General features: G+C 40.4%; 1 protein-coding gene across 1 annotated transcript; it reads right to left on the bottom strand.

Moving 5' to 3' along the window:
- Nucleotides 1–42,438: 42,438 nt before the first annotated feature.
- LOC138871484 (uncharacterized) lies at nucleotides 42,439–55,810 on the bottom strand. Its single transcript, XM_070149365.1, has 13 exons — nucleotides 55,538–55,810; nucleotides 51,936–52,070; nucleotides 51,642–51,851; nucleotides 50,722–51,118; nucleotides 50,160–50,257; nucleotides 48,815–49,072; nucleotides 45,071–45,217; nucleotides 44,597–45,021; nucleotides 44,422–44,503; nucleotides 44,073–44,326; nucleotides 43,827–43,976; nucleotides 43,201–43,273; nucleotides 42,439–42,495 (listed from the first exon to the last, which is right to left on the bottom strand). The coding sequence occupies exons 1-13, from the start codon at nucleotides 55,808–55,810 to the stop codon at nucleotides 42,439–42,441; spliced, it is 2,559 nt and encodes an 852-aa protein (XP_070005466.1).
- Between the last annotated feature and the right edge of the window lie 16,279 nt (nucleotides 55,811–72,089).

The following is a 72,089-nucleotide window of genomic DNA, read 5'->3' as shown; positions in this document are numbered from 1 at the left end:
TAAACGCGTAGTACAAGAATGTAAATCGTGTCCTAATTTGGGACCCTCGTTGTGCCCGAGGTAGGCCTAGCGACAAGTTGATTTGGAGAACTTAGAATTCCAAATACCTCATTTTATTGATAAAAAGTAGACGAATCCCAAATCAACACTAAATAACAGGAAATAAAATATCACTAGTGGCCATCGGCCTTATTATATTCATAAAACGAAAAAGATAAACTCCTATCTATTTGGTCCCAGAAGGACCTTCCTCAGGTTGAATGCTCTCATTGATCAAATCCTCCAGCTCACGTAGGTTCACCAGTAGAAATGCCTTTTCCATGCGTTCTCCTCCGTTTACTTCAGCGTTCTAGCAGTCGGTGACTCTCTTCCTCACTTTCCCTTCCAATTCCAGCAGACTGTACTCCAGATATTCCAACTTTTCGTTAGCTTTGGTGGCCCTCTCTTTCCACTCGTTGATTTAGCCATTTAATGGAAGACTCCTCCACCAATCTAGCAAGAGTGGGGGTGTGCTAATCACACCGAAACTGGGGACCTCGTGCCTCATATTTCTGCAAGACAAAAGGGTTAGGCCCTTACCCCCACCATACTCGACTATTAAATACCAACAATTAGCATAAAGCATTTAGTTCTCCAAATAAATGCAAAGAACGTGGTGATGTCCGTTTGGGTTCAGGGAAACTCAGTGGACTTTGGACAAGGCTATCTTAAAGAGTCATTATGCTGACAACAGGACTGACTCGGCTAGGTTTGACCATGATGCATGCACAATTAAATAGAGTAAGGTTTCTATGGGGTTTTAGACTGATACCCTTGAGGGGACAACTCATGGGGGAAAGGCACGGAACCGTCGACTACACCATTGATTGACTGGTTTTACCGCAAATACGCCTTTTTCGAATTTAGGGGGTGATAATATCGGAAGAGCGCAACCACTCATTATAAGCATTACTATGGTATTTTGTTTGACACGAGTGGAATATGATGTTGAAAACATGCAGTTGCAATAACTAAAACAAGTTGTCACGTATTTGCATGTTCATAAAGTAATAATTACAATAATTTAAAATAGTAATAAAGGAGTGCAGTAAAGGAAATCAGTAAAGAAATAAGGAAAGAAACAAGAGACAAGTCAGTTTTTGCAGTAGAAGAGGGAATTAAATGCTTAGAGGTATTAAACAAATAAAGGCACATAAGAAATGTAAAGCCACAGTAATAGCTTGAAATGGTAAAATCCTAAGAATCCCCAGCAGAGTCGCCATGCTGTCGCACCCCCTTTTTCTCGCGAAATCGGGTTTATGACATTTGGGAGGACAACTCGTTCCCTTTTGGGAATTGGTTTTGAATTGAAGAGTCGCCACCTAATGATTAAAGTACATTAGGACACTAGGAGGGGTTTCTTTTGAGTAACCAGAGATTGGGTAAGGGCTTGAAATTATCCCAAGGGGAAGGAGTTAGGCACCACTAGTGTGGTTCCCGGCCAAACTATTGTTGTGACTTAAATGCACATAGGCAATTAAAGGCTTCAGATAAGAGAGGATTTTCACATAATGGCTACAAATAAACAAAAGTTAGAAAAAGGAACTAAAAAGAGTTGATATTCTTGAAAGAAGTGGTTTAAAAAGATTTAAAAGAAACAAAGAAAACAAAGGAAATGGGGGTCCTAGGTTTATTAATAATATGGATCACCCAACACAACATCTGGTAATCACTCCTCAGTGAGGGGATACAGGTGATGTTATTGCATGGTCATCATATCTATATATACCCTTTCCTACCCCGTTAAGATATTAAAGCGCAGAATGGTCTCGTTTACTTATTGCATGCTATTACCTGCCCCAATCCTATCAACCCCGGAGGTACTTGGGACTACTAATCTTAGAGGGAGGAGGTATTGGGCTTATTTGTGGTTTCAAAAGGTAAAATACTAAGGCGACAAACAAAACACATACAGCAAGTTTGGGGGAAGAATATAAACAAATAAAAAGGCTCAAACAGACCTCCTTTAAACCAAAGAAAGCACATAATGTAGCACGACTTGCATGTACTGTTTAAGGTCTGATTAAAACTTAAAAGGTCGAGGCAAACTGAGTTATTACATAGTTCTGGTAAGAAGCCCGAATCAGGACTGCCTGCTAGTTGTAGCTGATAAAAAGTCTGATTCAGTTTATAAGTTTACCCTATGGCTTGACTAAGTGCTGGACGAAGACCTACAGCCATGATATCTACTGATTCCAGAAACAATGAAGTAAACATGAATACATATTGATTTAAGAAAATCATCTGCTATTAAAGAAAGGCGAGTTTTAGCAAAAGAGCATGCGTCACTATTACTGGTTTTAGACTTATAGGCGAGTGAAATGATTCAGACTTGATTACTAGCTCCTATAGGCATGCTTTCTACGCATTGTTGATTTTAAACACCTTTTAATAGGCATGGTAAAATGCGAAAACCCTATAAACATGATATCTAGGTGCTGAATTTCATTTAAGGCCTATGAACATGATGTCTAATTGCGGTTGATTGATTAAGACCTATAAACATGATTGCCTAATGAAGAATGTATATGCAAGATTCAGAAAGACCTATAGGTATATTTTTTATATGCATATGCATGATTCAGTTTTCCAAGTAATTATAGATATGGTATCTATATGAGAGAATGCAGAATTAAAGAAGTAACCTATAGGCAGGATATCTATATGAGAATGCAAAATTCAGAAATACACCAATAGGCAGGATATCTACCCTTTACATAGTTATCCCTCCCTTTTCACTAGCCATCCCCAAAAGTTTATTACAAAATTATTACAGCCCAGAAAAAGAAAAATACATCAGAAATTAAAAGGTACAACCAAGGAGAGCCTGATTCAGACTTCTTGTCTGAAATATGAAGTAAACCAACTCCAAGAGATCATATTTTAAAGCCTTTCTCCCATTTGGATGTGTCAGAGTTCCCTAAGAATTTCATAAGAACTTTGGGCAGTGCTTACACCCAAATGTATCACCAGATTAGGACATAATCCAGTGTGGAAGGGCCAGCCCTCAGGTGTCCAAGTTAAGAGGGAAATCAAGGTCCCAAGGCAAGGCTCACAAGAGGGGGGCAGAACTTAGGAACTAAGAGGGAGTGCAAGTGCAAAAGTAGAATTCTGAAAGGGGAAAGGGAAAAGAGGAATAACTTAAAATCAGTACACATAAGGGTGTAGGGGAATGGGAGAATTTGCAATAGCAAAAGAAAAGTAGGTTGATGGGCATACCCAGCAATGGGAGATGTTGGCACACCCTCCAGCCTGTTTACTTTGAGGTTAAGACCCCATTGGTTCAAACTTAATTCATGGGAAACAACTCACATTGCCATGCCTTAAGTCATAACTCTCAAACACATAGGGGTAATGGGGGTAGGGAGCAAGGATTCACAGCAGAAACAAGCAGAAAGATATGAGCATACTAACTTAAATATTGAACTTTACAGAAACAGTACAGTAGACATGGATATAAAAGCTGTAAATGAGCACATTGTGATGATGCTAAGAATTAAACCCGGACATACCACTTTTCAGGGAAACAAGTAAAGAAAAGCAGTAGGTCTTGTAAAACAGGACACAGTGCAAACAAGAAAAGAATATTATTATGCGAGAGTATGAGTTCAGAAGGATTCTGAAAGTGTGTTGTGTCTGTGAAGATGGTCGTGCCTCTTATAGTGCAAAATCAGGCAGAAATAAGGTAAGAAAATAGTTGAGGAACTGATTGTCAATTAAGAATCAATTACACAAGACTTCCCTTAATTAAGGGATTCAGATTCAAATGGGTAATAACCATTTAAGGAAATAAATTGAGCAAGCACTTTGTGCACAACATGCAATTTGGGGCAAATACATAAAAGGCTATTTTAAGGACACGGTTTTGAAGTACACGATTGTACAAATAAGGTAAGTAAATCAATCAGTAGCCAGTAAATCAAATGGTCAGGGATCTTGTAATTACTGATCCATGAATGAACCAAGTGAGAAAAGATGAAGAAGGGTTTTAACTTACGCCGAGTCACAGAGTAAATCAGCAAACAATGGAAAGAAATCAATCAAGCCATATTCAAAAGGAAGTTTGAACTAATTGCAAATTTGAAAGTCAGTTGAGAGGGAAGTGCATCATATATAAGGAGCATGTGAGCATGTTAAGCATGAAAGAAAGAAAAAAAAGAGATTGTCATGTCATCGTGAAATGAGTGGGAAAATCCAGTGTAGAAGAGTTTAGTAAAAAGCCAGAATTGAATGAAAACAAAGATGTCCCAACTCAGTTCAAAGACTCGAAGTTAGTCTGAAAGAATTAGGGTTTTCTTTGAAATAAGACCCTAGTCAAGCAAGCCACAAACCAGAGATGAAAGGGCAAGCAATTGAATCGAAACATGTTTAGAGGTTTCAGAAAAGAACTGAAACTTCCAACATGCTTCTTTCAGCAACAGAACACATGAGTGACATGCAAACATAGTAGAAGGGTTCAAAGCAAACAGAGTGAAGAAACTAATTTGAAGCATAATGAGAAAAGACTAATAAGAATAGTAGAAGAAGCATGCCTAAGAAGATCTTTTAGAAGAACTTAAATAGAGCCCAGTAGAAGGAAAATAGTAAGAACACTTAAGAACACAGTAGAAAAAATATAGTAGGAGAACATACAAGAACATGGTAGAAGAAAATGCCAGAACACAGTAGAAAAACATACGAAAATATAGTATAGGAAAACACAGTAAGAGATGCATACAAGAATATGGTATAAAGAAATACAAGAACACAGTAGAGACAAATACACATGAAAGACAAAGAAAGTTATAAAAACACTTAAGGAATCGGAAAGCATAGATACACAACGAATCTAAAGGAATCGGAGAAACCTCGAAGGGTTAGGGTTTCAGAAGAACCCTAGAAATGGGAAAGGCTTTGAAAAGTCACCGATCTGAGTCGAAGAGGTCAGAATCAGGCTCACACAATCATGGTACGCCGAAGCAAGGCTGGAGATGACCGTGGAACTCGAGTCGGCAGAGTCTGGACACAACCCTTCATGGTCGAGTCATAGAGCTTCAGTTAACCAGGCGTAAGGAGCCATAGGTGGCTTGGTGGGTGGTGAAAATACCATGGATCTAGGTTAGAGGGTGGCCGGAGAATGTGAAAAGGATTCATCGGAGATGAGGGGGTGGGGGAAGATTATAGAGAGAACCAGGGGTTAGAGAGATAGAGACGAGTGAGGGGAAATGAGGGGTATTGGGGTGTCGTTTGATTAAAAAAGGTAAGGGCGGATCTAGACCGTTGATAAAAATTGATCAACGGCCAAGATCTGGTTCCGGTTGGGCCGGGTAGTTTTAGGAATTGGACTGGGTGATTTGGATATTGAAATTGGGTTGGATTAGGGATGCAAATTAGGCTGAAATTGAAAATGAAATCTGGCTAGGTTTTAAATAGCCACTTTTCCCCATTTATTTTATAAAAAAATAGCAAATTAATTTCTAGAAACAAATTAAAGGTAATAAATTAATTAATAATATATAAATATTAAATTAAAAATACTAGAATCAATTTTATAATTATAAACGCAATTAAATCTAAAATAGGCTAATATTGCAATTATGTGCAATTTAGCTTTAAAATACTAAATAAATTTTTAAAGAAAGTGTGAAAATTACCTTAGCTATATTTTAGTATAAATATGAGAATTCAATAAATGAATTACCAAAATGCCAATTTTGGAAACACTTATTGGGTTTTTCTTGATAAAATAAGGCAATAAAATTGCAAAAGCCTTTAAAATTAAGAAAAAATAATCAAAATATTTGTAAATACTTATATATGCATACATGTGCTATTTTTAAAGTATTTTGCATATAAAAAATGTACAGGGAAAAATTGGGTATCAACACATGAGCAGCTCCTCTCTGCGAGTATGCGGCACATACTTCTCCAAAAAGAGAATTGAGAACTGCTGCCAGGTAAGGGGTGCTGCACCAACAACCTACGCCTCCCATAAGCCTCCCACCAAGTAAAGGCAGTTCCAGAAAACTGAGAAGTAGAGAAAGCGACCCCAGTGGTCTCCAGAATACCCACTGTGTGAAGAATCCTCTAACACTTATCCAAGAAACTTTAGGCATCCTCGCCCTCTACACCACTAAAACTCGGAGGCTGAAGTCTACCAAACCTCTCAAACATGCGCTGCTCGTCCTTTGTTATCGTAAGAGCTACATAGTCTTGAGGAGCTACAACCAGCTGGGCTGGATGTGCCCCTCGGTGTCTGAAGTCCCTGCACGACTTGCTCAAGTGTGCGAGCGGTGGGAGTCTGAGTCCCTCCCCCGGCCTGAGAAATAGTTGCGGCTATAGTAACTAAGACCACCTGAGCTAGGCCAGTGCATACTGATAGAATCTGAGCCAAGGCCTCCTGAAGACCCGGAATCACAATGGACACAGCTGGTGCCTGAGCGGGTGCTGCCCTAGTTGCTGTGCGGGCCACACCCCTTCCCCTACCGTGACCACGACCGCATCCTCGACCTTTAGTGGCTACAGCTGGTGATACTGGTGGTCGCCCATCCTGACCGGTAGCGCATGTCCTCACCATCTGTGAGAGAACAGAATAATAGCTATTTAGTACTCGGATCAACATATTCGCAAGATAATAATTTTAAGAATATGAAGTTTTTCCTAAAAGTTATGCAGCCTCTCGAGGATAAATACAGACATCTTCGTACCGATCCACGAGACTCTACTAAACCTGCTTATGACTCGTGAGACCTATGTAATGTAGGCTCTAATACCAACTTATCATGACCCTAAACCCAGACATGGTCGTGATGGCGCCTCTCATGAAGACAAGGTCAACCAACACAACACCCAATTAAATTAATAGATAATAATTCATAATTAAGTCATTAAACATGATAAATTCCATAATATAGTGAAATATAACAACTGTGGAAAACCAAACACAGCCCGACATCGGGGTGCCACCAGTCATGAGCATCTAACATAAGTCTAGAAATACGAAAAATGGACTACAAAGTCTATTACATAATCCAGTACAAAGGGAAATAAATAATGATAAGAGGGAGAAACACTGGGCTGCGAACGCCGAGCAGCTACCTAGTGGACTCCAAAAATTTGCATGAAGCTATCGACCCTCGCTAGCATGACCTGAAGCGCCTGAATCTCCACACAAGGTGTAGGGAGTAAATTGAGTACTCCAACTCAGTGAGTAATAATAATAAATGAAGTCTGAGTGCTAAACAATCACGTAAAAACACAGCAACATGCGATAAAGAAGTAGTGAAAAACCAATAAAAGGTAATAAAACACTGAAATCTTATAAAAACACCTTAGTTCAAAATAAGTTTCTTTAAAACACCTTTTTAATAGTTAAACAAGTAAATGAAAATTAGCTAGAAAAGATAAACACATAAAATCTGCCCCTCCAGCATAGTGTCAACAGAATCAGCCCCTCAGGCAATAACATGGAAACACACCAGCCCCTCGGGCTATATCTCATATCGGAATGGGTACCCGCTCTCACGTGTACAGACTCCGGGAGGGGCTCCTTATGGCCCAAGCACAATATCAAGCCATCTCATGGCATAATCAATAGGCTATTGGCTGATATCAAGCCACTTTGTGGCATACAACTTAGGCCCTTGGCCTCATAACCATAATCAGTACAACACTGATGCGGCATGCAACCCGATCGCATAATAATCCTCACTATACAGGCCCTCAGCCCTACCAAATCAGAAAACTCTAAAAGCCACTCGGGCAAAGTAAAACATGATGCTCAGCCCAAAATATAGCATCCAGCCCAAAACATGATGATAGCAAACAATTTTCAATCAAATACGTGGTAAAACAGTCATTCGTGATGGACTAAGTCACAATCCCCAACGGTGCATGACCCCACGCTCGTCATCTAGCATGTGTTCACCTCAATATAGCACAACGATGTGAAATCCGGGGTTTCATACCCTCAAGACAATATTTAAAATCATTACTCACCTCTATGCGGTACAAATCTCTAGCCCGCGATGCCTTTGCCTCTCGAATCGGCCTCCGGATGCTCCAAATCAAACCAAAATTAGTGCAAAACCATCAAAATATGATAAGGGAACAAAGCCCACTCAAAACAAATCAAATTACAATACAAATTCCGAAATTTGGCAAACCCGACCCCGGGCCCACATCTCAAATTTCGATAAAAATTACATCAATAGACTCCTTATTATTCCTCGAGTTCATTCAAATCAAGATCACCAAAATCCAACCACAAATGATCTCTCAAATCCCTAATTTTAGGCCTCCAATTACAAGCCCTAGTTCTTCAATATTAGGCTTAAATTCCATGATTAATTAGGTAGAATTCACATTAGAATCGAGTATTAAGTCCATGAATCTTACCTTCAAGTGTTCCCCCTTGATTCCCTCTTCAATCCCCATCAAAAAGCTTTAAAAATCGCCCAACAATGGAGGAACTTAGTCTCAAAATCGCGGAATAGCCCTTTTAAATCATCCTGCCTAGTCACTAAAATCCTTCTTAGTGAACGCGGTCAAAGCCTCACGTTCGTAAAGCACAACCTGACATTGACCACATTTTCCTCCTTCGCGAAAGCATCTGACCTCCCGCGAACGCGATGCTTCCTGACTCCAACCCTTCGCGAACGTGGCTCCCTTCTCGCAAATACGTAGCTTAATAGCCCAACCCTTCGCAAACGCGGGACCTCCCTCATGAATGTGAAGGCCAAATCTTCAGCCTCACATGCTAACCCTTTGCGAACGTGAGGGCCTACTCGCGAATGCGAAGGCCAATTGTCTGCAACACCCAACAACAGATTTCTTCAATTTTTCACAACATGAAATGGTCCGTTTAACCACCCGAAACTAACCCGAGGCCCTTAGGACCTCAACCAAACATTAAAACATATCCCATAACATCATTGAAACTTGTTCCAACTTTCGGAGCACTCAAAACAATATCAAAACACCAAATTGCATCGGATTCAAGCTTAAGAATTCCAAAATCTTGTAACTTCCGCTTTTGATCAAAATGTCTACCAAACCACGTCTGAATGACCTGAAATTTTTCACACATATCCCAAATGACACAACAGACCTACTGCAATTTCCAAAATTCCATTCTGGCCCTTATATCAAAATCTCACCTATCCACCGGAAAACGCCAAAATTCCAATTTCGCCAATTAAACCCTAAATCTACTTCGGACCTCCAAAACACATTCCGATCATGCTCCTAAGTCCCAATTAACCTAATGATGCTATCTGAACCATTAGAACTCACATTCGATCCCTTTAACACATAAGTCAATATCCGGTTGACTTTTCCAACTTAAGCTTCCTTAAAAGAGACTAAGTGTCTCAAACCTTACCAAAATCTCTCTAAACCCGAGCCAACTAACCTGGTAATACAAAATACAGCTGAACAAGGCAATAATAAGCAGAAATGGGGGAAATTGAGCAGTAACTGATGAAATGACCGGCCGGGTCATTACACCTTATTACACCAAAATCAAAAATAAAAAAGACTAACTAAGCCTATCAGCTACGAGTTACAAGATTCCTATCTATGAGTCTTTTGAATCTTGATCTTGAGTATTAGCTAGTTCTTTATGCAGACTCAGATCTGAATCTTGATGCTTGTTAGCTACAAGTGCTGGTTCACTCTTCTTCAGCTTTTCGGATCAATGCGGGACATGCAAAGCTTGTGACTTCAATCATATCTTGAGCTGTCCACATCTTTTCTCCGCTTCTGCACTTTGAGTTCACTTCTTATTCTTTTCTTCTTTTCTTTTATTTTGGATTGATACTTCTTCTTTTCATCATCTCGAACACTGTGTCTCGAGGTATAACCTGCTAAGATACTAAAACAAACAAACAAAAAAATACTTTGCCCCAGTTTTCTCTAGGAAACTTTCGTGAGTTATTTGTAACCAAAACTCTATACTACTTCATTATTGAAAGCAATGAAATCTAGGATTGTGTATCCTTAGGAAAAAATAGATTAGAGAGTGGTTAACCGATATATAAAACGAAATTTACTAGGGGTGGGAGAACCTAGGTTGGGAAAATCACCAGGTTATGCTGGCATCAACTAGGGAGTGAGACTCTATGTTGGAAAAGTCATCGGGTTATGCCGGCATCAACTAGGGAGTGGGACCCTATGTTGAAAAAGTCATCGGGTTATGCTGGCATCAACTAGAGAGTGGAACCCTATGTTGGAAAAGTCATTGGGTCATGCCGCATCAACTAGGGAGTGGGACCCTATGTTGGAAAAGTCATCGGGTTATGCCGGTATTAACTAGGGAGTGGGACTCTATGTTGGAAAAGTCATTGGGTCATGCCGGCATCAACTAGGGATTGGCACCCTATGTTGAAAAATCTTCGGGTTATGCTGGGCATCAACTAGGGAGTGAGACCCTATGTTGGAAAAGTCATAGGGTTATGCTGGCATCAACTAGGGAGTGGGACCCTATGTTGGAAAAGTCATCGAGTTATGCCGGCATCAACTAGGGAGTGAGACCCTATGGTTGAAAATTCATCGAGTTATTCCGGCATCAACTAGGGAGTAGGACCCTATGTTGGAAAAGTCATCGGGTTATGCCCGCATAAACTTGGGAGTGGGACCCTATGATGGAAAAATCATGGGGTTATGCCGGCATCAACTTGGGAGTAGGATCCTATATTCGAAAAGTCATCGGGTTATGCCATCAACTAGGGAGTGGGCCTATGTTGGAAAAGTCATCGGGTTATGCCGGCATCAACTAGGGAGTGAGACCCTATGTTGGAAAATCATCGGGTTATGCCGGCAACTAGGGAGTGGAATCCTATGTTGCAAAATTCATCAGATTATGTCGGCATCAACTAGGGAATGGGACCCTATGTTATAAAAGTCATTGGGTTATGCCGGCATCAACGAGGGAGTGGGACCCTATGTTGGAAAAGTCATCGGGTTATGCTGGCATCAACTAGGAAATGGGCACCTATGTTGGAAAAGTCATCGCGTTTTGCCGGCATTAACTACGGAGTGGGACCCTATACTACCATGATTTTGAATTTTTCTTCTTTTTTTTCTTTTTTTTCATTTTCATCATATTTTTTCCTTTTTTTTTTAATTTCATAAAATGAGTAAATTCGGGAAAGAATTTTGGAGGAGACTTTCCTTTTTGGAGTTGTTGCCGCAAAGATGGTTTTAGCTCTTGCGCAGTTTTTTTTTGTAGCACATGCTTCTTGCAAGGTTGCTTGTGCATTGCACATGTTTCCTATTTTTCAAACAAAGAATAATTTGTCAGTTTGAAATGGTGGTTGGTTTTGTGCCCTTGATTATTTCAACCACTTGATCTCGGCCCTTTTCATCTGCAACTTGTTGTTTCCTGAATACCGATTGTATTTTGGACCCTGGAGAAACTCTGGCTTTTCCAGACTTTGCCATGATGATTGGTTGGTGGGACTCACCCTTTTTGACTTTATTTTGCCTCTGTAGGACTTTCCCTTCTGACTTGTTATTTTTTTCTCTCTTTTTTCCCCTTCTTTTTTTTTCTTTTCTTTTTTTAAAAAAACTTCGGAGTATTGGGGAACTTTTGGCTCCTCAAACTTTGCTGCAATGGCTAGTCACGTGGGACTTAACCTTTTCCAACTTTATTTTGCCTTCATAAGCCTTTCATTTCTGGCTTCTTTCTTCCAACTCTAATTTCAGAGCATTTGGGGTACCTTGGCTTTTCAATCCTTTTCCGAGATGGTTATCCACGTGGGACTCAACCTTTACAACTTCATTTTAATAGGCACTTTAATTTGATTTTCTCCTTCCAAGAGTTTTGACTTCGAAGCATCGGCCGCCATGGCCAGTATAAGTTGACTTGATGCCCCTAGCAAGGCTGGGTGCCTTTTTGCACATTAGCTCGTGACAAAGGAGAGCCCTATAAATCAGTCTTACCACCCTTTCTTTGTCTTAGTTTCGAAATAGAGTTAGACCGAAAGGGATTCAAAGAAAACAAACAATGGAATGGACAATGAATTTAGACGAGAGGTATCCCTTTCGCGGAAAAGAAAGAAAGACTTATATGGAGTGCATGTAGACTTCAATGAACATGACATGCCTTTTGGATTGCATGCCTGATCTGTGTAAATCGCCCGAGTCTCAAAAATTCATAACAACTTTTGCTTCAAAATTCGAGAAACCATGCCAAGACTCTATTGATGTTGAAGATCCTCTTTTCGATCAGCGGCGCCTTTTGCAGGTTTTCACTAGCTGACCACTCTCATTTCTCTTCTCGCCATTGCCTTGTAATGCTCTTTGTGAGTTTTCACTAACAAGAGTCTCTCATTTTAGTTTCTCTACTTACCATCGTCTTACAGTGCCCGTGGGGGTTTTCACCGATAAGACTCTCTCATTTCATTTCTCTTATTTAGTTGTATAAGCTCCAAGTAACTGTATCCCCCCATTTTGAACATCTTTACCGATTGATCAGAAGGACTTGAACATGATTTGGGGTAAGAAGAATTTGGATTGAATTACAACTTTGGAACCTTTTAGGCGAACCATCGCCGAACCATTATAACTTCTGTGTCAGTTTCAACTTTTGGAAGAATTGGATTTTTATTTTGGTGTGACTGAACCCCAAAGAGAGGCTACCTACATATCCTTTCAGAATCACGTTGAACGTAGTTCAGGATTTTTTTTTTTTTTTCTGTTTTGTTTTGTTTTCTCTTTCCTTTTCCTTTCCTTTTTTCTTTCTCTTTTTTTTTCATTTCATTTTCTTTGTCTTTTCTTCCCCCTTTTTGAATCTTTCTTTTTCATCTCTTTTTTTTCCATCATTTTTTTTCATTTTTCATTTCTTTTTTGTTTCAATTTTTTTCTTTTTTGTAACACTTTTAGGTTCCAAATAGGCAATCAAAGAATAGTAACTGGCTAAAATGGTTTACAAAATGGTTTAATGGTGCTTGGGTAGCAAGAATGAAAGCCTTCGTCATCCCAACCGAAGAATATTAATACTATATGGAGGTTCAAACATAGTACTTTTTGGTTGCATTTGCATTAACAATGGTTACAGGGACATTTCCTTCGATGTTTCCCCGGTACAACGCTCTCTTTTGCAGTACCCTTGTTACCATGAATGGATCTTTCCAATCTGAAGCCAATTTTCCTTTAACTATTCCAACTCTTGGTTTTATTTCCTTAAACTTATCTTCATTGCAATCTAATTCTTGATTCATTATTTAGAAGTTTGATTTTGGATCTGGGCATGGTGTCCTCAAGCATGTCATGTTACTAAAATATGCATTTAACAGAACTGAAAAGAAAATAAGAAAAGTGACATGTTTAAGAAAAGAGACATTCCTGGACAATGAAGTATTAATTTCATTTGATTTTTTTTATTTTGATGATTTTTTTGGATTTTTGGATTTTAAAAATAGAAGGGTTTACATCAGAAATTAAGACACTAAAGTAAAACATCCAGATCATACCCTGAGATAATCCGGACGCAAAAAAGATAGCAAGACTGGCTATCGAGATTCCCGTTTAATAGGGAACTTTCAGGTTTAGCGACCGTTTCTTTTTTGGCTTTTCTTTTGTCTTGGAAATGGCTACAATCACCATTAATGCCTGATAAAATTCCTCATTGCAAGCAGGCAATGGATTGTTCATCACATTGGAAGCCTCTTCGTCCCGAAAAATGATTCTTTCAGCTTCAATTAAATCTGTAACTGTCCTTTGAGGGTCCAACAGTCCTTTGTACTGTGTCCCACTGCTCCAGAGTGGTATTCACATGTAGCATCATCTCGGTGCGAGGGAGACTCGCGATTTGGCCGATTTTAGGCCACTAGCTGCAGCAGACTCGCCTGACTAGCTTTTGGAACAAGCCCGAGTATGATTCACCAATAGGGGTGAACTGATTCCTTTTAAAATGATCTCTTGGGCGAGGATTGTACCGGGGAACATTTGATTGGGGATTATATGGAGTTTGGTAAGTATGGGCATTTCTGGGAGGTGGAGCTTGATTTTGTCTATAATGTTGTGGCCGCGTGTAAGGTTGTGCGTTCATAGCCGCATACCAACAAAACCAACTACCTGAACAAAACCTGGCTAATTTGCTCACACCACAACCCTATTAGTTTTGAGATATTTAACATATAGAAAATCGCACGTTGGGATGCAATGCACCTAACAGTGTCACGACCCCAAACACCCGTCGCGATGGTGCCTATCACATTACTAGGCAAGCCAACCAGTCAACTAAGAATAACCCATTCCTTTAGTAATAAACCATTTTCAATACGAGATTTAAATACTGATTTCATAATAAACGTGTAGAATAACAGAAAATATGCGGAAGTCAAAATGACAATAACTACACAGCCCAAATGATATCGTGTCACAAGTCTAGAGCCTCTAATTACAAGCCTGAATAACCTACTACATAGATAGTCTAGAAATGCGGAAAATAATAAGATAGAGGGGAGAATTCATGGCTGTGAATGCCATGTTGCTACCTCGGAATCCCCCAACAGAAGCTGAACCAGCTGAAGAATGCTCACTCGGCTACACGGGCTCCTGGATTAGCACACATGGTGCAGGGAGTAACGTGAGTACGCAAACTCAGTAAGTAACTAAAGTAAATAAAGACTGAAGATAGTGACGAATAGTTAAAATATATAACAGAAAATAGCAATAGGATAATAGCTCAACTTAACAGTTTAAAACCAATTTCGTCATAAAATCCACACTTTCAGTTTAAAAATTGAAATCATATACTTAGCAGCATTTCCAACAGAGGCTTAGTTTTAAAAAAAGAAATGAAGCAATGAAAACAGCATAACAAGGCCTCTCGGGCAAGGAATCACTCAGAATATGGCCTCTCGAGCAGCCTCTCAGTCACTCGGGATACAATTCTCGTCACTTAATGCTCACTCTCAGCACTCGACTCATATATACCTCATTATAACAGAAATCATAGTAACTGTTGCGGTGTGCAGCCCGATCTATGTATTTATAGTTGACTATTCTCACTGGGGGTGTACAGATTCCGGAGGGGTTCCTACAGCCTAAACGTCATATCGCTGCAGCGTGCAGTCCGATCTAATATATATATCGATGCGGCGTGCAACCCGATCCATATAAGTATCGTTGCGGCGTGCAACCTGATCCATAATTTATACATATAATATCCTTACTATTAGGTTCTCAACCTCTCTCAGTCATTAACCCCACAGCCTCTCGGTCATAACAATAGAAATTAGGGAACTCAGCCCAAACAATCCTCACATTTAGAAGTTGAGTGATAAAATCAGCTTTAAACATTTAAACAGGTAAAACATGACTAAGGATATGCTTTCAACAAGTAAAGTGAGGAAAAATAGTAAATATGCCCCTAAGGGTCTCAACAGGTCGGCACAAGGCCCCAAACATGGCATACAACCCATAATACAGTATAAATAATTAAAGTATGGAATAATATAAGATTCCAAATCAAATACGCAACTTAATAGGCGCTACGGGACGGACCAAATCACAATCCTTACTGGTGCACGTGCACACGCTCTTCACCTAGCATGTGCGTCACCGCGTTTATAAAAATTAGTCAAAAATACCGGGGTTTTGTACCCTCAGTTCCGGATTTACAATGGATACTTACATCGAACCGGTGAAAATACTACTCCACGATGCCTTTGCCCCTCAAATCGGCCTCCCCTTGCGTCGAATCTATAAAAAATCAGAACGAATAAAGCACAATATGCCAAGAGAACAAAGCCCGAGCAAAAGCAACCGAAAAATACCAAAAATCCCGAAATTAGCAAAACCTGAGCCCCGGGCCCACATCTTGAAACACAAATATTTTTACACCAACAGATTCCTCATCTCCCCATGAATCCATACATACCAAGAATACAAAAAACGGTGTTCAAATGACCCCACAAATCCTGGATTAAAGGCCTCTTTAACTCGAGCCCTAATCCTCCATTTTTAGCCTTTTAATCCCATTAATTACAGCCTTAATTCATAAAACTCTACCATAGAAATGTGTTTTAGGCCCAAAATCCTTACCTCAACGAAGTCTCTTTGATTTCCCTCTTCAAAATCTCCCAAAGCTTCCAATTCCGAGTTCAAAAATGGTTAAACCCTTCAAAAAGCACGAAGGATGAAATATATACCTTCTGCCCAGTCCTTTTTGCATTTGCGACACTTTAACCGCATTTGCGGTCTACCCTCCATTTCTGTGGAATTCACTTAAGGGACCAAAACCGCATCTGCGGTGCACTCGCCGTATCTGCGGCTCGGCAGGTGCGGGCCCTCTACCACATCAGCGGTCCCAGACTTTTATTCCAAAATCGGTTCTGCGGTTCTTCCCCCGCATATGCGACACCACACCTGCGATCCCCAAACCGCAGGTACGAAAACACCAGAAGCAGCAACTTCAGCAGCTGCAATTACACTTCAACTCTTCCGTTAACCATCTGAAATCACCCCGAGGCCCCCGGGACCTCAACCAAAAGCACCAACATAACCCAATACCTTATTCAAACTTGCTCCAATCATTAAAACACCTCAAACAACATCAAATCTACCAAATCACATCGGATTCAAGCCTAAGTTTCTAAAATCTTCCGAAATACGCTTTTGATAAAAAACTCAACCAAACCACGTCCGAATGACCTGAAATTTTGCACACACATCCCAAATGACACAATAAAACTACTACAACTCTCGAAATTCCATTTTGACCCTTATATAAAAATCTCACCTATCAACCAGAAATCGCCAAAATATCATCTTCGCCAATTCAAGCCTAATTCTACTCCGAACCTCAGAAACACATTCCGTTCACACTCCTAAGTCATAAATCACCTCCCGAAGTTAAACAAACCATCAGAACGCACATCCGAGCCCTCTAACACATAAGTCAACATTCAGTTGACTTTTCCAACTTAAACCTTCTTAAAATAGACTGAGTGTCTCAAATTTCACCAAACTCCTTCCGGATTCAATCCGACCAACCCGATACCATAAAACACAGATAACGAAGCATAAAGAAGTAGAAACGGGGGAAACACAATGGTAACTCATGAGACAACTGGCCGAGTCGTCACATCCTCCCCAACTTAATCAAACGTTCATCCTCGAACGAGTCAAGAAACATACCTGAAGCCTCAAATAGGTGATAATATCTGCTCCACTTTTCCCACTCGGTCTCCCAGGTAGCCTCCTCCATGCGCCGACCTCTCCACTGCACTTTCACTGATGCTATATCCTTTGACCTCAACTTCCAAACCTGATGGCCCAAAATAGCTACTAGCTCCACATCAAAGGTCAAGTCATCACCCAACTGAACCGTGCTGAAGTTCAAAACATGAGACGGATCCCCAATATACTTCTGGAGCATAGAAACATGAAATACCGTATAAACACTCGACAAGCTAGGTGGCAAAGCAAGCTTATAAGTCGCCTCCTCAATCCTCCGAAGCACCTTAAAAATCCCAATGAACCGAGGACTCAATTTCCCTTTCTTCCCAAATCTCATGACACCCTTCATGGGTGAAACCTTCAACAGAACCTTCTCGCCAACCATGTAAGACACATCTCGAACCTTCCTATCAACATAACTCTTTTGCCTCGACTGCGCTGTATGAAGCCTCTCCTGAATTACCTTCACCTTCTCTAAAACATCCTAAACCAAATCAGTCCCCAATAGCCTAGCCTCGCCGGGCTAGAACCAACCCACTGGAGATCTACACCGCCTCCCATACAAAGCCTCATACGGAGCCATCTAAATACTCGACTGGTAGTTGTTGTTATAAGAAAACTCTGCAAGCGGTAGAAACATATCCTATAAACCTCCGTAATCAATGATACAAGCACGCAACATGTCCTCCAATATCTGAATGGTACGCTAGGACTACCCATCCGTCTGAGGATGAAAAGTTGTGCTCAACTCCACCTGAGTACCCAACTCCCTCTGCACGGCTCTCCAAAACTGCGAAGTAAACCGAGTACCTCTATCTGAAATGATGGAAACTGGGACACCATACAAAGTAACAATCTCTCGGATATAGATCCCTACCAACTGCTCTGAAGAATAAGTATTACACACAGGAATAAAGTGCGCGAACTTGGTCAGCCGATCTACAATAACCCAAATAGCATCACACTTCTTCAAAGTCCGTAGAAGTCCAACAACAAAGTCCATAATGATCCTCTCCCACTTCCACTCAGGAATATCCATCTACTGAGGTAAGCCACCCGGGGTCTAATGCACATATTTTCACCTGCTGACAATTGAGACACCGAGCCACAAATCCCAGAATATCTTTCTTCATTCCTCTCCACCAATAGTGCTGCCTCAAATCCTGATACATATTCGTGGCACCCAGATGGATGGAATATCGCGAGCTATAGGCCTCCTCCAGAATCAACTCCCGAAGTCCATCCACACTGGGCACACAAATATGGCCCTACATCCTTAACACCCCATCATCTTCGATGGTCACATCCCTGGCATCATCATGCTGAACTCTGTCCCTAATGACAAGCAGATTCAAATCATCATACTGGCGCTCTCTAATGCGCTCATATAAGGAAGACCGAGAAAACACACAAGACAATACCTGACTAGGCTCCAAAATATCTAATCTCACAACCCGATTGGCCAAGGCCTAAACATCAACTACAAGAGGTCTCTCCCCAACTGGGAGATATGCCAAACTCCCCATACTCACCACCTTTCGGCTCAAAGCATCGGCCACCACATTGGCCTTTCCCGGATGGTACAATATAGTGATATCATAATCCTTAAGCAACTCCAACCATCTCTGCTGCCTCAAATTAAGATCCCTTTTCTTGAACAAATGCTGAAGACTACGATGATCAGAGAACACCTCATAAGATATTCCATACAAGTAATGCCTCCAAATCTTCAATGCGTGAACTATGGCAGCCAACTCCAAATCATGAACGGGGTAGTTCTTCTCATGGGGCTTCAACTGACAAGAAGCATAAGCAATAACTCTACCCCCTGCATCAACACATAACCAATCCCAACTCTCAAAGCATCACAATACACGGTATAGGAACATGAAGCTGATGGCAAAACCAACACTGGAGCTGTGGTCAAAACTCTCTTAATCTTCTGAAAGCTCTCCTCACACTCGTCTGACCATACAAATGGAGCACCCTTCTGAGCCAACTTGGTCAAGGGCGATGCGATAGATGAGAATCCCTAAACAAACCGGCGATAATAGCCTGCCAAACCAAGAAAGCTACGAATCTCTGTGGCTGATGATGGCCTAGGCCAACTCTGAACTGCCTCTATCTTCTTTGGATCAACCTGAATACCCTCATTGGACACCATGTGCCCCAAGAAAGCCACTAAACTGAGCCAAAATTCATACTTGGGGAATTCTGCATAAAGTTTCTCCTCCCTCAATCTCTGCAATACAACTCTCAAATGCTCCGCGTGCTCCTCCTGACTACACGAATACACCAGAATATCGTCAATGAAGACTATGACAAATGAATCAAGATAAGGCTGGAACACGCTGTTCATCAAATACATGAATGCTGCTGGGGCATTGGTTAGCCCGAAAGACATCACAAGGAACTCATAATGACCATATCTGGTACTGAAAGCAGTCTTAAGAATATATAAATCCCTAATATTCAACTGTTGATAGCCCGAACGGAGATCAATCTTGGAGAACACTCTCGCTCCCTGAAGCTGGTCGAATAAATCATCAATGCGAGGCAAATAATACTTGTTCTTGATTGTAACCTTGATCAATTGCCTATAATCAATGCACATTCTCATTGTGACATCCTTTTTCTTCACAAACAGAACTGGCGCACCCTAGGGTGACACACTAGGCCGAATGAACCCCTTACCCAGGAGTTCCTGAAGTTGCTCCTTCATTTCCTTTAACTCCGTTGTTGCCATATGATACGGCAGAATAGAAATGGACTAAGTGCCCGGCACCAGGTCAATACCAAAATCGATATCCCTGTCTGGTGGCATGCCCAGCAGGTCTGCAGGAAACATATCAGGAAAATCCCTTACAACTAGAACGGAATCAATACTAGGAGTTTCAGCTCCGACATCCCTCACAAACGCTAGATATAAAAGACAACCCTTCCCAATCATACGCTAGGCCTTCAAGAAAGAGATCACTCTACTAGGAACATAATCACTCACACCTCGCCACTCAATTTGTTGCACACCCGGCATAGCCAAAGTGACTGTCTTAGCATGACAGTCCAGAATAGCACGACACAGAGATAACCAATTCATGCCCAAAAGGACATCAAAATCCACCATGCTCAATAATAACAGATCCACTCGGGTCTCCAGACCCTCAATCGTCACCACACACGACCGGTACACATGGTCTACAACAACGGTATTGCCTACTAGGGTAGATACATGAACAGGTAAAGCAAGAAACTCACGGGGCGCACCAAAATAACTAGCAAAATATGAGAACACATAAGAAAAGGTAGAACCGGGATAAAATAATATAGAGGCATCTCTGTGGCAGACTGAAACAATACCTGAAATCACGACATCTGATCGACCTCCCCCTCTAGGGCAGCCCCTGACTGCCTCACCTCCACCCCTAGCTGGCTGGGCGGGTGGTGAAGTAACTGGAGCAGAAGCCGAGGGCTGATCCCTATACTGAGACTGACCATCACGAAGACGAGGATACTGCCTCCTCATATTCCCAAACTCTAAACACTCATAACAACTCCCCGATGCTGGTGATGGGGACTGAAAGGAATCCCTGTCACCGGAATGACTAGTAGAAGGACCTGACATGGAATAACCCTGGACTGATGGAGCACGAGACGAGCTCTGAGCTGGGAGGGCACTAACTGATGACTGGCCCTGCTAAGATACATGATAACCATGACCCAAAGATTCCCCATGGTAACCTAGGCAAGCTGAATAGGCCTGTTTGGAGGAACGGCCTCTGCCCTGCTGGAATTGGCCCCTCAAAGGAGCACGGTTGAAACTACCAGATCCCCGAGGCCTCTTGGCCTCCCTCTCCTCTCGCTCCTGCCGGCGAACCGTCTCAATCTCACGAGCTATATCAGCAACCTCCTCGAAGGTATCACCCATCACCCTCTCTCTAGTCATGAGAATCTGAAGCTGATATGTGAGGCCATCAATAAACCTCCTGATCCTCTCTCGATCTGTGGGAACCATCCAAACTGCATGTCAGGCTAACTCAAAAACCGCATCTCATACTGCTTCACTAACATCTCCCACTAACGCAACTGCTGAAACTGCCTGAGCAACTTCTCTCGGCGCGACTGCGGTACGTACTTCTCTGGGAATAGAACAGAGAACTGCTGTCAAGTGAGGGGCGCTGCACCAATAGTCCTACGCCTCCCACCAAGTGAATGAAACCCTAGAAAACTGAAAGGTGGTAAATGCCACACCACTAGTCTCAAGAATCCCTACTGTACGAAGCATCCGCTGGCACTTATCTAGGAAACCCTGGGCATCCTCGCCCTCTACACCACTGAATGACGGAGGCTGGATCCTACCAAACCTCTCAAGTTGACACTGCTCATCATCCGGCATAACTGGTTCTACAAACTCCTGAGCTGGTGCAATCGACTGAGCTGGAGGTGCCCCCGGTGTCTAGGAAGCAATTACGGCCATAGTAGCTAAGACCGTTTGATCCAAACTGGTACACGCTGATAAGATCTGAGCTAAAGCCTCCTAAAGGACTGGGATCATGATAGGCACAACTGTTGCCTACACTGGTGCTGCTATAGCATCCACTACTGGACCTGATCGGGAACTGGGGCAGCTGGTGGATCTGCCAGTACTGCTCTAGCTGCTCTACCACTGTCACGGCCTCGACCTCAACCTCGGCCTCTGGTGGCCCCCACTTGTGGCACTGGTGGTCACCCACCCGTCTGGTAGCTCATGTCCTCACCTACAATAAGAGAATAGAATAACGGAAGTTTAGTACTCGGATCAACAAGTTCGCACGATAAGAATTTCAAGAATATGAAGTTTTTCCTAAAGGTTCTGCAGCCTCTTGAGGACAAATACATACGTCTCCGTACCGATCCACGATACTCTACTAAACCGGCTAAAAACTTGCGAGACTTATGTAACTTAAGCTCTGATACCAAATTGTCACGACCCAAAACACCGGTCGTGATGGCGCCTATCACATTACTAGGCAAGCCAACCAGTCAACTAACCATAACCCATTCCTTTAGTAATAAACCATTTTCAATATGAGATTTAAATACTGATTTCATAATAAACGTGTAGGATAACAAAAAATATGCGGAAGTCAAAATGACAATAACTACACAGCCCAAATGATCTGCTGTCACAAGTCTAGAGCCTCTAATTACAAGTCTGAACAACCTACTACATAGATAGTCTAGAAATGCGGAAAATAATAAGATAGAAGGGAGAATTCAGGGCTGCAAACGCCATGCAGCTACCTCAAAATCCCCCAATAGAAGCTGAACCAGCTGAAGAATTCTCACTCGGCCACACGGGCTCCTGGATCTGCACACATGGTGCAGGGAGTAACATGAGTACACCAACTCAGTAACTAAAGTAAATAAAGACTGAAGATAGTGACGAGAAGTTAAAAGATATAACTGAAAATAGCAACAGGATAATAGCTCAACTTAACCGTTTAAAACCAGTTTTGTCATAAAATCCACACTTTCAGTTTAAAACTTGAAATCATATACTTAGCAGTATTTCCAACAGAGGCTTAGTTTTAATAAAAGAAGAGTGGAGCAATGAAAACAGCATAACAAGGCCTCTCGGGCAAGGAATCACTCAGAATATGACCTCTCGGGTAGCCTCTCAGTCACTCGGGACTCAATTCTCGTCACTTAGTGCTCACTCTCATCACTTGGCTCATATATACATCATTATAACAAAATCATAGTAATCGCTACTCCAGAGGGGCTCCTATAGACCAGGCGTCATATCGCTGTGGCGTGCAGCCCGATCCAATATATATATCGATGTGGCGTGCAGCCCGATCCATATAAGTATCGCTGCGGCGTGCAACCCGATCCATAATATATACATATAATATCCTCACTATTAGGTTCTCAATCTCTCTCAGTCATTAACCTTACAGCCTCTCGGTCATAACAATAGAAATTAGGAAACTCAGCCCAAACAGTCCTCACATTTAGAAGTGGAGTGATAAAACCAGCTTTAAACATTTAAACAGGTAAAACATGACTGAGGATATGCTTTCAACAAGTAAAGTGAGGAAAATAGTAAAAATTCCCTGAGGGTCTCAACAGTTCGGCACAAGGCCCAAAACATGGCATACAGCCCATGATACAATATAAATGATTAAAGTACGGAATAATATAAGATTCCAAATCAAATACGCGGCTTAATAGTCGCTACGGGATGGACCAAGTCACAATCCCTACCGGTGCACGCCCACACGCTCATCACCTAGCATGTGCGTCACCGCGTTTATCAAAACAGGTAAAAAACTGAGGTTTGTACCCTCAGTTCCAGATTTACAATGGTTACTTACCTTGAACCGATGAAAATACTACTCCGCGACGCCTTTGCCCCTCTAATCTGCCTTCGCTCATGTCGAATCTATCAAAAATTAGAACAAATACGTCACAACATGTCAAGGGAACAAAGCCCAAGCGAAAGCAACCGAAAAATACCAAAAATCTCGAAATTAGCAAAATTCGAGCCCCGGGCCCACTTCTCTATACTCAGAAATTTTTACACCAATAGATTTCTCATCTCCCCACGAGTCCATACATACTAAGAATACAAAAATCGGAGTTCAAATGACCCCTCAAATCCTCCATTAAAGACTTCTTAAACTCAAGCCCTAATCCTCCATTTTTAGTACTTTAATCCCATTAATTATAGCCTTAATTCATAAAATTCTACCATAAAAGTGTGTTTTAGGCCCAAAATCCTTACCTCAATGAAGTCTCTTTCATTTCTCTCTTCAAAATCGCCCAAAGCTTCCAATTCCGAGTTCCAAAATGGTTAAACCCTTCAAAAATCACGAAGGATGAAATATATACCTTCTACCAAGTCTTTTTCGCATCTGCGGTACCGCATTTGCGGTCTACCCTCCGCTTATGCGGAATTCACTTAAGGGACCAAAATCGCATCTGCGGTGCACTCGTCGCACCTGCGGCTCCACAGGTATGGGCCCTCTACCGCATTTGTGGTCCCATACTTTTATTCCAAAACTGCTTCTGCGGTTCTTCCCCCGCATATGCAACACCTCACCTGCGGTCCCCAAACCGCAGGTGTGAAAACACCAGAAGTAGCAACTTTAGCAGCTGTAATTACACTTCAACTCTTCCGTTAACCATCCGAAATTGCCCCGAGGCCCCCGGGACCTCAACCAAAAGCACCAACATAACCCAATACCTTATTCAAACTTGCTCCAATCATCAAAACATCTGAAACAACATCAAATCTACCAAATCACATCGGATTCAAGCCTAAGTTTCTAAAATCTTCTGAAATATACTTTTGATCAAAAACCTAACCAAACCACGTCCGAATGACCTAAACTTTTGCACACACATCCCAAATGACACAACGAAGCTACTGCAACTCTCGGAATTTCATTCCGACCCTTATATCAAAATTTCACCTATCAACCGGAAATCGCCAAAATATCAACTTCGCCAATTCAAGCCTAATTCTACCCGATCCTCCGAAACCCATTCCGATCACACTCCTAAGTCATAAATCACCTCCCAAATCTAACCGAACCATCGAAACTCACATCCGAGCCCTCTAACACATAAGTCAACATCTGGTTGACTTTTCCAACTTAAACCTTCTTAAAAGAGACTAAGTGTCTGAAACTTCACCAAACTCCTTCTGGACTAAATTCGACCAACCCGATACCATAAAACATAGATAACGAAGCATAAAGAAGCAGAAATGGGAGAAACGGAGCGGTAACTCATGAGACAACTGGCCGGATCGTCACAAACAGTTAAACGCTTCTACCATGTGTTTGAACGGTTGCATGTTTCATCTCGGCCTTAATTAACCCTTTCATTATGTACATATTTTCTTTTATTTCTACCCCTCTAATCACTCTTATTTTTCAGTTTATTTTTCACGCAATAAATTTATGGCTATGATCAAATCTGATGGGGATTGCCTACGTATCATGACGCCGCGTGAATCAGATCTTGCGTAGTTCAGGAAGATTAGGAATGAAGTAAATAAACAAACTCTTTTTCTTTTCTTTTCCTAATTTATTCAATATTTTCTTATTATATGAAAATCATATCACAAAAAGCTCCTAACAAGAAAATATTTTTAGATTTTTATTTTTTATTTTTTATTTTTAATATTTGGAAGAAAGACTTCTAAAAATGTAGAAAATATTTTTTGGATTTTGATTTGTATTATTTTTCTTTCTTTTTTTTTAATTTCTAGGAGGAAGATTTCTAAAGAATGGAAAAACATTTTTTTTAAATTTTCATTTGATTTGTTTTCTTTTTTCAAATGAAAGACTTCTAAAAGAAAGAAAATATTTTTTCATTTTGGATGTTTCCTCTTAATTTTCGAAAGAGGGGCTTTCAAGAAAATATTTTGGATTTCTGAGTTTTTTTCTTATTTTTTTAAATTTACAAAAGTACTTCTAAAGAAAAACGAAAATACTTTTGAACTTCAAATTTTCAAATTTTTTATGACATATACAAAAGAAAGACTTTTAAAGAACAAAAAGAATATTTTTTTGGATTCTTTTTTATTCTTCTGAGTTTTGAATTTTTAGGAAAAATACTTCAAAATAAAGGAAATCTGTATTTTGGATTTTGATTTTTGATTGATTTATTTTTTTCATTTTTTGATTCCTTTTTTTCGTATGAAAGACTTTAGAAATAAGGAAACTATTTTTTTGAGTTTAAAAAACTTTTTTTTTTTTGAATTTTCTAAGGAAATGCTTCTAAAGAAGGAATTAAAGAACTGTTTTTTTTTTGGATTTTTAAAAATTGGGGTCGGAACCAATTAGGTTTGCCTACGTATCTCACATCCGATGAGAATCAGACCTACGTAGTTCGGTCAGTTTTGACGGAACAAGGGAAACATGGCATTTGAAAATTTTGGCTCATTTTGAAATGACTTTTCTTTTTTTTTTTTCTTTTTTTTTCCAGAATTTCGGTAGAGTTTCAGGATTATCAACTACCTACCTCTCACTCTTTTTTTATTTTAATTTTTTTTGATATTTTCTTTCCCTATTCTATAGGCCGGTCAACATGCAAGCCGAAACAAATAAATGCACAAATAGCACATAAATGAATCAGGATGGTCTTTTAAATTGGGTACACCTGACCTAGACGGACCCAACCCATGTGTTGCGTCCCCAAAGTCAGCTGCACGTGATGCAAACATATACATGTTAATCAGGCCGGGCTGACCCATTTTTAACCCGCTTCAACCCGGTTCAGTCCGGTACTGTAGCATATAAGGCAGGTTGGGATGGGTTGATAGGGGGACCGGGTTTTGGATGAACATGTTCAGCTTAATGGTGCACCGAACCCGCGTAGCCCGTGACCCGTTAACGGGTTGTTAACGAGCTGCAGCCCGTTAGGAGCCCGGTTACCGTTGCCTATGTTTTTTTTAAATTAATTGGACCGTTGCCAACAGTCAAATTGAGAAATGACCGTTGGGGGATGATCAGATTTTGGAAAAATGGCCATTCCCTCCCCCCCCCTCCCCCATTAAAAATGTAGCCCTCCCACCCTTAATAATTGAAAAATTACATTTTTAACCTTTTAAAATCTATAAATAGGCCCCCTTCTTCTTTATTTTTTCTCTCAATTCACTCTCTTACTACTCTAATGCTCTCTCAAGTCTCAATTTTCTCTTGATATTATAGTTCTTAAATTCTCAAATCTCAAATTCACAATTATTTATTATTTTAAGTTTCATCAATTATTTAGTTTAGCTATTACAAAAATGTTATTATCAAATAGCGAGTATTCAAGTGAAGTGTGGTATCAACTATCAACTATCAAGTTTCGATTTATCAATTGAAGTTTGATTTTTGATATCAAAAATTCAAAAAAATTAGTGCGGCATCCGGCATCCCGGTACATTCGTTCCATCTCTTTCTCTTATTTGGTGTACACTTATTTTATTATTTAGAATTATTAATTTAATTTACATAATGGATTTACTTAGAGCGGACAAAAAAGCGTGCACTAGTAGAGGTGGTAGTAAGAAAACTTCCAAAAGAACAAGAGGTGGTGTTGGTTCTTATAGTAGCTTTACACATATTTCTGAAAGTTCACCTGAAAATTTAAATGTAGATTATGAGCGAATGCAAGAAAACTTTGGTGTAGATGATGATTTAGATGATATGTTACATGATATTCAATCACCCGATAATATTGAAACACCACCACCTACACCTGGTAATGCTAGTCAAACTCAAAATGTTAGGGGTGCAACAAGTAGGCCTCCTCTCCCTATTAAAAAGAATCGACGATTAAGAAGTAAGTGTTGGATGTTTTTTGAAATATTGGAAAATCAAAAAAATTATGTAAAATGTAAAATTTGAAGTGAACATTATAAACATGAGCACGGTAAAAAAGAGGGGAAACGGGTTAACTTCGTAGGCATATGGAAGAGAAACAACCTCTTGATTGGGGAGTATATGAGTCATCTGGGCAACAAAAACTTAACCCGAGTACTTGGGGGGGGGGGGATTATTTGGAAATATGATATTAAGAAAGATCGGGAAGAATTAGCTAAACTGATTGTTTTAGGTTGTTTACCTTTTAGTTTTTCTTCTTCACCGTATCTTGTTACTTATATTCAAAGAATTTATAACACTATGTTTAAAGGTATTCCTAGAAGTACTTGTAGAGCTGATATCTTTAGGCTTTTTGGACAATATCAGACATATATACGTTATTTGTTCGCAAGTCTTCCTTGTAAAGTTTCTCATACTTTTGATATTGGTTGTGCTGTAAATGGAAATGATTATTTGATAGTTACATACCATTGGATAGATGATAATTTTTGTATGCAAAAGCATATTATTTCTTTTAAATATGATGAAGATCAAAGTCATACTGGTGCATTTATAAGTAATATTATACATGAAGTTGCTATATTTTATAATCTTGCATAAAAAGTTTTGTGTATGTCATTTGATAATGCTTCTAACAAAAATGCTGCTATTACAATATTAAAATTGCATCTACACCCACCACTTCCTGAAATATTTCATGTTAGATGTGCATGTCATATTTATAACTTGATAGTGAAGAGTAGCCTTGAATTATTTAGAGATGAAATTACTTTAGTTAGTAGAGCTGTTGGTGTAATTCAAGGAAATAATAGAAGTGCTAGATTAAATGCATTTAAGGAAAAATGTGCACACTATGGACTAATACTAAGACTCATGCCTGAAGAAATAGTTACTAGGTGGAATTATACTTATTTGTTCTTAAGATGTTGTTATAAATATAGAATGCCTATAGCTGAAGTTGCTAATTCTCGTTGTACTGATCCTAACCGTTTGTTAACATCTAAAACTTGGGATGTCATTCATAATGTTGTCAATTTTTCCAAAAAATTTATGTGGCTACAATTGAGTTTTCTGAAGTGTATTATACTACTATTGCAAATGGTTTAGTTCATATTGCTGAAATTTCTCTTTTACTACATAATTTGAAGCACAAAGAAGGATATTCTACTGTTGTTGAATCTATGCTAGGTAAGTTTAAAAAGTATTTCTACCCATTTCCCTATATTTACCTAGTTGGTGCTATTTTAAACCCTACTGTCAAAATGATAAAGCATCGCCAATTAATTAGAGCTTTATATACTTATATGGATATTGGACCAACTGAAACTCCTGATATTGACACTTGTATTTCTAAGCTATGCACACATTTACAAACTTTATATAATTATTATGCTAACATTGTTGATGCTTCTTCGGTTGTAGATGCAAATATTCCTTCAACTAATACTTCAATATCTGGAACAACTATGGATGATGATGATTGTGTTCAAGATTATCTGATTTGGTCTACACTAGGAGATCATTAACAAACAAGTAGTAGGAATATTGATGAACTACAATTCCCTTTGCAAAAGTCACTAGAGCCCCTCACAAAGGATTTTCTACAGTTGGGTTGGTGGAAGAGCAACTCAAATCAATTTCTTGTTCTTTTGTTCATGGCTCGAGACATGCTAAATGTGCCGATTTCAACAGTCGCATGAGAGAGCGCATTTATCCAAGAAAGGCAGTAGCTAGGAGATACCCTTCATTCATTGGGTAGCAACGCTTTGGAAATTCTAGTGTGCTTCAGATATTGGATAAGATTAGAACGACAAAATCAAGGGTGTGCCGAGGTAGACGAAGAGAAGGACCAAGAAATTGGAGATATAATGGTTTATGGTTCCGATTCAACCAATACTGGAAACCTAGAACCTCATGTTGACATGGAAGAACTTACAAAAATGATGCAAAATATGTGATGTACTATTTCTTATTTTTTATAGTTGTTGTAAACTTTTAATTTGCAAGTTCAAAAATCAAAAACTCAAAAAAGAACTTACAAATTCATTTGAAGTATTAAGAAAATAAAATGAAAGCCTTCGGAGTTTGTTCCTTACATATTGTCTATTGGTCTTATTAAATAATTTTTTGTAGCCACTTACTTTCTATTTTCAATTTTATAATTTTAAAATACAAATTTCGAATTTTTAACTTTAAACTTTAAAATTCAAAGTTTAATTCTAAGCCTTAAAAGTTTGCAAATACTTAAGTATCAATAACATTGAATAAGAAAATAAAATTTAATTAAAAAAAATACATTAGCCCGGCCCACCCGAAGCCGGTTAGCCCGAACCCGAACGGGCCCTAAAAAAACTGAAATTTCCCAATCCGCCACCATCCCGTTACCCCAGCCCGCTAAACAGCCCACCCGCTAACCGAACAGACTGTTTTTTTTTCATGTTCAGTCCATCCTAGTGTGATGACCCAAAAGGTCATCACTTGTTTTTAAAAAGAATTCTGCATTCTGAGGCCTTAGAAACCTCTTTCAGCATCACCTCGATTTGCATGTGCGGTCCGGACGCGTAGCCGGAAAGCTATTATGTGAAAATCGGTGAAAAATATTGAAATTTTGACTTAAAATGCATTTAAGTTGACTTCGATCAGTATTTTGGGTAAACGAACCCGGACCCATGATTTGACAGTCTCGGAGGGTCCGTGAAAAAATATGGGACTTGGACGTATGCCCAGAATCAAATTGCGAGGTCCCAAGTACGAGAAATGAATTTTTAAAAGAAATTATTTTCTGAAAAATATAAAAGTTTTTTAAAGTTAAATATTATGTGAAACATGTGGTATCGGGCATGTATTATGGTTCTGGATCCCGATACAAGTTCAATATGATTTATATGTGTTGTCGGTAAAGTTTGGTAAGAAACGGAATCCATTTGACGTGATTCAGACCTTAAATGTAAAATTTGATGTTTAAAGAAGTTTTGAGAAATTTCATAGATTTTGAGGTTTAATTCGATGTTCATGATGTTGTTTTGGTGATTTGATTACACGAATAAGCCCGTAAGATATTTTTGAGGTTGTATGTATGTTTGGTTTGGATCCCCGAGGTATCCGGTGAGTTTTGGATAGGCCACGGGGTGTATTTTGGAGTTAGAAAATTGCAGATTTTTAGCTGTTGCATTGCAGGCCTGCAGGCTTTGCATTTGCGAAGCCTAGCTAGAAAATGTGAAATCGCAAATGCTAGAGGCCTGTCGAAAATGCGAAAGAGTCCCAGGCCAGCCTATCCTTGCAATTGCGAGGGTTCTATCGCAAATGCGATCCCCTCCCTTCCTAGCCAGTGGTCGTAAATGCGACCCTATCTTCGCATTTCCCAGCTCGCAAATGCAAGCCTTTTTCGCAATTCCGAACATATCAGAGGTCGGGGTTCGCAATTGTGAACCCCAGTTCGCATTTCCCATACCTGCGACCTGCAACTTTTACACTTAGCCGAAAATCAACCATTTTTCACATCTTTTCAAAACACAAACTCCCTAGGGCGATTTTTCAAGAACAACTCTTCTTCCAAATCGATTATAAGTCAATTTTAACTCGTTTCCTTCAATCATTAACATCTTATAACATGATTTCAACTCAAAATCAATAATTTTCATGGGAAAATTGGGTGTTTTGGGTAGAAGCTACGTTTTTAAAAAAATGGGGATTTGGACCTCGATTTGAGGCCCGATTTAAAAAAAAGTATATATTTGGGTTCGTGCTGGAATGGGTAATCGGGTTTTTGTTTGAACCTCGGGTTTTGACCTTATGGGTCTGGGGGCAATTTCGACTTTTTGGGCAAAACTTTGGAAAATTCATTTTTCATGCATTCGAATTGATTCATTTAGCATTTATTGATATAATCAAGTAACTTGTGAGTAGATACGAGCAAATTAGTAGTGGAATCATGGGGTAATGCTATAATTGAAACGTAAATTGTGTTCCTAGCATCGACATAAGTGTTTGGTCTAACCTTAGCTTGAGGGATTAGGAGTTGTGTTTTATTTGCTACGTGTTAATTGTGGAGTACGACGTATAGGCATGGTGATGAGTATCTATATGTAGGTGTCAAGCATGCCCGTGAGTCTTGTATTGTTATTGTTATGACTCCGTTGTAAATTATTGCCCTTGTTCCCTTGTCAGGATGTTGTTATATTGCTATTGTTCCCTTGCGGGGATGTTGTTTTATTGCTCTTGTTCCCTTGTCGGGATGTTGTTATATTGATCTTGATCCCTTGCCGGGATGTTGTTATATTGCTCTTGTTCCCTTGCCAGGATTCTTTGTGATTGTTGTTGATTTGTAACTAGGATCAAGTGGCATGCTTGCCACAATATAAATTAAATGGGAGCGGGTGGCACTCCTTCCACGAGATAAATGAAATGGGAGTGGGTTGCACGCCTGAAACAAGATGTGAAATCAAAGTGAATTATGCCTTTGTTTCCCTTACCCTTGTTAGTAGTTGGATTTTGGTTCATTTATAATTCTTTTGGTATTCTATTTTTACCTGTTATTCCCCGAAGCATGCTTTCCCCCTCCTATCTTTACTTGTTTATTCCTGCTTTACTTTCTGCTGTATATTATATAACTGCACAAGTTTATTTGGTTGTCTGGTCCTAGCCTCGTCACTACTTCACCGAGGTTAGGCTAGACACTTACCAGCACATGGGGTCGGTTGTGCTGATACTACACTCTACACAATGTGCAGATCCCAGAGCAGCTGTTGGACCGCAGTTTGGAGGCTACCTTTAGTCCATGCGGAGATCTAAGGTAGACCTACAGGTGTCCGCAGGCCATGGCATCTCCTTTATCCTTTATTTCCCGTTTCATCTCTTTGCTTCAGAAACAGTGTATCTTTTATTTTCAGGGGATTAAGGCTTAAGCTATTGTAATAGACACATGTTTAGATATTTTGTTGCTTTCTTCCGCTCATTTTAAATTTCCATTGTATACACGCTATTGTTTTATATAATGTTAAAGAGAACAAAAAATTGGTAAAAGGGTAATTTGTCTAACAATTGGCTTGCCTAGCTCATATTTGTAGGCTCCATCGCGACTCCCGAGGGTGGGAAATCCGGGTCGTGACAATTTGGTATAAGAGCTCTAGGATACATGGGTCTCACAATCCACAAACAAGCTTAGTAGAGTCTAAGGGATCGGTACGGAGACGTCTGTATTTATCCCCCAGAGGCTACAGAGTTAGGAAAGACTTCACATTTATTCTCTCCCGTCGTACAGTTTGGTTTCTCAATGCTAATTTAATTTCTACGTTGTTCTTTCGCAGATGGCAAGAACATGCGCTTCCTTATCCACTGACCAGCATCCTGAGCCCCCCAGCAGCAGCTCCCATGAGGGGTAGAGGCCGAGGCAGGGGCAGAGCTGAGCCTAGAGTAGAGGCACCAGTGGCGGAGCCCTTGGTTGACTTTGATTATGCGGTCCTGCCCCAGCAGCTCCGGTGGGCCCAGCTCAGGTCCTAGAGGGGTTTATTGCTACCCCCGTACTCCAGGATGCTTTGGTCCACCTAGTGGTCCTTATGGAGAGTGTCACCTAGGCAGACTTTCTTACTGTAGCACCAGTCGTCTCTCAGGATGGAGGAGGAGCCCAGACTTTTGCTACTCACACTCCGGAGCAGGTAGCTCCCCAGTTCCAGACTCTAGCGGTTCAGCCAGTTGGAGCAGTTTAGCCGGGTGTGGTAGCTCAGACCGGTGATGGAGCAGCTATGTCTGCCGATGCTTTGTGGAGGTTGGATAGGTTCACCAAGCTCTTCACTACTACTTTCAGCGGTGCATCTTCTGAGGATCCCCAGGATTATCTAGATAATTGTCACGAGGTTCTCAGGAACATGGGGATAGTTGAGAACAATGGGGTCGATTTTGCTACTTTTCGCTTGTCTGGATCCTCCAAGACTTGGTGGAGAGATTATTTTTTGGTTAGACCAATCAGATCACCAGCATTGACTTGGGAGAAGTTTACTCAGCTATTTCTGGAGAAGTTTCTCCCCATCACTCAGAGAGAGGCCTATCAGAGGTAGTTTGAGCGTCTCTAGCAAGGTTCTATGACCGTTACCTAGTATGACACCAGATTCATCGACTTGGCTTGTTATGCTCTTATCATACTTCCCACCAAGAGAGAGGGTGAGGAGGTTCATTGATAGGCTTATTCAGCCGATTCGTCTTCAGATGGCTAGGGAGACTAGGAGTGATATTTCTTTCCAGGAGGTGGCCAATATGGCCCGGAGAGTTGAGATGGTTCTATCGCAGGGAGGTGGTCAAGGGCCTGACAAGAGGCCTCGTCATTCAGGCAGATTCAGTGGTGCCTCGTCTGGAGGCAGAGATTCGTATGGTAGAGGCCAACTTCCTAGGCCTTTTCAGTCAGCACTTCAGGTCTGTCACGGTGCTTCAGGTGGTCATGGTTCCCATATACAATATTCTGATCAGTAGTCCTACGGTGGACCACCAGCTCCTATCTGTGCACCGTCGCTTTAGAGTTTCCAGGTTCGTCAAGCCCAGCAGCCGAGGGCTTGTTTTACTTGTGGCGACACGAGGCATATTGCTAGGTATTGCCCTCGACCATCGATCAGCTCTCAGCATCAGGGTTCCCGTGCCATGGTTTAGGCACAGAGTGTTCCACAGCCCGCCCAGCCAGCTAGAGGTGGGGTTAGAGGTGCTAGAAGTGGAGGTAAAGGTGTTAGAGGTGGAGCTCAGGCCGCTAGAGGTAGAGGCCAGCAAGCAGCAGGCCGTCCTAGAGATGTAGTTCAAGGTGGTAGGGCCCAACCCCGATGTTATGCTCTTCCATTTAGGCCGAGGCTTCCGATGCAGTTATCACAAGTACGGTTCTGGTTTGTGATAGAGATGCTTCAGTATTATTTGATCCATGGTCTACATACTCATATGTGTCATTTTATTTCCCACCGTATCTGGTCATGCCTACTAATTGTTTGAGTTTTCTTGTTTATGTGTCTACACCGGTGAGTGATTCTATTGTGGTAGATTGAGTCCATCATTCATGTATAGTTGTGATTGGAGGTCTTGAGACTCGTGTAGATTTGCTTCTTCTAGACATGGTCGATTTCGATGTTATATTAGGGATGGACTGGTTATCACCTTACCACACTATCTTGGACTGTCATGCCAAGACTGTGACCTTAGCCTTGCCGTTTTACCTCGTTTAGAGTGGAGAGGGACACCTAGTCATTCTACCCGCAGTGTTATATCGTATATGAAGGCTCGGTGTATGGTCGAGAAGGGGTGTTTGGCCTATTTGGCCTATGTTCGTAATTCCAGTTCTGAGGTTCCTTCTATTGATTCTATGCCCATTATTCGTGAGTTTCCTGAGGTATTTCCTTCAAACCTGCCGGGTATGCCACCTGACAGGGATATTGACTTTTGCATTGATTTGGCTTCGGGCACTCAGCCCACTTCTATCCCGCCGTATCATATGGCCCTACCTGACTTGAAAGAGTTAAAGGAGAAGTTGCAAGACTTGCTCGAGAAGGGTTTCATTAGACCGAGTGTCTCGCCTTGGGGTGAGCCGGTGCTGTTTGTTAAGTCTAAGGACAGATCGATGAGAATGTATTTTGATTACCGGCAGTTGAACAAGGTTACAATCTAGAATAAGTATCCATTGTCAAGGATTGATGATTTGTTTGATCAGGTGCCAAGGTATTTTCGAAGATTGACTTGAGATCTGGCTACCATCAGTTGAGGATTAGGGCATCCGATGTCCCTAAGACAACTTTCTGCACTCGGTACGAGCATTATGAGTTCTTGGTTATGTCATTCGGGTTGAAAAATGCCCCAGCAGTTTTATGGAATTGATAAACCGAGTGTTCAGGCCTTACTTGGATTCGTTCGTGATAGTCTTCATTGATGATATTTTGATATATTCCTGCAGCCGGGAGGAGCACGAGCAACATCTTAGAGTGGTTCTTCAGACCTTGAGGGATAGTCAATTATATGCTAAGTTCTCGAAGTGTGAATTCTGGTTGAGTTCAGTTGCATTCCTGAGTCATGTTGTATCAGTACAGGGTATTTAGGTTGATCCAAAGAAGATTGATGCAGTCAAGAACTGGCCTAGACCAGTATCAGCTACAGAGATTCAGAGTTTTTTAGGGTTGGTAAGCTACTATCGTCGGTTCATAGTGGGGTTTTCATCTATCGCAGCCCCGATGACCAGGTTGACTCAGAAGGGTGCCTAGTTCAGATGGTTGGATGAGTGTGAGGAGAGCTTTCAGAAGCACACGACAGCTCTGACTACGGCACCGGTGTTAGTTTTGCCCACAGGTTCAGGGCATTATACAGTTTATTGTGATGCATCTCGTGTTGGACTTGGTGTAAGGTTGATGCAGGATGGCAGGGTCATCGCCTATGCTTCACGGCAGTTGAAGATTCATGAGAAGAACTATTTAGTTTATGATTTTGAGTTGACATCCATTGTTCACGTGTTGAAGATTTGGAGGCATTATCTGTTTGGCATGACATGTGAGGTGTTCACGGATCACAAGAGTCTGCAGTATTTGTTCAAGAAAATACAGTTGAATTTGAGGTAGAGAATGTGGTTGGAACTGTTGAATGACTATGATATCACAATCTTATATCATCCGGGAAAGGCCAATGTGGTGGCCGATGTGTTGAGTAGGAAGTTAGCCAGTATGGGAAGTCTTGCTTATATTCCGGTTGATAAGAGGCTGCTTGCTTTGGATGTTCAGTCTTTAGCCAATAATTTCGTGAGGTTGGATGTTTCTGATCCCAATCGTGTGTTCGATTGCACGATCGTTCGTTCTTCTTTATTGGAGCGTATCTGTGATCGGCAGTATGATGATCCCCATTTGTGTATCCTTATGGACACAATACAACATGGAGGTGCCAAGCAGGCTACCTTAGGTGATGATTGAGTTTTGAGATTGTAGGGTCGAGTTTGTGTGCCTAATGTGGATGGTCTTCGAGAGTTGATTTTAGATGAGGCCCATAGCTTTGGTACTCTATTCATCCTGGTGCTGCAAAGATGTATCAGGATTTGCGACATCATTATTGGTGGCAGAGAATGAAGAAGAATATCGTTGCATATGTTGCTCGGTGTTTGAATTGTTAACAGGTTAAGTATGAGCATCAGAGGCCTGGTGGTTTGTTCCAAAAGATTGAGATTCCTTAGTAGAAGTGGGAGCGGATTACTATGGACTTCATTGTTGGACTCCCATGGACTTAGAGGATGTTTGATGCAGAATGGGTTATTGCTGATAGGCTGACCAAGTCAGCGCATTTCATTCCTATAGTAGTCTCAAATTCTTCTGAGAGGTTAGCTGAGATCTATATCCGGGAGATTGTTCATCTTCATGGTGTGCCCAAATCTATTATTTCGGACCGAGGTACATAGTTTACCTCGCATTTCTGGAGAGCAGTTCAGCGAGAGTTGGGCACATGGGTTGATTTGAGCACAACATTTCATCCTCAGACAGACGGGCAGTCCGAGCGGACTATTCAGATTTTGGAAGATATGCTCTGAGCTTGTTTTATTGACTTTGGAGGCTAATGGGATCAATTTTTTGCCCTTAGCATAGTTTGCCTACAACAATAACTACCAGTCGAGTATTCGGATGGCTCCTTATGAGGCTTTATATGGTAGGCGGTATCGGTCTCCGGTTGGATGGTTGAGCCGGGAGAGGCTCAGTTGTTGGGTATAGATCTGGTTCGGGATGCCTTGGACAAGGTCAGGATTATTCAGGATAGGCTTCGTTTAGCTCAGTCCAGGCAAAAGAGCTAGGCCGACCGCAAGGTTCGAGATTTGGCTTTCATGGTCGATGAGCGGGTATTGTTTCGAGTGTCGCATATGAAGGGCGTGATGAGATTTGGAAAGAAGGGCAAGCTTAGCCCAAGGTTCATTGGTCCGTTTAAGATTCTTGATTGAGTTGGAGAGGTGGCTTATAGACTTGCATTGCCACCGAGCTTATCAGTCGTGCATCTAGTGTTTAATGAGTCCATGCTTCGAAAGTATCACGTCGATCTATCCCACATGTTAGATTTCAGCACTGTCCAGTTGGACAAGGACTTGTCATATGAGGATGAGCCGATAGCTATTCTAGACCGGCAGGTTCGTTAGTTGAAATCAAAGAGTTTTCCTTCTATTCGTATTCAGTGGAGAGGTCAGCCTACTGAGGCATCGACCTGGGAGTCCGAGTCTGATATGCGGAGTCGTTATCCCCATTTTTTCCCCGACTTAGGTACTTTCTTCTTATGTCCGTTCGAGGATGAACGGTTGTTTTAGAGGTGGAGAATGTGATGACCCAAAAGGTCATCACTTATTTTTAAAACGAATTCTACGTTCTGAGGCCTTAGAAACCTCTTTCAGCATCACCTCAATTTGTGTGCACGGTCCGGGCGCTTACCGAAAAGCTATTATGTGAAAATCTGTGAAAAATATTGAAATTTTGACTTAAAATGCATTTAAGTAGACTTCGGTCAACATTTTGGGTAAAATGATCCGGACTCATGATTTGACGGTCCCGGAGGGTCCGTGAAAAAATATGGGACTTGGGCGTATACCCGAAATCGAATTCCGAGTTCCCAAGTCCAAGAATAAATTTTTAAAAGAAATTATTTTCTGAAAAATATAAAGGTTTTTGAAAGTGACATGTTACAAGACAAGAGAAAAATGCTCATGACGGAGTTACCGCTAACAGCGAAAAATGGACCGTGTAGCAGTGAGGCTATCGCGGTCGCGGCAAATAAACCGCAGACCACGGTCTTCATCTTTGGCTCAGACCACGGTCTCTCTTAACCTTCCCACCACGGACTACAATAAAAGGATTGCGGTCGTGGTGGGTTTTATGCGGCCGCGGTGGATTTTCCGCTGTAGCGCTGCTTAGAGTTGGCTTTGAACTTGTGCAGGTTTCACTCCTTTTTGAGCTAGTTATGACATCCTTGTCTCCTTTTTACCAAAAACTGCAAACAAGAATGGCAAGTTAGCTTTTGGGAATACTTATACACATTTTAGTCAAAAACTCAAACAAAAAAGAGCATAAAATAAACTAGAATCCTTAGTTATCAACTCCCCCAAACTTAAGCTTTTGCTTGTCCTCAAACAAACAAAGTAATTTCCACCTCCTCAAGATAAAAGAAAGGAAAACATCAGCTATCCTAAAGTAACCTCATCAAGAATCAATTGGGACTAATAATTACCCTCAACTCAAATGCATTATCAACAATACACAACCTTTTAGCACCATGGCTAAAGTGCGACACAAAAGCATCAAGAGTTGACTCAACTCTTTCTGTTACATCGGTCACTGTGGAACCCAAATTCAAACTCCTCAACTTTCCATAAGCAAACCTCACTTTTAGATTGTAGCACTCAGAACGGGGATTGTGGGGAACGCACTCATCTCTCTCAAAGGAAGGTCACAAGTCCGGCTCTAAGTATCATAAGCTTGCCCCTTATATGAGTTGCCACTAATGTAAGCTCACCCAACTCAAGATCATATAGGGCTTTTGTGGGAATGCAATGAAGTTTTTTGGTTCAATGTAGGATATATTGGTCTAAGAAGGTTTCATATTTCCTTAAGCATTTCATTTGCTTCATTTTGGCACACATTTTCTTGACTCTTTGAGCCCTTTACTTATTCTTTAGGGGCTAGAGAGACACATTGTCACTTTTTCTTGTTCATTTCAATTATTTTTCTCCTTTCCAACCTTTTCATGCCTTTCATCTTTTGCATTTATTGAATCCTTTCATTTCATCTATATTGTTCACTTTCTTTTTGATTTTTTTTGTCTTTTCTTTCTTTTTCTTTTTTCCTTTCCTTTTCTTCATTTTGTACCGTTTATCACTAGTGCATTCTTCGTCTCTCCCCCAAACTTATGATTTTTCCTTATGCTAAGAAAAGATAGGGTGCCAAAAGAGGGTCATTTCAGAATAGAGAAAGGCTTGTATCATGGTTATTGAAAGAATAAGGGTTATGGCCCAACGGGTTTGACTAAGAATATTATCATTGGTAGGCTATGAATGATCTAAAGTCTTAATTAGGATCAAGGAACGCCTATAATAACTTCTCAAGTAGAGCTTCACTTAGGATTTCGCCTAGACAAACATTCAAGGCAAGTTTTAGACTCATTGGCACGGGACTTGGACTTCCAAATCAATACCTCACCACACAAGCTATAGGATTGCTAGAGAAATAGAGTCAGGCACCCACAACAACCTTAGCTAAGATTTGAGCAACACAAATGGTTCCGAGAAATCACTCAATGATTGTATAGCCAACACAAGAGTCTCAAGGTCACAACTATCTCCATCCTATACACAACAATTTATTTTTAACCATAAGGTCAAAGGTAAATGTGTTAGGACCAAGTGAAGCTTTGCCTGAGGCACCATTGCTTACTAACTACTATTTACATAAAAACAGAAAAAGAAAAACAAACTCAAACCCTCAAGAAGGTTGTCATGCCATCCATCATCGTGAAGAGCCACCCGGTTCACACAAACTCCACCTTTGGAAAGACCGTGGCATTAATAATACCAAAGGCTTATTGATCATTGAAACTTGAAAAATAAGAAGCTACAAACCAAAAAATAAGCTATTAACTAAAATAACAATCTATACTATTAAGGAAATTGCAAAAGAAGCTATGAAGTAAAATGCGGAAAGTAAACTAAATATGTACAAAGGGGGGTTTAGATGAATATACATAAGAAGGAATGAATATATACATGAGAGTAACTTTATGTATAGAGACCTAAATAGAACTATAACGAAAAGTAAAATAAAAGGTAAAGTTATATACATATCAAAAGTGAAAAATAAGCATAAAGAAAGAAAATATTGTCATAATTACAGTCCAACTACCAAATCAAAGTAGGTACACCCCCTCAAATGAAAGCTAGCATTGTCCTCAATGTTAACTAACCAAAAATAAACTCAAAAAGAAAGAATATAAAGTGAAGAAAACTCCCTATGGATCCTCCATTTGCATGGGGTCCTCTGGTAGCATGAGATCCTGTAGTAGCACGGGATCCTGTCACTAGGCACCCAAATCAGCTGTCCCGGGGGCCTGTGGCTGGACAGAAGTAGCACCCTCTATCTCCTCCAACTCAACATCAACTTCATGCTCCTAGGGGATCATCCTCCTCCTCTTTGGAGCTCTCTCAAACTCCTGTTCCGGAACCTGCTCTATCTGAACTACTGGAGGCTGATCATGCAATAGCATATCCAAAGGAAAATGGTTAGCTGCCTTCATCTTCTCCACTTCTCCCCTCAATTCCTTAACCGACTCATTCGAGGCCCGCATCTTCTTTAGCTTCTTTGTGTTCTTGCTCAGCTCCTTAAGTGTTTTCCCTTGTTCAGCAAGAGCATCCATTATCAGCTTTTGGTTATCAAGGACCTTCTTCTGGTTGTCTTGAAGCTCCTTGAGAGTCTCCTCCACCGAAGCAGACACCTATGGTTGTGGGGGCACTAACTAAGCAGCCACTAAACTAGAGAGGACAGACAACTTAGAAGTTTCTACCTGCATCTATTTGTTGATATTGGAGAGTGTTTGGCTCAATCTGTGGGTAGTCAATGGGTAGGTTGAGTGGATGTAGATGGTCCAGGGGCAGGATCTAGTATGGTCGTGGGAGGCTGAGAAAAAGTGACTACTACAACTAGCTCTTTATAATGGCAAGTAGAAGTAGTGGCTTTGCCCTTGGATTCCTTGGCTTTGGGGTTTTACGGAGCCTTGAGGTTGTACCATGAAAAGGGCATCTTGGTTTTCACCTTCACATCAAATTTTCTTTTCTCTACCTCTTGATCCTCAAAATACATTGTAAGGAAGTTCAGGAAGGGGTATGATCTATCACCCTCATTTACTACCCTGGTGATCACCCTATTCATGACATTCCTGACATTGATCGAGAAACCCCGCCATAATAGCCGCCACTAATATCATCTAGGAGACTGGCATGGTGTTTTCATTTATAGTGTGGTCCAGCCTGCTACATACAAAAGTCTCCCAACCCTTCACCTCCAAGTTTAGGGTTTCCTCAAGATAGGAACCCCTGTTGTCAACCATGCTAGGGTGGTGCCCGGGAGAGCCAGATATGATACCAACCACGAAAGGGCTGGCTCATCAAGTGCCACCTTCTCCAAGTAGAATGCTTCATCTTCCTCATTAAAGCCCAGGTATTCAATTATTGTCTTCCCATCAAACTTCACTTTTAAGTTTCGCACTTTAGTCACTTTGGTATCCTTCTTGATGTGGGAGGCATTGGCGTAGAATTCCTTGACTAAGTGATCCTTTGCCTCTGACACCTTGCTGGTGAAGTAATCCCACCCCACTGGTTCATTTTATTGTTGTTTCACGTTGGGGTTGTGCGGCATGAGATCCCTCTCTATGAACTGGCGCTCATAAATAAGCAACCTTAGAGGCCACCAATCTCTAAACTTGTGATAAACCAGCTCACTGACGAACCGCTTTTGTCACACCTCGGGGTTTCTAGTTCTTTCCACATCCCTAGTTTGAGGCACACCCCATCTCTGTTCATCCGGGACCCCAACTTCTACATCCTACCCAGGTGATGAAGGTGTAGGTGAGGTTGAAGCTAAACTATAAGTGCTCTCTGCTAAGCCCTCAAATGACTCAGAAGAAATATGAACTGAAGCACGAGCAGTAGGAGAGTCTGGAGGTGTAGGTACATCTCTTAACTTATGTTTCTCTGGGAAGTCTTGTACATATTCGGACACTGAATCAGACTCTGATACCTCCCGGGAGGATAAATACTCACTTCCCTCAGAATGGGAAGCAGCTCTATCTACAGCTCTGATGATTTTTCTGGTTTCTCCAATTGCTTTCCGAACTGCTGGGGTCAATTTAATCATGCCTCGTCCCATACCCCAGGTTTGTCACCACCTCCTCTAGATTTAACCATTGTCTGCAAGTATAATCAGTTGAAACATGTTAGTGCAAAGACCAGAAGAAGTAGTGCAGGAAAGCAGTTGACAGTGCAAGACAAAACAGTAGACCGCGGACCGCGAAAATTGCACTACGGCCGCAAAGGCTACACCGCAGACCTCGAAAAATCAACTGTGGCTGCGGAGATATGGGATTCAGACTACCCACTCTCTGATTCAATAGCACCGCGGACTGCGGAAAATGGAGTGCGGTCGCAATAAGTGCACTACGGCCCATAAAAAATCAACCACGACCACAGTCCCTCAAATGTACCTCTCTGAACTTTATCATCGCGGACCGGGAAAAACCATCACAGCTGCGGAGAGGCACCGTTATCAATAGAAAATTCCACTGCTCACCGTGGTTATCAGGATGTAACAATCTCACAAAACAAACAAAGATGACCGCAGACAGCAGAAAAACAACCGCGGACCGCAGAGGTCAAATTAAGGCTCAACAACTAGGGTTTCTAATTATTCATGAATTTTAGTATTAATCAACACATTATCAATCCACTAGGTGGTTAATAACCATTTCTAAGTAATTGAAACCTACTCTAATTAACATTATGGAACCCTAAGCCAAAATTGAAAGAAAAAGGAAGAAGAATAAGTAATAACTATCAATTTAAAAGAAAATAAGAACAAAATTAGTGAACAATATTCTATGGGTTGATTGGAATTACCAGATGTGAAATGTGAAACAAATAAAGCTCAGTTCTTGTGTTTGTGCAATCTAGAGCATTAGTGAACAATATTCTATGTTGTTTGAGTATGCAAAGAGCGAAAAGTGTAAAAGGGGCCCTGAGGTTCTATTTATAGACAAGCCTTAGGACCTACCCATGCTTACCTGTCGCGGCCGCCGTAAATACACCGCGGACCGCGGTTGTGAAGTTTAGAAGGGTTGTTGCTTTGAGACCACCGTGGAACGCAAAAAATTCTTTGCTACAGAGCTAACCCACCGTTGACCGCGAAAAATGCGTTGCGGCAGCAGTTGAAACTTCAGAGAACCTCTATTTTGGACCTTTTAGCACCACTGACCACGAACAATTTCTGCCTCCGCGGTAAGGCCATTGTGACCACAAAAACTCGAGCGCGGTAGTGGTCCAAACTTTAGAGAGTGCTAACCTTATTCCAGATTAGTCCTGCATTGCATCAACATCCCCTATACACATCTCACAACCAGTTAGTTCAAAAGCAAATCATACACAAAGAAAAAAATCAAATAAAAACAAAAACACAAACATATAGGTTGCCTCCCAAGAAGCATCTGATTTAATATCTCGGCACGACGCAGGTTACCATCAATCACTTGAGATGGATTAGTGCCAACACATGGCTGTCATCAAACTTGCTAAGATAGTGCTTGACTCTATGCCCATGAACTCTGAAGATCTCACCATTTTTGTTTTTCAAATCAAGAGTACCAAACAGAGTCATAAGCACCACCTCAAAAGGTCCACTGCATTTTGATTTAAGCTTTCCCGGAAAGAATCGTAATCAGGAATTGAACAAGAGAACCAAATCACCCACTTTGAACTCCTTGCCACGTGCTTACTTGTCATGAAGGTACTTCATCTTGTCCTTATACAAGGATGAACTAGAGTAGACATGAAACCGAAAATCATCAAGCTCATTAAGCTTCTCCACACAAAGATTTGCTGCCACATCCCATTCAAGATTTAACTTCCTCAAAGCCCACATAGCCTTGTTCTCTAACTCAACCGGTAGATGGAAAGCTTTCCCAAACATCAACCGGTATGGAAACATACCAATCAGAGTCTTGTAAGCAGTCTTATTGATCAATCGGTCCTATGTGCATTGACCGTCTTTGAAAATATACTTTTGATCTCCCTGTTAGAGACTTCAACTTGCCCACAATCTTGAGGATGGTAAGGGGTAGAAACCTTGTGATTGACACCACACTTTGCAAGCAAAGTGTCAGATGCCTTATTGAAAAAATGAGACGCTCCATCACTAATGATTGCTCTAGAAGTGCCAAACCGAGTAAAGATACTCTTCTTGAGAAAGGCCACAACACTCCGGGCCTCGTTGTTGGGTAAAGCCACGGCCTAAACCCACTTTGAAACATAATCAATGGCCACAAGAATGTACGTGTTGCCACAAGAGCTTACAAACGGACCCATGAAATCAATGCCCCATACATCAAATATGTTAACCTCGAGAATAGTGGTGAGAGGCATCTCATCCTTCATTGAAATTCCACCAGCTCTTTGACATTCATCACATTTCTTCACCAGTTCACTTGCATCATTGTACAATTTGGGACAATAAAAACCACAACTTAACACCTTTGAAGCTCTCCTCGCCCCACCATGATGACCACCATAGGGAGAGGAATGATAAGCATCAAGAATTCTCAATTGCTCCTCCTCCAGAACACATCTCCGGATCACACCATCATTACAGATTTTTAACAAGTACGACTCATCCCAGTAGTAGTCCAAGCTATCCCGTTTAAGCTTCTTCCTTTGGTTAGAAGAGAGCTCATACGAAACAATACCGATTACAAGGGAATTGGCAACATCAGCAAACCAAAGGCATATTATTCACAGACACAGAGAGGAGTTGCTCATTAGGAAATGAATCACTAATATCGAGGCCATCACGTGGCCTCCCCTCCTCCTCCAAGAGGGACAAGTGGTTCACCACTTGGTTTTCACACCCTTTCCGGTCCACAATCTACAGATCAAACTAAGTAATAAGACCCATATTATTAACCGAGCTTTGGAATCCTTCTTTGTCATCAAGTAGCGGAGTGCTCCATTTTCCGTCACCGTGTAATTCACTTGAGCATCATTCATTATTTTGCTAGCATAATACACTGGGTGAAACATTTTATTCACTCTTTGACCCAAAATCGCTTCTACCACAATATCGCTTGTGTCACGACCCAAACCAATGGGCCACGATGGGTGCCTGAGTCATACTAGTCACACACCCCTAAGCATACGTCTAGGATATGAACCTGTATAACATCTGTTGAGTTACGAGATGTACATGGAGGAAATCTGCCCAAAAAGGGCATACATACATACATACATACATACATATATACGTACGATATACGTAGGGCGAGCCGACAAGACTACTATAGGCAACTATGCATCTGAAAACTTGAAGCCGACAAGGCCACATATTATCCAGCTATACATACTGTCTACAGACCTCTAGTAGAAACATAAATGTACAAAGACGGGACTGAGCCACGTCATACCCATATACATATATATATATATATATATATATATATATATATATATATATAAACGTATCGTACCAAAATCAAAAGCAGCTCTGAATCAAGTAGAGCACGCCAACTCTCGCTGATCAGGGATCCTAGGAAGGGGGACCATCAGCTGGCCTACCTGCACCTGCAGGCATGAAATGCAGGCCCCGTGAAATAGGGCGTCAGTACGAAAAATGTACTGAGTATGTAATGTATGAAAATAAGTACGTAAAAGATATAAATGAAACACGGAATACCGAAATACCTTTAAAATCTAAATAACTTAGTAAATTTTGAAACGTTTATAATATCATGCACATGCGTATAAATGTCATTCCATGCATAAGTATAGGTGTATATAATATCATCAAGCCACAGAGGGCATCCTATTATATCGTCTCGGCCACTATGGGCAACATCATCAACATATACAACTGATTAGGTGGTGCTGCGTATATAACGCCATAACATTTTCTCATATCCCATATACATATATATACATATATACGCGTATATAATGCTGTTTGAATCATATTTCAGCCACTATGGGCGACATCATCATCATTTAATAGCTGGTCAGGTGGGGGTGCATATATAACGTCATAACTCTTACACATATCCCATATATATATATTTACATATATACGCGTATATAACGCCATCTGGTCATGGGTCAATGCACATGCATGAAATGCATGAAAAACACGTAAAAATCTCAATATTCCTTCCGGATAAATTTTTTCAACTGCGTATTATTCTGAGACCCATGAACAGAAGATAATGATAATTCTCATGTGGAATCAAGAATATCGACACCTCTACTATTTCTATGAATAGAGTAATTTATAGAAACTGTGTATTTGCTCGTTTTTTCAGTATAATTTGGACCATGCCAAAAGAAAGAAGGCAAGGCCTTAACATACCTATTCCCGAAATTATTTGAACGAACCTACTTCTGCAAAATATGGATGAAATTCACACTTGAACAACTTGAAATTCTGGACGAACTCAAACTTCTTTTAACATCTTTTTTTTTGAATGGAATTTGCTAAGGATTGAATTGAACAATATTCCTACTCTCTCATGTTTGCAAGTTTGAAGTCAGAATGTCAAAAGGTTGTTTTCTTGGTTTTGGTTCAAGACAGAACATAAGTCTTGATTTTGAATGAATTGTATTGCTTTATTTGATTTGATATAGCTCACCAAAGGATAAGATTTTTAAATTTAAGCCTTTGACGCATGTAAAGTTTATTAATGACTCACCTTATCCTAAGGGAGGGCTTCCACATTACTCTTTGGGGTAATTTATTAAATTTATCCACTTATTAGTTAATCGGGTAATATTTTGTTACCCGGTAATTAATCTATTACCCGCATAATTTAAAAATTATCACAAATTACTTAAAATTATATTTATTTTCAAAATACTTCATATATACCTTATATATTACACTACCGTTGTCATATGGTACCTTGCATGGTATATAATTATCGGGGTATTATTACTTGATCGGTATTTTATCCAAACTTGACAATTTTCAATGAAACTCATTTTCTCTAATTCGTGCATCCTTTATCCTTCATGAAACTTATTTATCGCCTGTTATAAATAGCATAAGTACATTAATGTTAAGATGATCTCATCCCCGAGTCTATGTCAGTTATATGAAAACGAAATTTTAATGTACGAAAATGCGAGATGTAACATCCTTCCCCCCTTAGAAATATTCGTCCTCGAATCTTCAACTCCCCGTAATCTGCATATCTTTGGCAGGGTCGCCTTAGTAACAACACCACTACCAATTCTCCTCGTAGAAGCTTAATAACCTAAAGCCACACAGGACCACAACTATGAATAACGACCATGGCCTCACACGACCAACAACAATAACCAACATAAGAATTTATACACGTACCTTATGATTATGACGTCTCAGTCGGACCCTTCTTTGGAGGAGCAAATAGGTAGGGATATCTAGACTTCATTGTTTCCTTAGCCTCCCAAGTCATTTCTTCCACATTGTTATTTCTCCAATGTACTTTCATGGAGGGTACCTCCTTATTCCGTAGCTTGCGGATTTGTCGGTCTAGAATGGCAACCGGAATTTCCTCATATGACAAGTCCTTTGTAATCTGTACATCATTTGTTGGCACCACTCGGGTAGGATCGCCAATGAACTTTCATAACACAGATACGTGAAAAACTGGATGGATAGACTCCAATTCTGAGGGCAATTCTAACTCATAAGCTACTCGTCCCACTCTCTGAATGGTCCCATAAGGCCTAATATACCGTGGGCTAAGTTTGCCTTTCTTGCCAAATCTCATCACACCCTTCATTGGAGACACCTTTAAGAATACCCAGTCATCAACCCCGAACTCTAAATCTCGATGTCGCACGTCAGAATATGACTTCTGACGGCTCTGAGCTGTCAATAGTCTATCCTAGATAAGCTTTACTTTTTCTATGGCTTGCTGAACCAGGTCTGGCTCGTGTAATCTAAATTCTCCAGTGTCGAACCACCCTATAGGAGACCTACACTTTCATCCATAAAGAGCTTCGTATGGAGCCATCTAAATGTTGGAGTGGTAGATATTATTATATGCGAACTCAATAAACGGCAGATGATCATTCTAGCTACCTTTGAAGTCTATTACACAATCTCGTAACATATCCTCCAGTGTTTGAATAGTACGCTCAGCCTATCTGTCTGTCTGGGGATGAAATGTTGTACTAAGACTTACTTGAGTCCCCAATCCTTTTGGAAGGACCTCCAGAAGTTATCTATGAATTGAGCTCCTCTATCCGAGATAATAGATACAGGGACACCATGCAATCGTACTATCTCCTTAATATAAAACCTTGCTTAATCCTCCGAGAAATATGTAGTTCTAATGGGAAGAAAATGAGCTGACTTTGTAAGTCTATCAACAACCACCTCGAATCGAACTTACACTGGGTACGAGGTAAACCTACGATGAAGTCTATATTGATTACTTCCTATTTCCAAGTCGGAATCTCCATAACTTGCAATAGCCCACCAATATACCTTCCTGATATCATGATACATCTTTGTTGCTCCTGGATGGATAGAATAACGAGAATCGTGAGTTTCTCCCATAACCTGCCGACGCAGCCCTGCAACATTAGGCATATATAACCGTCTTTGATATCTGAGGATCCCATCTTCTGTAATTTCTAACGGCATCTTCTCCTTGTGAATGGTGTCATCCCTATAATGAACTAACACAAGATCCTCGTATTGGCATTCCTTTACTTTAGTTACTAAAGAGGATATTGCCATATCCTGAAGAGTAATTCCAATGCCACCTGAGTCCAGTATCCGAACTCTAAGACTAGCTAGATGATGATCCTCATGGGTTATTCCCTCTTTTCTAGTTGTAAATGCGTCATGCTACCCATAGATCTATGGCTGAGGGCGTTGGCTACTACGTTCGTCTTCCCCAGATGGTATAAAATATCAACGTCATAGTCTTTAAGTAGCTCCAACCATATCCTTTGACGTAGATTCAATTCCTTTTGCCTAAAGATGTACTGAGGCTCTTATGATCCATATAGACATCAACATGAATGCCATATAAGTAGTGCCTCCACATCTTTAATACATAAATCACCACAGTTAACTCTAAATTGTGTGTCAGATAGTTCTTCTCGTGCTTTCTCAGTTATCTAGAAGCATAAGCCACAACCTTACCATACTGCATCAGCACACAACCCAATTCAATGCCTGAAGCGTGGCAATAGATAACATAACCATCGGTCCCTTTTGGGAGCATTAGAACTGGTGCTGAAGTTTATCTGTCTTTTAATGCCTGGAAACTTTGTTCACGAGCATCGACCCATTGAATCTTTTCTCCCTTCTGAGTCAACTTACATGGGTATTCTAATTTTTTTTACAATTCAAAAAATTCCCCTCTTCGGAGGCCTAAACTTCATCCTTTATCCATCATCATTATGCCAGTATCCCACTATTAGGGTAGTATTTCATCTATTCTAAACGTTACTAGTCTTAGACTCCTTTAAGTCCTTCCAGGCCATACTGAGCCTTCTATAACTTAGAGAAACTATCAGCTCTCTCATGAGCTTAACCCCAAGAACTTATCCATTCTCGCCACCTTTTCACTCATCTTTTATTATCCTTCCTCTTGTCTTCCTAGAACCTTGTTGCTCTACCATATCTTAGCTTGCGACCTACACATATCTATTTATACTTATTCGCAACGTTTCTTCAACCTACTTGCAACATAGATTTCCTTATGTTATTTTGGAACATCAAGCAAGACACCACATAGCACTCTGGTCAAAGGTGGTTAGAAGAGAAGAAAATTTCGTTACAAGTTTCTCGTAATAACCTACCAAAAGAAGTTGCAAACCTTAATCGGTGTTGTGGGTCTAGACAAAGTCTTCACTTCCTCGGTATCTTGTGTATCTACATGGATGTCTTTATCCGAAATAATATGCCCAATGAAAGCTACAGAGTTCAACCAGAGTTCATTTTTAGAAAATTTTGCATACAACTTCCCTATTTGTAAAACTCTGAGCACAGTACGCAGATGATCTGCATGCTAAGCCTCTGAACGAGAATATGCCAATATATCTTCAATAAATACAATTACAAACAAATCTAAAAAAGGGCCTGAATACACGGTTCTTTAAATCCATGAATACTGTTAGGGCATTGGTCAGACCGAACGACATAACCCGAAACTCAAAGTGCCCATATCTGGTCTTAAATGTTGTCTTCGGAATATCTTTATCCTTAACCCTTACCTAATAGTACCCAGACCTTAGGTCTATCTTTGAAAAACACTTGGCACCTTGCAACTGATCAAATAAATCATCAATTCTTAGGAATGGGTACTTATTCTTGATCGTCACCTTATTCAACAGCATATAATTAATACACATTCGTAAAGAAAAATCCTACTTTCTTACAAACAACACAGGTTCTCCCCACGGTGACGTACTTGATCTGATAAAACCTTTTTTCAAGCAAGCCCCTTAGTTGTTCCTTTAACTCATTCAGCTCTGCAGGGGCCATTCTATAAGGGGGAATAGATATTAGATGAATATCTAGTAGTAGTAGGTCAATGACAAACTCAATTTCTCGCTTTGGCGAAAGACCTGGAAGCTCATCGGGGAAAACATCCGAAAACTCATTCACCACATGGATAGACTGAATGGTTGGTAGCTCTACTTTCACATCCCAAACCCAAACCCAGTGATAAATATAGTCCTTTCTGATCATCTTCCTTGCCTTGAGATATAAGATAAATTTACATTTTAGTGATGCGGTATTACCTTGCCATTCTAAAATAGGCTCTCCTGGAAACTGAAATCAAATCATATTTCATCTACACTTGATGTTAGCATAACAAGAGGCCAATCCATCCATACCTACTATAATATCAAGTCCTACCCAACCGAATACCACGTATCTTATCCTTGTTTATTATCAAATCTATCCCGGGCCACTTCGGGCCACATCCATATATATAGGTAACAATATTAAAACATAACTTGCATAACTAATTTACAAAAAGGTTTATATACATAGGGGCCGACTAGGCCGTAGACATGTCATACTGAAAACTATATACGGGATAATGTCTGCAAAACCTCTAAGTAGGCATAACCATAATATATACAAGTCGGGACGGGGCTCTCTACGTCCTGATAAAACAACCTAACACATTTATAACCCTGAGTTGGTAATATTCTAAGAATAGGTTGAACTCACCAACCAAAAACTGACACTTGGAGGAAGTCTACTGTAGAGAGTCTTTGCCTCGTCCTATATAAGAACCTCGATAAGACACAGTTCGTAGCGGAACCTTCATATCCTTATCAGTTACCTTCCTTCTCTTGGCCCGGCTACTATCCTCTTCCTCTGCGTATCCCACAACATACATTGGAAAACCTTGATTGATAGACTCCCAAGACTGTGGACTATCTGGAACCTCAGAAGAGCTGGTGTCCGCAAATGCCATGACATAATTTTGAACCTGAGGGAAACCCGGTTGTGCCAATCCATGCATTACTCCCCTCATACCCTGATCAATGGGCTGTGATAATGAAACTAAAGGCCTTGGCAAAGGCAGAACTCCTCTTACCCCATCTACTGCCGGAGTGGTCGAAACAACTCAAACGGATGACTCATATGGATCCTCATATGGATCCTCCTCAATAGAACCCATGATCTCCGATGGGTCTGAATCCATAGTATAACTCATCTCTCTTTCTAAGACCTTCGTAGCCTTCTGACCTGTGCTAGCGGCTATAGTCTTCGAAGGCATCACAGAAAATGTAACACATCATTAGGAACATGAATGCTTATATCGCACGATCTAAGATAAGAAGAGAGGATAACATCCTATATGTCATGTAGCCTCCCGTCTATAAATATGGTGCACGACACACCCATAAACAAGACTCTACTAGACACAGTCTGTAGATAACCATAGGACAGAACTGCTCTGATACCACTTTTGTCACAACTCAAACCGATGGGCCGCGATGAGTGCCAGAGTCCTACCTGTCAAACACCCCTAAGCATACGTCTAAGATATGAACGTGTATAACATCTGCTAAGTTACGAGATGTACATAGAGGAAATATACCCAAAAAAGGGCATACATACATACATATATACGTACGATATATGTAGGGAAAGCCGACAAGGCTGCTATAGACAACTATACATCTAAAAACTGGAAGCCGGCAATGCCACATACTACCCAACTAGACATACTATCTGCAGACCTCTAACAGAAACATAACTGTACAAAGACGTGACTGAGCCACGTCGTACCAAAATCAAAAGCAGCTCCGAATAAAGTGGAGCACGCCAACTATCGCTGATCATGGATCCTAGGAAGGGGGACCGTCAGCTTGCCTACCTGCACTTGCGGGCAGGAAATGCAGGCCCCGTGAAATAGGGTGTCAGTAAGAAAAATGTACTGAGTATTTAAGGCATGAAAATAAGTACGTAAAAGACATAGATAAAACATGGAATACAGAAATTATTTTAAATCTGAATAACTCGGTAAATTTTGAAATGTTTATAATATCATGCACATGCATATAAATGTCATGTCGTGCATAGGTATAGGTGTACATAATATCATCAAGCCACTGAGGGAATCCCATCATATCGTCGCAACCACTGTGGGCAACATCATCAACATATACCAACTGATCAGGTGGTGGTGCGTATATAGTGTCATAACCTCTTTCCATATCCCATATACGTATACATACATATATACCCGTATATAACCCCTTTGAATAATATTTCACCAATGTGAGCAACATCATCATCATATACCAACTGATCAGGTGGTGGTGCGTATATAACGCCGTAACCTTTTACTATAGCCCATATTCATATATTTATATATATACGCGTATATAATGCCATCTAGTCATGGGTCAATGCACATGTATGAAATGCACGAAAAATACGTAAAAATATCAATATTCCTTCCGGATAAATTTTTCCAACTACGTATTATTCTGAGACCCATGAACAGAAGATAATGATAATTCATGGGGAATCAAGAATATAGTCACTCCTACTATTTCTAAGAATAGAGTAATTTATAGAAACTGTGTATTTGCTCGTTTCTTCAGTATAATTTGGACCATGCCAAAAGAAAGAAGGCAAGGCCTTAACATACCTATTCCCGGAATTATTTGAACGAACCTACTTCTGCAAAATATGGATGAAATTCACACTTGAACAACTTGAAATTCTGGACGAACTCAATCTTCTTTTAACATCTTTTTTTTTGAATGAAATTTGCTAAGGATTGAATTGAACAATATTCCTACTCTCTCATGTTTGCAAGTTTGAAGTCAGAATGTCAAAAGGTTGTTTTCTTGGTTTTGGTTCAAGACAGAACATAAGTCCTGATTTTGAATGAATTGTATTGCTTTCTTTGATTTAATATAGCTCACCAAAGGATAAGATTTTTAAATTTAAGCCTTTGACGCATGTAAAGTTTATTAATGACTCACCTTATCCTAAGGGAGGGCTTCCACATTACTCTTTGGGGTAATTTATTAAATTTATCCACTTATTAGTTAATCGGGTAATATTTTGTTACCCGGTAATTAATCTATTACTCGCATAATTTAAAAATTATCACAAATTACTTAAAATTATATTTATTTTCAAAATACTTCATATATACCTTATATATTACACTACCATTGTCATATGGTACCTTGCATGGTATATAATTATCGGGGTATTATTACTTGATCGGTATTTTATCCAAACTTGACAATTTTCAATGAAACTCATTTTCTCTATTTCGTGCATCCTTTATCCTTCATGAAACTTATTTATCGCCTTTTATAAATTGTGTAAGGACGTCAACGTCAAGATGATATCATCCTCGAGTCTACGTCGGTGATATGAAAATGAAATTTTAACGTATGAAAAAGCGAGATGTAATAGTTTGCGTCACACATGAGTTCAAAAGGTAAGCTCCAATTGGGTGCGGTAATAATGGGAGTGGTTGTAAATTTGTACTTAAGGAGTTCAAAAGCTTTCATACATTCCTCATTGAATGCGAACTTGGCATCTTTTTCCAATAACTTGCACAAGGGATTCACTACCTTAGAAAAGTCTTTGATGAATCACCGGTAGAACCCCGCATGCCCAAGAAAACTTCTAACCCCCCTGACTTAGGTAGGAGGAGGAAACTTTGAGATCACTTCAATTTTAGCCTTGTCCACCTCTATGTTGTGCTTTGAGATCTTATGGCCGAGGACAATGCCCTCCTCGACCATAAAGTCACATTTCTCCCAGTTAAGCACAACATTGGTCTCTTCGCACCGGGACAACACCTTGTCCAGATTCTTCAAACATTCATCAAACAAGTCACCCACAACACTAAAGTCATCCATGAACACTTCTAAAATGACCTCCACCAGGTCAATAAATATGGCCATCATACACCGCTAGAATGTAGCCGGTGCATTACACAACCCAAATGGCATCCTAGAAAAGGAGAAAGTGCCATACGAACACATGAAAATGGTTTTCTCCTTATCTTACAGAGCAATCAAAATGTGGTTGTACCCAGAGTACCCATCCAATAAAAAGTAGAAGGCACGCCCAGCAAGTTTATCTAGCATCTGGTCAAGAAAAGGTAATGGAAAGTGATCCTTGCGGGTCACTTTATTCAGCTTGCAATATTCCATGCACATCCTTTATCCGGTGACACTCTTGGTAGGAATCAACTCATTTTGTGCATTGGTAACCACGGTCATACCACCCTTCTTTGGCACACACTACACCGGTAAAGTCTAAGAACTATCTAAGATGGGGTACACAACCCCTACATCCAACCACTTGATCACCTCCTTTTTCACAACTTCTTGCACAGCCTCATTCAACCTCCTCTGATGTTCCACGGATGGCTTGTCATCTTTCTCAAGAATAATCTTGGGGTCAACTCATACCTGAGGTGTGGAGGCAAAGGCTTCAACTCCAACACGGGAGGTTACTCGATTGAGGGCTTTGTTGGTGGAGTATTTCTATTCTCAAGATCCAAAGAGAGCTTTTGAGGCTCATAAGAGTAAGAGCCCCATTCCATGCAAATCATTGACACACTCCACCCGACCTTCATCCTTATTGACATCAAGGTTAAATAATTGCTTCTAGAGGGTCCTCCAAATTGATCATTGCACTAGTATCATCAACTATCACTACCGTGACAAGATCCACAAAAGAGCACACTTTAGTACTGTTGGGCTGCTTCATTGACTTGCACATATGAAAGACCACTTTTTCATCACCCACCCAGAAGGTAAGTTCCCTTACTTCCACATCAACTAAGACCTTCCTAGTTGCAAGGAAAGGTCTCCCCAATATGATCGGAACCTCATAATCAACCTCACAGTTCAAGATCACAAAATTAACGGGCAAAATGAACTTGTCCACCCGAACAAGAACATCATCTAAAATACCAAGCGACCTCTTCATAGTTCTATCAGCAATTTGCAACCTCATTGAAGTAGCCCTAGATTGACGGATATGCAAATTTTTGAACAGGGAGTAAGGCATCAAATTGATACTTGCACCCAAATCGCATAATGCCTTTGCAAAATCCGTGCTCCCAATGGTACATGGGATGATGAAAGAACCGGGATCTTCAAGCTTTGGAGCTACGAGTGCACAATTGCACTTACTTGGTGAGTCATTTTGATGGTCTCACAATCCATGATCTCTTTTTAGTCACCAAGTCTTTTATGAACTTGGCGTAACCCGGCATTTTCTCAAGAGCTTCCACCAAAGAGAGATTGATTGATAAGCTCTTCATCATGTCAATAAACTTTCTAATTGGTTCTCATTCTTTTGCTTCACAAGCCTTTGATGGTCAGGTGGAGGAGGCCTTGTCAAGGGAGCCGTAGCCTTGGGCACTACCCTTTCCGGTATGTCCATTATGTGTTCCCTAGATGGATTCACGTCATCTTGGGTCTCCACTTCATCATCATGTACATCAATCCTCACTTTCGCATTTACATTCCCTTCGCTCACTTGCTCATCAACTAAAGGAACATCATCATCTTGCACTTGAATCTAATCACTCACAATTTCCTTTTACTGGGTGGTATTCATCACCACCTTTACCACTTCTAGTAGTTACCGCCATTACATGGCCGGTGTTGTTCCCACCCTTCGGGTTTACTACTATATTACTAGATAGAGCCCCCTTAGAGAGAGTATTCAAAGACTGTGAAATTTGGCCAAGTTAAACCTCCAAATTATGCATTGAAGTATTGTGGGATGCAAACTAGCATTAGAGTCAGCATTCTTCTTCATCATTTGTTCAAACATCATCTCGATCCTTCCCATCTCATTGTTTAACGTGCTAGGACATTGTGATGGAAATGGAGGTGGGTTGTTTGGCTGTTGATACATCGGAGGCCTTTGAAAGCCTTGCCCCCGATTCCCTTGATTGCCATTGTTACAACCCCCTTGGTTGTTGTTTCCTCCCTAATTGTTGTTGTTGCCACTCCAGTTGCCCTAATTGTTCTAGTTGCCCCAATTTTGATTGTTGTTCCCCCAGTTTCTATTGCCTTGTTGGTTTTGGTTCCCCCATTTTCCTTGGGATCTCCATTTTTTGTTGTTGGTTAGGAGCAGTGCCCCTTTGTCCTTGGTAATTGTTCACATATTGCACTTTTTCATTTGGATAATCATAGCCCTCATCTTGATTGAAACCACCACTGCCTTGGTCATATTGATCCGGATTATCTTGACCTTGTTGACCTCTTTGTCATCGCTTGTTGACCAACATGTTCACACCCTCCATAGCATTTACTTGTCTAGGAGCTTGAACTTGTTGCAATTGAGCTTTTTCCAACTGGTTCATTGGGGTAGTTAACTCTGCTATTGCCTGGCCATGATCATGGAGCTCTTTTTGCAAGTGGATGACAGTGGGATCACCATGTGGCACATTGGCTCGAATTTGCCAAGCTGAGGAAGTATCTACCATCTCATCCAATATCTCACATGCTTGATCATAAGGTGTGTTCATAGAATCTCCCCTGGCTAGCTAGTTCACTACCTAATGATTGGCCCTGTTAATGCCACGGTAGGATGTCTTCTGAATCATTGCTTCGGTCATGTCATTGTTCGGACATTCCTTCACCATTGTCCGATATCTCTCCCAGATCTCATGATGTTGTTCATTAGGTTCCTGTTTGAAAGCCAAAATCTCATCTCTCAAAGTCGCCATATGCCCTGGCGAGAAAACTTTGCTATAAACATGTCCGCCAACTGATCCCAAGTAGTGATGGAATGGTTGGGAAGCCTTTCAAGCCAGTCCAAAGCTTTCCCACTAAGTGAAAAAGGGAACAATCTCAACCGAAGTTCATCCTCTGACACATTTGCTTGCTTGCTTCCCCAACAAGTATCCACAAAGCCTTTAAATTGTTTGTAAGCATTTTGATGGGAAGCACCTGTGAAATACCCTCGCTGCTCCAATAAAGTCAACATCACATTTGCAATTTGGAAATTGCCCGTCTGGATCCGGGGTGGGACAACTGCATTAGCATATCCTTGGTTTAGAAGCACCCAAGGAGCCACTCTTGGAGGTGGCAGGGGAGGGTCTGAAACATTATCATTGGCCTGGCGGCCTCTTCTTTGAGCTTGAGGCACTATAGGTACCTACTCATCAATATTGTTATCTACCTCCTCCCCTGACTAGCATTTCCAAGAGGGTCATTGTTATTGTTAGCTGCCATTTTGCACCTGAATTTGGCAACACATACAAATTAGTACTACAGAAGTAAAAAAAAAAACAATACACAAAACTATTTAGATAGATAGTCAAAACCGTTAGCTCCCCGACAACGACGCCAAAAATTGATCGGGTCCAACCCTACTCCATTACAGAGTGGCAAGAGCGGTCGATGCAACTTTTACCCAAGAAGGTCAGGATCAAATCCACAGGGAGCTAATACAATGTTTGCAATGGGATTCCTATCTAATATAGCAGTGTGTAGTGCTCTTGATTACACTTCCAATCATTCTTGTTTGTTTGTTACTTCTAATTTTATACTAATGATGCCGGAAATTTAGCTAAGTAGATATATTTGTAGGGTTTTATAAATGGATAAAGAGGCACTAGGGAAGTGACTTACTCCTAGGTGAGTATCTAACGAGATCTAGAACTTAGGGCAATAATGTTATAGTTGAGATCTTGATATAGCCAATGCACGAAGCTACTCACTCTACACCTATCAGTAGTAAGAGTGACATTGCCCTAATTGCCTTTCTCAAGCCTAATTGGGTATTCAATTTGTGCAAGCAATATCGGCTCAAGTCGGGTATTACTATCTCTAGGTTTAACCCTTTAATTGGGCCTATTAATCTCTTGAATATACCCCAATTCCTTGTTGGCATGAAATTCCTAGACTTGGTCTCTCTTTCTCAAGAAGAGCCTAAATCAAAAAGGCACAAATTAGTGTTTGCAACTACTAATTCAACATAGAAAGTATAAATCAGGCCAAATAACAATCACCCATAAACATCTAAGCCCTAAAATCAAAGACCCATTAAATACCCACACTAGGGTTGAGCCACAACCCTAGATAATGGGTTTAGTTACTCATAATTGAAGAAGTAATCATATATTGAGTGAAGAATAATGCATAAATTGTAATTACAAGATAAGAAACTAAGTTTAATTGCTAAACTAGCTACAAAATTACTCAAAATAGGTAAAAGTTGTCGTTCATGTGCTCACTACTAATAAGATGACCTAAAAATCTGAAAAAGTAGTATTTATACATAGCAAAAATTTTCAAAAAAAAATGCTCCTGACGGAGGTACCGTTGACAGCGAAAAATGGACTGCTGCAGCGGTGAGGCTATCGCAGCCGCGGTAAATCAACCACAGACCACGGTCTTTAACTTTGGCTCAGACTCCAGGCTCTCTGAATCTATTCTCCACGGATCGCGGTAAAAGGACCGCTGTCACAGTAGGGGTACTGCGAACTGCGGTAACTTGCAAAGCCGCAATTTGTGTCTCTTATAATCTTTCCACCGCAGACCGTGATAATAGGACGACGGTCGTGGTGGGTCTTCAGCGGTCGCGGTGGATTTTCTGCTATAGCGCTGCTTTGACTTGGCTTTGAACTTGTGTAGGTTTCACTACTTTTTGAGCTGGTTATGACATCCTTGTCTCCTTTTGACCAAAAACTGTAAACAAGCATGACAAGTTAGCTTTTGGGAATACATATACACATTTTAGTCTAAAACTCAAGCAAAAAGGAGCATAAAATAAACTAGAATCCCTAGTTATCAACTCCCCCTAACTTAAGATTTTGCTTGTCCTCAAGCAAACAAAGTAATTCCCACCTCCTCAAGATAAAAGAAAGGAAAATTTCAGCTGTCCTAAAGTAACCTCATCAAGAATCAATTGGGACTAACAATTACCCTCAACTCAAATGCATTATCAAAAATACACAACCTTTTAGCACCATGGCTATAGCGCGACACAAATGCTTCAAGAAGTGACTCAACTCATCAAAGAAACTCTTTCTGTTACATTAGTCATTGTGGAAACCAAACTCATACTCCTAAACTTTCCATAAGCAAACCTCACTTTTAGATTGTAGCACTCAGAACGAGGATTGTGGGGAACACACTCATATCTCTCAAAGGAAAGGTCACAAGTCCGACTCTAAGTACCATAAGCTTGCCCCTTATGTGAGTCACCACTAATGTAAGCTCACCTAAATTAAGATCATATAGGGCTTTTGTGGGAATGTAATGAAGTCTTTTGGTTCAAGGTAGGATATATTGGTCAAAGAAGGTTTCATCTTCTCTTAAGCACTTCATTTGCTTCATTTTGGCACACATTTTCTTGACTCTTCGAGCCATTTACTTCTTATTTAGGGGCTAGAGAGACACATTGTCACTCTTTCTTGTTCATTTCAATTCTTTTTCTCCTTTCCAACCTTTTCATGCCTTTCATCTTTTGCTTTTGTTGAATCCCTTCATTTCCTCTGCATTGTTCACTTTCTTTTTGACTTTTTTTTTGTCTTTTCTTTGTTTTTCTTTTTGCCTTTACTTTTCTTCATTTGTACCTTTTATCGCTTTTTCATTCCTCGACTCTCCCCCCAAATTTATGCTTTTGGCTTGTACTAAGGAAAGATAGGGTGCCAAGAGAGGGTCATTTCAGAACGGATAAAGACTTGTATCATGGTTATTCAAAGAATAAGGGCTATGGCTCAACGGGGTTGACTAGGAATATTATCAATTGTAGGCTATGGATGTTATTAAGGATCAATTAGGATCAAAGAGAGACTATAATCACTTCTCAAGTCGATCTTTACTTAGGATTTCGCCTAGACAAACATTCACGGCAAGTTGTAGACTCATGGGCATGGGACTTGGACTTGCAAATCAATACCTCACCACACAAGCTATAAGATTGCTAAAGAAATAGAGTTGGGGCCCACAAAACCTTACCTAAGATTTGAGCAACACAAATGGTTCCGAGAAACCACTCGATGATTGTTTAGCCAACACAAGAGTATCAAGGTCACAACCATCACCATCCTATACACAACAATTTATATTTAACTATAAGGTCAAAGGTAAATGTGTTAGGCCCAAGTGAAGCTTTGCCTGAGGCACTATTGCTTACTAACTACTATTTACATAAAACAAAAAGAAAAATAGACTCAAACCCTTAAGAAGGTTGTCATGCCATCCATCATCGGGAAGAGTCACCCGGTTCACACAAACTCCACCTTTGGAAAGAACCGTGGCATTAAGAAAACCAAAGGCTTATTGATCATTGAAACTAGAAAAGTAAGAAGCTACAAACCGAAAAAGAAGCTATTAACTAAAATAAGAAGCTATACTATTAAGGAAATTGCAAAAGAAGCTACGAAGTCAAATGCGGAAAGTGAACTAAATATGTACAAAGGGGGTTTAGATGAATATACATAAGAAGGAATGAATATATACATTTGAGTAACTTTATATTTTCAGACCAAAATAGAACAATAACGAAAAGTAAAATAAAAGGTAAAGTTATATACATACCAAAAGTGAAAAATAAGCATAAAGAAAGAAAATATTGTCATAATTCAATCCAACTACCAAGTTAAACTAGCAAATAAAAGTAAGGCCACCCCTCAACTGAAAGCTAGCATTGTCCTCAATTCTAATTAACTAAAAATAAGCTCAAAAAGAAAGATAGAGAGTAAAGAAAACTCCCTATGGATCCTCCGTCTGCATGGGATCCTGTGGTAGCATGGGATCCTGTGGTAGCACAGGATATTGTGGCTGGGCACCCAGATCAGCGGTCCCGGGGGCCTATGGCTGGCTAGAAGAAGCAACCTTTGTCTCCTCCAACTCAATCTCAACATCATCCACCTGGGGGATTATCCTCATCCTCGTTGGATCTCTCTCAATCTCCTACTCCGGAACTTGCTCTATCTGAGCTGTTGGAGGATGATCATGCAATAGCAGCTACAAAGGCAAATGGTCAGATCCTTTCATCTTCTCCACTTCTCCCCTCAATTCCTTAACCGACTCCTTCGAGGCCCGTGTCTTGTTCAGCTTCTTTGTGCTCTTGCTCAGCTCCTTAAGTGTTTTCCCTTGTTCAGCAAGAGCATCCATTATCAGCTTTTGGTTATTAAGAAGCTTCTTCTGGTTGTCCAGAAGCTCCTTAAGAGTATCCTCCACCGAAGCTGGCACCTGTGGTTGTGGGTCACTAACTGAGCTACCACTAAACTAGAGAGTACGAACAACTTAGAAGTTATTGCCTGCATCCAGTTGTTGATACTAGAGAGTGTTTGTCTCAATCTGTGGGCGGTCAATGGGTAGGCTGAGGAGGATGGAATATCTGGAATAGAAGCAGATGGTCCAGGGGGAGGCTCTGGTATGCCAGCAGGAGGCTGAGAAGAAGTGACTACTACTACTAGCTCTTGAAATTGGCCAGTAGAAATAGTGGCTTTGCCCTTGGATTCATTGGCTTTGGGGTTGTCCGGAGCCTTGAGGTTGTACCATGAAAAAGGCATCTTGGGTTTCACCTTCATGTCAAATTTTCTTTTCTCCACCTCTTAATCCTGAAAATATATTGTAAGGAAGTTTAGGAAGGGGTATGATCCATCACCCTCATTTACCACCCTGGTGATCACCCTAGACATGACATTCCCGACATTGATAGGGAAACCCACCATAATAGCCACCACTAATATCGCCCAGGAGACTGGCATGGTATTTTTATGGGTAGTGGGGTCAAGCTTACTACATACAAAAGTCTCCCACCCCTTCAACTCAAAGTTTAGGGTTTTCCTCAAGATAGGAACCCATGTTGTCAACCATGCTGGGGTTGTGCCCGGGAGAGCCAGATATGATGCCAACCACGGACGGGCTGCCTCATCAAGTTCCACCTTCTCCAAGTACAATGCTTTATCTTCATCATTAAAGCCCAAGTATTCATTTATTGTCTCCCATCAAACTTCACTTTCAAGTTCTGCACTTTAGTCACTTTGGTATCCTTCTTGATGTGGGAGGAATTGGCGTAGAATTCCTTGACTAAGTGCTTGTTTGCCTTTGACACCCTGCTGGTGAAGTAATCCCACCCCACTGATTCATTGAATTGTTGTTTCATTTTGGGGTTGTGTAGCAGGAGATCTCTCTCTATGAACCGGCGCTCATGAATAATCGACCTTAGAGGCCACCACTCTCGAAAGTTGTGATAATCCAGCTCACTGACGAACCACTTTTTTCACACCTCTAGGTTTCTAGTTCTTTCCACACCTCCAGTTTGAGGCACATCCCCTGCCTCTTAATCCTTTACCCCAACTTCTACATCCTGCCTAGGTGATGAAGGTGTAGGTGAGGTTGAAGCTGAACAATCACTACTCTCTGTTGAGCCCTAAGACGACTTAGAAGAAATATGAACTGAAGAACAAGCAGTAGGAGAGTCTGGAGTTGTAGGTACATCTCTCAACCTGTGTCTCTAGGGGAAGTCGGGTACATATTTCGCACTGAATCAGACTCTGATGCCTCCTGGGAAGGCAAGTACTCAATACCCTCAGAATGGAAAGCATCTCTATCTGGAGCTCTGATGATTTTTCTGGTTTCCCCAATTGCTTTCTGAACCGCTAGGGTCAATTTAATCATGCCTCGTCCCCTACCCCGGGTTTGTCACCACCTCCTCTAGATTTAACCATTGTCTGCAAGTATAATCAGTTGAAACTTGTTAGTGCAAAGACTAGCAGAAGCAGTGTAGGAAAGTAGTTGACAGTGCAAGACAAAATAGCAGACCGCGGACTGCGAAAAATCAACCACGACCGCGGAGAAGTGGGATTCAGACTATCCACTCTCTGATTCAATAGCAATGTGGACCACGACAAATGGAGCATGACCACAGTAAGTGCACCGCGGACCAAAAAAAATCAACTGCGACAACAGTCCCTTAGATGTACCTCTCTGAACTTTATCATCACGGACCACGGAAAAACCATCGCGGTCGCGGAGAGGCACCCCTGTCAGCGGAAAATTCCACCGCTGACCTAGGTTATCAGGACATAACAATCTCACCAAACAAACAAAGATGACCGCGGAGGTCAAATTAATGATCAACACCTAGGGTTTCTAATTTTTCATGCATTTTAGCATTAATCAACACATTATCAATCCACTAAGTGATTAATAACCATTTCTAACTAATTGAAACATACTCTAATTAACACTATGGACACTAAGTCAAAACTGAAAAAAAGAAGAAGTAATATCTATCAATTGAAAAGAAAATAAGAACAAAATTAAAGACTACGGGTTTATTGAAATTACTAGATGTGAAATGTGAAACAAATGAAGCTCAGTTCTTTTGTTTTTGCAAGATATGGCGTGAGTGAATAGTAGTCTATGTTGTTTGAGAATGCAAAGAGCGAAAAGTGTAAAAGGGGGCCCTGAGGTTCTATTTATAGAAAAGCCTTGGGACCCATACATTTTTACCTACCGCAGACCGCAAAAAATGCTTCGTGACAGCGGTAAGTCACCACTGACTGCGAAAAATGCACTACGGCAGCAGTTGAAACTTTAGAGAACCTCCATTTTGGACCTTTTAGCACCGCTGACCGTGAACAATTTCCGCCTCTGCGGTAAGGCTATCGCGACCAAGAAATATTGAGTGTGGCAGCGGTCCAAACATCAGAGAGTGCTATCTTTTTTTAAGATTAGTCATGCACTACATCAATTTCCCTATACATATCTCACAAAAAGTTAGTTAAAAAGTAAATCCTATATTAAGAAGAAAATCAAAAAGAAAAACACATGGGTTGCCTCCCAAGAAGCGTCTGATTTGACGTCGCGACATGACGCATGTTACCATCAATCACTTGAGATGGATTAGTGCCACCACGTGGCTGTCATCAAACCTGCCAAGATAGTGCTTGACTCTGTGCCCATTAACTCTGAAGATCTCACCATTTTTGTTTTTCAAATCAAGAGCACCAAACGAAGTCACAAGTACCACCTCAAAAGGTCCACTCCATTTTGATTTAAGCTTTCCCAGAAACAATCGTAACCGGGAATTGAACAAGAGAACCAAATCACCCAGTTTGAACTCCTTTCATTGAGCATACTTGTCATGAAGGTACTTCATCTTGTCCTTATACAAGGACGAATTGGAGTAGCCATGAAATCGGAACTCATCAAGCTCATTAAGCTGCTCCATCTGAAGATTTGCTGTCGCATTCCATTCAAGATTTAACTTCCTCAAAGCCCATATAGTCTTGTGCTCTAACTCAACCGGTTGATGGAAAGCTTTCCCGAACACCAACTGGTAAGGATACATACCAATCAGAGTCTTGTAAGCAATCCTATAAGCCCACAGAGCATCATCCAATTTCTTTGACCAATCGGTCCTATTTGCATTGACCATCTTTGACAATATACTCTTGATCTCCTTGTTGAAGACTTCAACCTGCCCACAAGCTTGAGGATAGTAAGGGGTAGAAACCTTGCGATTGACACAATACTTTGCAAGCAAGGTGTCAAATGCATTGTTGCAAAAATAAGACCCTCCATCACTAACGATTGCTTTAGGAGTGCCAAACCGAGTAAAGATACTCTTCTTGAGAAAGGCCACAACACTCTGGACCTTATTGTTAGGTAAAGCCACGACCTCAACCCACTTTGAAACATAATCAACAGCCACAAGAATGTACTTGTTGTCACAAGATCTTGCAAACGGACCCATAAAATCAATGCCCCACACATCAAATATGTCAACCTCTAGAATAGTGGTGAGAGGCATCTCATCCTTCATTGAAATTGCACCCGATCTTTGACATTCATCACATTTCTTCACCATTTCACTTGCTTCCTTGTATAATGTGGTCCAATAAAAACCGCAACTTAAGACCTTTGAAGTTGTCCTCGCCCAACCATGATGACCATCGTAGGGAAAGTAATGGCAAGCATCTAGAATACTTAATTTATCCTCCTCCGGAACATATCTCCAGATTACACCATCATTATAGATTTTGAACAAGTACGGCTCATCCCAGTAGTAGTCCAAGCTATCCCGTTTAAGCTTCTTTTTTTGGTTAGAAGAGAGCTCATACGGAATAATACCGGTTACAAGGAAATTGGCAACATCCGCAAATCAAGGCATACTATTCACAGACAGAGAGGAGTTGCTCATTAGAAAATGAATCATTAATTTCGAGACCATCACGAGTCCTCCCCTCCTCCTCCAAGCGGAACAAGTGGCCCACCACTTGGATTTCACAACCTTTTTGGTCCACAATCTCCAGATCAAACTCTTGAAGCAATAAGACCCATCTCATCAACTGAGCTTTGGAATCTTTATTCGTCATTAAGTAGCGGAGTGCTGCATGGTCGGTATGAACTATCACCTTGGCACTGATGAGATAAGGCCTAAACTTATCCATTGCAAACACAATTGCCAACAACTCTTTTTCCGCCACCGTGTAATTCATTTGAGCATCATTCATTGTTTTGCTTACATAATACACTGGGTGAAACATCTTAACCTTAGAAAAGTCTTTGATGAATCTCTGGTAGAACCCCGCATGCCCAAGAAAACTTCTAGCCCCCTTGAATGAGGTAGGAGGAGGAAGCTTTGAGATCATTTCAATTTTAGCCTTGTCCACCTCTATGTCATGCTTTGAGATCTTATGGCCGAGGACAATACCCTCTTCTACCATAAAGCGGAATTTTTCCCAATTAAGCACAAGATTGGTCTCTTCGCACCGGGCCAACACCTTATGTAGGCTTCACTCCTTTTTGAGCTGGCTATGCCATCCTTGTCTCCTTTTGACCAAACACTGCAAACAAGCACGAAAAGTTTGCTTTTGGTTATACTTATACACATTTTAGTCCAAAACTCAAGCAAAAAAGAGCATAAAATAAACTAGAATCCCTAGTTATCAACCATTAGAATGTGGATTGATTATTGGCAATTGAACAAAGTCACAATCAAGAAATAGTATCCCTTACCTCGTATTGATGATTTATTTGACAAGCTTTCGGGAGCGAGGATGTTCTCCAAGATTGATTTGAGGTCAGGGTATCACCTCCCAAGATTAGGGACTCGGACATTCTTAAGATAGCTTTTAGGACCCGATATGGTCATTATGTGTTTCTTGTGATGTCTTTTGTCTGACCAATGCCCTAGCAGCATTCATGCATTTAATGAATAGTGTGTTCCCGCCTTATCTCAACTCGTTTGTTATTGCATTCATTGATGATATCTTGGTTTACTCTTGTAGCTAGGAGGAGCATGCCCAACATTTGTGGATTGTGTTGCAGCGGTTGAGGGAGAAAAAGCTTTATGCTAAGTTCTCCAAATATGAGTTTTGGCTCAGTTCAATGGCGTTGTTGGGGCACATGGTGTCCAATGAGGGTATTCAGGTGGACTCGAAGAAGAAAGAGGCAGTCTAGAGTTGGCCCAGACCGTCCTTAACCACAGAGATTCGTAGCTTTCTTGGTTTTGAGGGTTATTACCGCTGGTTTGTTCAGGGTTTCTCATCTATTACATCACCCTTGACCAAATTGACCCAAAAGGGTGCTCCTATCAAGTGGTTATTTGAGTGTGAGGCGAGCTTTCAGAAGCTTAAGACTGCCTTGACCACAACTCTATTGTTAGTTCTGACATCAACTTCTGGTTCATATTCATTATATTGTACTGCTTCTCGGATCGGTATCGGGTGTGTTTTGATACAGGGGGGTATAATGATTACTTAGGATTCGCGTCAGTTGAATCCCCATGAGAAGAACTACCTTGTTCATGATTTGGAGTTCGCTGCCATTGTTCACACGTTGAAGATTTAGCGGCATTATCTTTATGGTATGTCTTATGAGGTGTTTACTGATCATCGTAACCTCCATCACTTGTTCAAACAGAAGGATCTCAATTTGAGGCAGCGGAGATGTTTGAAGTTGCAAGAGGACTATGATATTACTATTTTGTACCATCCAGAGAAAGGCCAATGTGGTGGCTGATTAATACGCTCAAATTACATTTTAATTAAATAGTGTTAGGTAGTCAACGTCAAATATAATAACCCAACAAGGTTGGGATCGAATCCCACAGGGAATAGGTGTGAAAAGGTTACTTGAGTAGCGTGAAACTTGACTTAAGTCGTAATTATATTCCTTTAGCGTAACAAGAGAATGATATAATTGTGATTTAACAAGATAACTACTTTGTTATGCGAATGTGATTAATTTGATTAAGGAAACCAAGGTTGTGTCCCCATCAATGAAATGTAATCCTATCGGTGTTAATATGATATATTTCTAATTGAAGGTTCTTTGATATGCAAATGGTTTCTAAATGACTACCCAATATTTTCCAATGGTTGGGTAGTATTTTCTCTTTATGATTTTCCCAAATATAAAAGAGTTGCAATTATGAACAATGAATTTATGCCAAGTAGAACACACATATTCCTAAGTAATTCTATTAAACAAGATTTGAAGTCTTGAGTTCTTGATATTCATTTCTACCAAATCCTAACCCACTTTTCCAAGTAAAGAAAACTAAAAAGGAATAAGTTAATGTGTGCAACCACCAACCATAAATAAAGCACAAGAAATGAATAAATATCAACCAACCATTATATATATAAATTCAATGTTAAACACCCATTAACATTACACCCATTTAGGGTCCACAACATTAGTATTTAATACTAGCTAATCATACTAAAATACAAAGGCAAAGTAATAAATAAATTCATAAATCTTATAAAAGTGCAAGATTCTCTCTTCACAAGCTTCCAAATTAATGGAGTATTCAATGCCTTCAATGTAGGCCCTTTTTCAGACTTAATGACCCACAAAAACCCTAGTTATTATTTTTATAGTGGACCAAAAGTCGTTGTAAAAATAAGACAAAATTTCCCTTGTAGACGACTTCTATGACCGCATAATGGTCGCAGACCATGTATGCGGTCCGCATAATCTTCCATTGCATCGCAGATATGTAGATCACCAGTCATAGGAGTCCATTGTACATGAATTATGCGGTCCGCATATCTGTTATGCAACAACATTTTCCCATCGCAGATGTGTTGAGCAGCTTCTTGAATTGAAATTGTGCGGTCATTATGCGGCTCGCAGTAGTGTTATGCGACCTCATAATGTGCCGCATATTTTTCTCTTCATTTGGCCAGCAACACTGCTTCAGTTTGCGGTGATTATGCAGTCCTCATTTGACTTTTGTGGTCGCATACTTTAAGCATTTCTATCTTTTTGTGAATTTTTGACTTCTTTTCCATGTTTTTAGGAATTCAAGTCTCATGCACTACAAAACAACCAAACTTGATAAGAATTAACTACAAACGCATTACAAGATGAGCTAAAATCTAAGTAATAGGTATCAAAAGTACCGAAATTCTGCGGCACATCAACACCCTCAGCTTAAACTCTTGCTTGTCCTCAAGCAACTAGAACAAAATTATCCTATTCTATACTACCTCTATTTATGACATGTCACAAACAATGGTGACAGTAGATGGTATTGACTGATAGCTAACAAGCATGTAACTTCTTTTATTTACCCTTCCTAGAGGACAACTTATCACTTAATCCTTCGACCAATCAACTTGTCACCTTAGAGCCTCAACCAAGATGACAATATGCTATTCACAGCCAACTGCACTTTTATTTTACTTCAAGAACCTAACTTCTGCTAAATCTTACAATTTATGCGCGCTCACAACAAAGAAAATCCCCACTCACACATATGTACAGGGGATGCGATCAAAACACTCTAGCACTCGGAACGAAAGCTACATGCTACAAGTATCAGTCCATATGCTTACCCTTATTTTAACTTTGCTGCTATATCAGGAATGATTGACTGTAGATCACTAAGGACTTTTCACGGGTTATAATGTAGGCTTAGGGACGGGTTGGATGAATATTTGGGAATGTAGTGGCTATACCCTCCTTGAAGTCTACATACATTATGCTTCTTTACTATATAGCACTTATTTACCTCGAGTTACCGACCTAGAACCACCTCAAAGTATTTCTTCAATTTCCACAAGACTCCACTCTTTTTCTCTCTTTTTTTTACATAAATATTTTTTTTCATTTCTTTTTGGAGCTTGTATTTCGTTAAGTACACAACTTTAGGGTTGTTGTTTTTTTCCCTCTACACACAGTAGTAAACCTTACCAATTTCAACTTTGTAATGCGACCCACAACTTAAGCTTTTTGCCTCATTCTTAATCGTTCAAGGAGTTCAAAAGAAGGAATTATTTCACAGAAGGGGCAAAGGTTTGTAATGTGGCAGCCAATGAAATGTTAAAGGTTGTTGTTTTATACTTTAATACCACACAAGAGGGGGGAGTCATTTGTGTGGTGCCCGATTTTTCGCTTAACCTGATTATAGAAGGACCTGGTTCTTCTATGTGTTCCAACTACTACTGTTGTGGAATAATAAGTACAGAAATTAAAGAACACAAAGATTTTACGTGGAAAATACCTGGCTCAAAAGGTGAAAAAATAACGGCCTACTTTCCAGTAGGATTTTTCCAAACTATCCACTAAAATCACTTAGCCAAAAACTGCATTTACAAAAACTCTTTTATAAACCTAGGATTAACTCAAATCCAGTTGTAGCACACAACTTCAACTATTGCGACACCTAACTTAAAAACTTTGAGTACCTAATACAATTGCTTTTAGATAAAGCTGAAAGGTACATTATGAAAACACCTGCTACAATTGAGCTAGAACACAAGATAGAAACTTGGAACTGGTTCTTCTATCTGGTTCAATTAGCTTCAGGTTTGCATGCTTAAATCATACACAAATTGCTTTCAAAAGTGCCTTGCTATTTTTCTCTCAATTCACATTTAACTTCTGCTTATGTGCCTTACCTGCAAAAAAGAAAAACACTGATATTTAAGGAGTTAGTAAATAGAGATTGACTAGAATTCTGATGCTACTCTTCCTTGGTGGAAGAGTTCTAATTGATGTAAACCTTTAACTCTATCCTTCTCTTAAACTGTGCTCTCTTTGAGTAAGGATTCTTTATCCTTATCTAATATGCAACCTTTTCGATCAAGATCAGGAGATATCACTTCTGGCAAAATTAGGTTTATCTCATTCACGTGCATCTCACATGCTAAAGTTGACCATTTATGTGCTTCACTGGAATGGACCTGGTCCATGTCTGAGTTCCTTTGTCAATCTTCAAAACTCTCCTTTACTTGGGCCAACAAATTCCCCATTTTTGATGATGTCAAATTTTGTGCTTTTCACTCACTTAGGCCCTGTCAAAACTAAACTTATTCATCAAGGCAAAGCTAGAAATTTTTCACTTATCATCAAGGACCAGGTTCATTAGGTTAAAAACACCAATTATTCAGAATATAAAGCACAATATCTCTTCCCCCTTTTGGTATCATCCAAAAGTTGTATAAACACGGTGTGATCCCCAGAATTTTAAATATTACGCAAGGCCACTGGGTAAACTACAAGTGCAATCATGGATTATTCATCAGTAATCAACCAAACATATTCAAACTATCAATGAAAGATAAATAGTCAACAGGAGAAAAAATAGAAAACTTCATTGATATATAATATGATTCTGCCACAATCCACAAAAAGAAACAAAAACAGTCAAAACATAAGCAAAACAAGAAAAATCCCTAATCTAGGTCACTGAGAGGTCTAGACAAGGTTCAATAAATAAAGGCTAAAGAAATAAAGGCTTGGAAGAACTAGAGGGTTGGGTTTTGGCTTGGAGAAGGTGGAGCATGTCTTGAAGAATGCCATCATTCATCTCATTTTCTTTTGTGGGATCAGTTCTGAGAGCATCTCTCTCATATTCAAACGAGTCTTCAGCCTAGCTATTTCACCATACTTTGCCCCACTCTCCTGCAATAGAGCTATGACCTTGCTATTGATAGGTGTCTTTTTAGATGAACCAGGTTCATTGGGAATGGCGTTGACTTCATAATCATAAGAAATCAGCGTATTGATTCCAACATGGTCTTTGTTTGTGGCCATTTTCCACTTCTTTAGTGACACCTTATAACGAGCAAGATCAGTAGTGAGAATAAACCCATAAGGAGTGGCATGGGACTTGGAGCTATTGATAACCCTGTTAGAGCTATGACCTTGTTAAGTAGCATGGGACTAGTAGATCTGCCTTCCACTTTCAAGACACTTCATCAAAACAAAATCCATGTAATTGGCAATGTGTCTTCTTTCCTGCCTAGGAAGCAAACACTTGTTGACAAATTCAAAGAAGACTTTGTGGC

This window comes from Nicotiana sylvestris, chromosome 6 (genome assembly GCF_000393655.2).
Source record: "Nicotiana sylvestris chromosome 6, ASM39365v2, whole genome shotgun sequence".
Lineage (NCBI taxonomy): Eukaryota > Viridiplantae > Streptophyta > Magnoliopsida > Solanales > Solanaceae > Nicotiana > Nicotiana sylvestris.
Note: the sequence above shows the minus strand (reverse complement) of the source record. Positions and strands in the feature narration are given on the sequence as shown.

Coding starts and splice junctions, on each gene's coding strand:
- LOC138871484 (XM_070149365.1), bottom strand. CDS start 55,810: ATGAGGTTGCAAATTGCTGATAGAACTATGAAGAGGTCGCTTGGTATT. Junction 51,119..51,641: donor GCCGGGCCAAGAGAAGGAAG/GTAACTGATAAG, acceptor ATTTGATTTCAG/TTTCCAGGAGAGCCTATTTT. Junction 45,218..48,814: donor TGTATCATGATATCAGGAAG/GTATATTGGTGG, acceptor TTTGATCTGTAG/ATTGTGGACCGGAAAGGGTG.